Source organism: Zingiber officinale, chromosome 6A (assembly GCF_018446385.1).
Source record: "Zingiber officinale cultivar Zhangliang chromosome 6A, Zo_v1.1, whole genome shotgun sequence".
Lineage (NCBI taxonomy): Eukaryota > Viridiplantae > Streptophyta > Magnoliopsida > Zingiberales > Zingiberaceae > Zingiber > Zingiber officinale.
The window spans coordinates 126471231-126543319 of record NC_055997.1 but is presented as its reverse complement, the minus strand read 5'-3'; the positions used below and the strand labels follow the sequence as shown (position 1 = coordinate 126543319).

General features: G+C 35.8%; 4 protein-coding genes across 4 annotated transcripts; 3 read left to right on the top strand and 1 right to left on the bottom strand.

Moving 5' to 3' along the window:
- Positions 1-5569: 5569 nt before the first annotated feature.
- Positions 5570-7327, bottom strand: LOC121997969 (thylakoid lumenal 17.9 kDa protein, chloroplastic-like). Its single transcript, XM_042552673.1, has 4 exons — positions 6891-7327; positions 6690-6804; positions 6532-6601; positions 5570-5936 (listed from the first exon to the last, which is right to left on the bottom strand). Exons 1-4 carry the CDS (start codon positions 7325-7327, stop codon positions 5707-5709), a joined length of 852 nt encoding a protein of 283 aa, XP_042408607.1. The 3' UTR covers positions 5570-5706.
- A 20-nt stretch (positions 7328-7347) lies between these two features.
- Positions 7348-9305, top strand: LOC121997968 (pentatricopeptide repeat-containing protein At5g15010, mitochondrial-like). The gene has a single exon (XM_042552672.1). The coding sequence runs from the start codon at positions 7348-7350 to the stop codon at positions 8998-9000; it is 1653 nt and encodes a 550-aa protein (XP_042408606.1). The 3' UTR covers positions 9001-9305.
- Positions 9306-16697: 7392 nt separating this feature from the next.
- LOC121997967 (vacuolar protein sorting-associated protein 54, chloroplastic-like) lies at positions 16698-40028 on the top strand. The gene is made up of 19 exons (XM_042552671.1): positions 16698-17735; positions 19311-19373; positions 20686-20765; positions 22708-22825; positions 23636-23710; positions 24830-24986; positions 25074-25162; positions 27260-27504; positions 30917-31088; positions 31175-31258; positions 31407-31783; positions 31943-32096; positions 33019-33100; positions 34530-34609; positions 36135-36296; positions 36728-36795; positions 37963-38043; positions 38126-38367; positions 39586-40028. The coding sequence occupies exons 1-18, from the start codon at positions 16902-16904 to the stop codon at positions 38259-38261; spliced, it is 3057 nt and encodes a 1018-aa protein (XP_042408605.1). The 5' UTR covers positions 16698-16901; the 3' UTR covers positions 38262-38367; positions 39586-40028.
- Positions 40029-47209: 7181 nt separating this feature from the next.
- Positions 47210-70593, top strand: LOC121997966 (vacuolar protein sorting-associated protein 54, chloroplastic-like). Its single transcript, XM_042552670.1, has 19 exons — positions 47210-48247; positions 49823-49885; positions 51199-51278; positions 53222-53339; positions 54150-54224; positions 55344-55500; positions 55588-55676; positions 57776-58020; positions 61432-61603; positions 61690-61773; positions 61922-62298; positions 62458-62611; positions 63534-63615; positions 65045-65124; positions 66649-66810; positions 67241-67308; positions 68476-68556; positions 68639-68880; positions 70099-70593. The coding sequence occupies exons 1-18, from the start codon at positions 47414-47416 to the stop codon at positions 68772-68774; spliced, it is 3057 nt and encodes a 1018-aa protein (XP_042408604.1). The 5' UTR covers positions 47210-47413; the 3' UTR covers positions 68775-68880; positions 70099-70593.
- Positions 70594-72089: the final 1496 nt, after the last annotated feature.

The window sequence follows — 72089 nt, the reverse complement described above, 5'->3', positions numbered from 1 at the left end:
ATTTGTATGTTTGATTGGTTTAGTGCACTAGACGACTGCTATTACTACTGATTTCACTCAATAAAAATGCAAAACTCTCTGAATTCGTTAATCCTTATGCCATAATGGATGAGGCAATCTATGTTAGAACAGTATATGAGAATACATTTTATTGAATTTTAGACAGCATGAAGATTATCTAATTTCAAGAAATACTTTATTTCATGGATGATTTAAGAGCTATTGGTTGCTTTACCAGGTGACCACTGGTGGCGGGGCTCTTGATACAAGTACAAACTCTAAACCTCCCTTTAGTAAGAATGATGAGAAAATTAGGTATATTAAGTATTCAACTTATGCTCTTACGAGGTTGTAGGAATGATTCATTGCACTATAGCTGCATTTGAAGCAAAGGTATGATTAAAAACTTTCACATCCTTATTTGCATCCCTAACTTCTCATTATTCTAGTAAAGGAAGTCTATTCATTGTTTGGTGATATAATGGAAATTTAGGAACATAAACAACATGATCTCATACTATTGCACTTCAGATTTTCTGTACAAGATATTATTTGACTTATGATTTTCCACATATACTAAGTGATCCGGCGGTAAGAATGGGGGGCCCACCCTCTGAAGGGTCCGAGCGGAGCTAGAGATAACTCATCCATGGGCTTGGGTTTCCGACGCTAAGGCAGGAGGATCGAAGGGCCGAGCGGGTTGCCCGTATCCCGCTCGGCTAGGATCGGAGGGTCGAGCGGGTCGCCCGTTCGGCCAAGATAAGGGCGAGGGTACAAAGGTAGCCGAGCGGCCTATTCGCTTGTCTCGGGATCTGGGATGTCAGAGAAGGCATGTCTGATGGTTGGGCCGTACACAAGATTGCACGATGGAAGATCTCGCCGTCACATCATGGAAAGGTTGATACAGTAGCAGTATGGCCTCATGGACGTCTTCCTGACAGATCCATGTCTGGACATGACCCTTCTGACAGACCCATACCTGGGCATGGTCAAAAGGAGGTGGTTGCTTTGATTGGCGCGCCCAGGCTTCTTTGAGAGGTTTATATAAGGTCTCCATTTCTTCACCGGAGGTACACGAGTCTTCTACTAAAAAGCCACTTCTTTGCTATTTCCTCGCCTGACTTGAGCGTCGGACACCCCTCCCGGCTCGGTTTTGTTGCAGGTTCGCCGGAGCACTCGAGGATCCAGCAGGGAGCGCCACGTCCCCAGCGTTCGTTGACCCCTGGTTCGGACAGGATCAATTTGGTGCCGTCTGTGGGAACGCACCTGCATCCGAAAGGGAACGATGGACGAGGCTGGAAGAATACATATCGTGGCACTCTCACAAGAAGAGTTGGACGCCATAGTCGAGGCGAGGGCAGCCAAGATAGTGGCGCAGCAAAAGGAGAAAGCACAGGCTGAGCGAGCGCAACAGCAAACCTCGGCTTCAGCAGGCCGGGCGGCGCAATATTCCGGACGCCTCCTGATGCTGTAGCAGTGAATCGCAATCGGGGATCTTCGTCAGATAAAATACCAATACGGGACAACAGAAAAGGCAAGGCCCTCCGAGCGGACGCTTCTCCCGAGCGGAAGCATCGACTGCCACAGTCCCATTTCCCTCAAAAGCAGATACTTCATCTCCCGAATTCAACTTATAGCAAGCCCCTCCTTCTGGAACCTCAAGAGCGGGAGTTTAATGTCAGGCGATGAATCGACCACATACGAGGAAGTTGGGTGGACGAGCCGCCGAGCGGATGAAGAGGGATTGGCACTCGGATCCACCATGAAGCACAAATTATCTCTAGCCTGTCCGGGGCAGAGCAAGAGGTGCACTAATAGAATGTGCTGTATATTTTCCGTTTGGTTGTATATTTGAAATGTAGAAGGCAAAATGTTATAATGTGCGCAATTGGAATTATTGGCCGAGCGGCCTATCTTCATGATGTATGAGATACGAGCCAAGCGCTCTTGGCTCGATGGAGAAGGCCTCGAGTCGTTCGGCTGGAGGTATAGTATCCGAGCCAGGCGCTCGATGACGAAGGCTCGTGGAGCAATGGGAGCAGAAGGCTCAAGTAAAAGGATAAAGCAGCAGGCCGCCTCCACCTCCGGTAGGCCGAGCGGCCATGGAGGACCGACCGGGAAGTTTCGCCATCCTCCTGGCCTTGATAAATTTCGACGAAGTACATTGTATCCACCTCACTCCACGGGTATTCGGGAGTTGAGAAATTGCGTTAGATCTTATGCTGATCGGCAGGTTAGTTTTTCAGATATAGTTTATTTCGGGCGTAGAATTCATCGTAATTTTCGAAATGAAGGCCCCCGAGCCGCTCGGCCGGGAGGTTGATATACTAGCCAGCCAGAGGCTCGACAATGAAGGCCCCCGAGCCGCTCGGCCGGGAGGTTGATATACTAGCCAGCCAGAGGCTCGACGACGAAGGCCCCGAGCCGCTTGGCCGGTGGTAAATGGGTCGAGCCAAGCGCTCGAGGGACGAAGGCCCCGCGCCGCTCGGCCGATGGTAAATGGGTCGAGCCAAGCGCTCGAGGATCGAAGGCCCCGCGCCGTTCAGCCGGAGTTAAATGGGTCGAGCCAAGCGCTCGAGGATCAAAGACCCAGTACCTTCCGGATGGAGATAAATTATCCGAGCCAAAATGCTCGAAGCAGACCCTGAGCCGTTCGGCCAAGAGTACGTTCTCCAAGCTGGGTAAAAGGGGCATATGGATTATCCGAGCCAAGCACCCGAATAAGTGAAGGCCTCCCAGCCGATTAGGTTCGCAAGCAAATGACCCATGCCGTTCGACCGGACACCAAGACTGTTCAAGCGCGAGATAAGTTATGAAGGCCAAGGTCGCTCGACCTGGTAAGGAGTTAGCCTTGAAGGCCGACGAGCACCGTCGTTAAAAATCGAGAGCCGCGCCGATCGGCTATAAACATCCGCGCCGACGAGCACCGTCGTTAAAAATCGAGAGCCGCGCCGACCGGCTATAAACATCCGCGCCGACGAGCACCGCTGCAAAATCGAGAGTACCGATCGGCAACATCCGCGCCGACGAGCACCGGCAAAAATCGTTAAAACATCCGCTAACGAGCACCGGCTTAAAATCGCCGCTACGATCGGCTATAAACATCCGCGCCCCCGCCATAAAGCCGCGACCGGCTATAAATATCCGCGCCGACGAGCCCCGCCGCTAAAGATCGAGAGCCGCGCCGATCTATAAACATCCGCGCCGACACCCGTCTAAAATCGAGAGGCGCGATCGGCTATAAATATCCGCACGACGCACCGCCATAAAAGATCGAGAGCCGCCCGATCGGCTATAAACATCCGCGCCGACGAGCACCGCCGTAAAAATCGAGAGCCGCACCGATCGGCTATAAACATCCGCGCCGACGAGCACCGCTGCTAAACGACGCGCCCGACCTTATAAACATCCGCGCCGACGAGCACCGCCATTAAAGCCGATCGGCTATAAACATCCGCGCCGACGAGCACCGCCGTTAAATCGAGAGCCGCTACCGATCGGCTATAAACATCCGCTACCGACCAACACCGTCATTAAAAATCGAGAGCCGCGCCGATCGCAAACATCCGCGACCGCGAACCACCGCCGTTAAAGATCGAGAGCCGCCGATCGGCTATAAACATCCGCGCCGATGAGCACCGCCGTTAAAATCGAGAGCCCGATCGGATCTATAAACATCCGCTACCGACGAGCACCGCTGCAAAATCGAGAGCCGCTACCGACGCATAAACATCCGCTAACGAGCACCGCCGTTAAAGATCGAGAGCCGCGACGATCGGCTATAAACATCCGCTACCGACGAGCCCCGCTGCGTTAAAAATCGAGAGCCGCTCACCGATCGGCTATAAACATCCGCTACGACGAGCCTCAGATGATCGCTCAAGTACCGTATTGATTAATGTTGGCCGGCCGGTTTGCCAATACTGCAATCAATGCAAGCAGTGTGGTTAAGCGCTAAGTGATTTTGAGGAAGCGAGTCAATTGATTAACCCGATCGGTCGTTTAGTAGGAAACCCGGGAGCCCAACAGATTATACGAATGAGCAACAACGCATTAAAAGGGGCAATGAAAAAAACACAAGGCGATAAGGGAGCCGAACGCACGTATAATAAAGTTTTTGCATCCGCCGAGCGGATGAAATACAAAGAGCACTTGAAAGGACTCGCCTCACTCCGGGTCTTCAAAATTAAAAAAGGCGTCCGGATGTCATCAATCATGGCCGCCAGTTCGGAGGCGGAATTCCCTTGAAGGTGGCCACCCTTCTTCGTGGTGACCTTGACCGCCTTGTAACGAGAGATCAGCCGAACTGCTACCGAACCTCCGAGTGGAGATATTCTTGGCCATGGCCACTCCTCGGCCTCCCTCCTTATACCTTTAGCAACACCGGAGGCAATTAGGGAATCTTGGACCGCCTTGTCCATCGCAGCTTTTGTGTGTTCTACCAACGGATCTCCCGCTCAAGATTCGAGATCGGCCTCAGCTTTAGATCACGATCTAGGGCTCCTGACTCACTTTCATTTTGTCCAGATCAGCAATCGCCCGCCTTTTCCGGCACGTCCCCGTCCCGATTCTTCACCAAGTCTTCGAGTCGGGCCACCTCAGCAGAGATTTCTTCTGCTCGGCCTCGAGTTTGTTTCTCCCGCCTACCGATGGACCCCGATACTTGAGTTTTCCAGAGATCCTCCAATGGCCAGCTGCTGGTCGGGTGGCGATTTGTCACCAACGTAAGGAAATAATAAAATCAGGAGTCAAACAACAGCATGGCACATGAAGAAAGATGAATTTACATGTGTGGCCTGCTGCATATTGTTATCGCCGAGCTGCTTGGGCGTCATGAGGGCAACCTGAATCTGGGCGTCCTCAAAAAGCTTGGCGAGCGGACCCGTCAAGATTATTTCGTGAATAGGGCTCGATGGCCGATCGGCAGACAGTAAATATTCCTCCGATGGGAATCGGAGGGTGGTCTTGATGGTCGGATGGCCGGACGGCGCTTCTTCAGTTGCAGCCGCTTGTTGCGAAGACTCCCCTATGGTGGAAGTTTCGCCCAACCGACGTAAACGGCGATGAGTCCGGGGAGGAGAGCCGGGAGGCTGTGCGGTAGGCGAGGCCGCTGGAGTCCCGATCTGTGATGGCGTGCTAGCAGGCGAAGTTACGTCAATCGGCACCTGTGGTGCTCCCTCTTGCGGCGGCGGAAGGCTGGAGTCTCTTCGACGCTTAGAAAATACTTTTTTAAGCGAAAAATTCTGATATATATATATATATATATATATAAGTGTTTGCCCCAGCTTTCCCTTTGATTTATCTACGATAAATTCAGACACACAATCAAAAGTTGACTTTTAAAATATTCATCTCATTCAAATTCTGATCTTATTGCTCTGCTGAGTGTTTTACCAATGCACCTCATCCGTGGGAGAATGTCAATCCTTCTAATTGACAATGCTATAAGAATCAAGGAACATGAACCAAAATTGACAAACTATTAACAAAAACTAATGGATAGGAATGAATTAGTTGCACTAGTTCAAAAATTGCCTTTTGAAAATTACCTTTGCAATCGATGCTCCAATACATGAATAGAGACCAGAAATTACTCAACAAATCCCTGTTTCTTTCACATATACAAATACAAAACCTTCAAGAAATATCATCCAATGCACAAGAGGATACATAGATCGTGCTGTAGCACAGACACATTTATAGGACTCAATCGGATTCATCCATTGCTTCAAAGTTAGGCGCATACCAACCCAATTCTTCCCTTATCCTGTTAATCCTTTCAATTTGACCTCTAGAATCCCCTATAGCTGTTGTAAATGGGTATATGTATGTAACTTTTGTTGCCATAGCTCTAAAAGCAACAATGTTTGTTTTGATCAAGAACTCCATTACATCGCGCCCAAATCCTCCATCAACCTCTGCAAGTAAATATCGGCCTGAAATATGCAAGCTCCAGAATGTCACTGCTTGTTCTTTTGTGAACAAACAATTTTCCATGGTAAATAAAAAAATGATATCCAAGAGTAGAACAATGTCTCATATTGAACAGGAAGCCAACAGTTCAACTTAGAATCAGCAATGAAATCATCAGAGGCAGTGAAAAAACTGAGAATAGGCATAAGTTTTGGGATATGTTAAATAGCTTGGAGATTTTACAGAGAACCTCAAATACCACATGGAAGTAAGAGTTGTCTGAGAAGAAATTATATGTTTGCTAGTATATCAGTGTCAATTTAGCAAACAATTAGCTATAATCAGCTTTTACAAATAAGAATTGTATGAAAAAGCAGGCTAAGTCTGCTCCAGCTCATGTAGCATGTGATATACGCTTAAGGTTTTCAGATTTGAAGAAGATTTCTCTGGATCGATCTTTGTTTATTTTCTACTCAATTTGCACAACGTTTTCAGATTTTCTTTTCCATGTTTTTTTTTGAAAAAGGTTCAACTAAGTTCTAACCTTTGTTTTTCCTCAACAGATTGATTACAATGATTAAGTGGGCATAATTTAAGTGCAAAATTCAAGTAAATTACCTTCAGGAGTTTCTTCATCTACCTTGAACTCCACATTTCTTTGGGTTTTTAGTATTGCATCTTTCAAGCTCTGTTTCAAATAAGAAAAGAAAACATATTATATCGACAGAGAAACAATATGCAATTTCAGAAAATAAATGATAAAAAAATAGGGAAACCTGAATGACATTTGCGGAATAATCTTCAGGAAGCATCCATGGAAAGACAAACGATGAAGAATTTGGGTTTGTTGACACGCAACCGGGGTTCGTGGACGGACAAGGTCTAATTTTTCTGCAGCAAAACACATGCTCAGACAAATTCCTTTCTGCGATTGGATCGATCGATGCGCGATGATGTGAAAGAGGTAGCTCGATTACCCATTCTGCAATCCCAGCTGCAACTTCTGGGACTGCGCGTAGGGAGTTGAAGGTGGGAAGGGGGGAGCCCGAGGGTTGGGATAAGGGACCCCCATGGAGGGCAAGGGAGAGCTCAGGGTGACGGCAATGGCGAGAGGAGCCAAGGAAGATAGAATAATACCTTGGACATCTACAAAGCAAGGAGCTGGAGATTGAGGTCTGCAGGAGGGGAATGGAGGGATGCGCATGAGCGTCCTTTGTGAAATCCCCATCGTCTCTTTGCTTTCTTCGGCCTTGCTTAGCTGAGGCTCATATGATGGTCTAGATAACGATCGGATGGAACACTTTTTGACCGTCAGATGTTTTTGCTGTATTAATAACCATCGATCGCATGATTCATTTGTTTGCCCCCTTCCTTCCATCCTCCCTCGATCGTTGTCTGCCGGCGGCGCTTCCATCCTACGTCGTCGTCGTCGTCATGTTGAGAAGAATTGTTTTGATTTTGCGACGCCCAATCATCGTATCAGTCTCCGCGCCGCCGCATCGATTCCTCAGGCCCAGGTTCCACATCCTCAGAACTCTCTCCTCCTCCTCCTCTTTCTCCGACATTGATGCCGGTGATTCTGACAAACACGACGACGACGACGACGACCATGGCGGCAAGATTGATTCCCAACTTCTCCGGGACATCGACTCCGTCCTCGCTTCTATCCGCGGATTCGGCGCCGCTGACAGCAGCAGGGCGGAGGCCGCCAAGCTCAGGCTGCAGCAGTGCGGTGTCGCCCCCTCGTCGGAGCTGGTTAACAGTGTCCTCTCCCACCTCCGCAACGACTGGGCCTGCGCCTTCAACTTCTTCCTATGGGCCGCTGAGCAGCCGGGCTACTCCCACTCCGCCCGCGACTACCACTCCATGATCTCCATCCTCGGCAAGATGCGGCACTTCGACACCGCCTGGTCCCTCGTCCACCAGATGCGCAACGCCGGCCTCGTCACTCCAGCCACGCTCTTGATCCTCATCAAGAGATACTCCGCCGTCCACGACGTTGCCGGCGCGATCAACGCCTTTCACACGCTCAGACGCTTCGGCATCACTCCCGGACCCTATGATTTCCAAGGCCTTCTCGCCGCGCTCTGCCGATACAAGAACGTCCCGGACGCCGAACACCTGCTTCTGTGCAACCATAAGACGTTCCCATTCGACACCAAGAGCTTCAACATCGTCCTCAACGGCTGGTGCAGCATCGTGGTCAGCGTCCGGGAGGCCAAGAGATTCTGGAGGCTGATGCGCAACACTGAGATCGAGAAGGACGTTGTCTCCTACGCAAGTATGATCTCCTGCTACTCCAAAGTTGGCAATCTCGATGCCGTTCTCAAGCTCTTCAATCAGCTGAAGGAAATGGGCACCAAGCCCGACCTCAAGATCTACAACGCGGTTATTCACGCCCTAGCGAAGGGGAAGTGCTTCAATGGGGCCATGCGACTGCTGAAGGCGATGGAGGAGAGCGGTACCAGTCCAAATGCTGCCACTTTCAACTCCCTCATCCGCCCACTCTGCAAACTACACCGTGTGGAGGATGCAAGGAAGCTGTTCGACGAAATGCTTAACAGAGGCCTTTCGCCTTGCGTACGCACCTACCACCCGTTTCTTGATGCGGCCAAGAACGTCGACGATGTGTTCCAGCTGTTGGCCAGAATGCGAGAATCCAATTGCGGCCGGGCAATCGAAACATACATTATGCTGATAAGAAAATTGTCGAGATGGAGGCAGCACGAAAGTGTCTTCAAGGTATGGAATGAGATGCAGCAGGATGGCTTCACCCCTGACAGAAGTGCCTACATTGTCCTGATCCATGGTATGTTTTTGAATGGCAAGTTAGAGGAGGCTGCCACTTACTACGAAGAAATGAAAGCCAAAGGTTTTCTTCCAGAGCCAAAGACCGAGCAGATGCTTCAGGCTTGGTATTTGGGCAAGGAGTTCAGTCAAAAATCAGTTATGGAAGAGGAATTGGATTGCAGGGAAATTGCTCCTGAAACTTCAACAAAGCATAGCCGTGCAAGGAACAAAGGATTATCAAAAGATGCTGAAATGAGAAAAATTACAAGGGAACGGGGTTTCTCGCTCTACGAGTGAATGAGTGATGAACATGGCTTCAAGAGTTGCCATGTTGCAAGTTACAGTTATTGCTCAACCTGATTCAAGTATTCAGCCATTGCATTCTATGGTAAAGAGGTAATGCAACGGGCACTGCATTAAGGACATCGTTTGCTTTAACAGGTTCAAATATAATCAGTTGACAGTTTTAGAACTTTGGCACAGTGACGAGCATCCTTTTCTTGAATGAAAGTGTAAAATAGAGCTGTGTGCAGTTTGTCTAATTGTTTTAGGAGTTGACACTAATTTTATTGCTATAAACAGGGAGCATCTTGCCTTGTCCACTTCGTGTTTGCAATACATCTTTTCTTTATTGCTTTATTACAAGTTTGATATCTATTTGGCTTAATCTAAGTTACTGAAAACTTTTAATTTATGACCACCCTGATGAAGAATGATCTCTTAGGATTACGATTTCCATTTTTTAAATATTATATACTAATGTTTGGTAGCTGAAAAATAGCAACATGATTTATGTTTTCCTATGACGTTGATCATATTTGAATTGCAATTTCTGGCATAAAAAGTTGAATGATGCTAACACTTATTGTACACTAAAATTTGATTTTAGGTAAATGAACTTCAGATCGCACTTACATACAAAGATAGTGAGAACGTGATGAGCAGCTAAGAATAAAATATTAACAAAATACTTCAAGTAAAAGTTACCTTTCTCTTCAAGTATGACAAACAGACAAAGCAACATGGTTTGACGAAAAGTCAGAAAGAAGAGAACTAGAGTGTGCCTCGACATGTAGTTTAAGCTTCCTCGACTTCATTGACTGTGAAGGTGCCTGAAATGATTATTCATGTTAACAAAGTGAAGACACTGGATAAGCTAAAGTATTTGCTAAACTTGGAACCTGGTGATGCAGCACTCTGCATAACTTCTTTAGCTTTATCTTTGGCTGCACGATATCATAACCTCAATCCTCACTCTGCTTCCTCTTTGCTGGACCATTAGAATCATCAGAGTGCTCAACATCACTGTCATCGAAAGATATCTTTTTCCCCTTCCAGTGGCAACCAGCGATCTTCTTTGGCTGATCCTTGATCCCAAGTCCTTGTTTACTGTTGTAGCTTTATGCTGTAAATGTGGAATAAGAGAAATTATCACCAACCATCCAGGTCCACAAAAATTACAGGACGGATCACTCGTAATTGTAGTTGAGTTGAATCGTCGCTGTGATCCGACTGCAATTGGTTGCGATTCTTCCTTGAGTTTACCATCCCTACCAAGTTATAGTTTGAGTTGGAACGGACGGCCGAAGACCGCCCCCGCTCAACGTCCAATAACCTAGACACTTGTCCACTTCCGATGATCTAAATCGTGATCATCTAATCATAATTACGAACAGTCCATCCCCTGATTTTTTTTTTTTTACTAGAAGATCTCGTCTCCCATGTGAAAACCATTAAAAGATCCACTGTTATGTACGTAGGATTATTATTTGCATATCCCAAACACCACTCTCTGATATGGTATAATTCATATCATGGATATGCAGCCATATGGGGCTTTGGTGTTCGTTCAATTAGCTCATTTAGTCAAATGGATTTACTAATTTCTAAGTACGAAGACAAATAAACAACATTTGAACAACAAAGAAGAATGATCTAGTTTATATTCAATTCAATGCGAACATGAGGAATCTAGAAGAATGAAAGAGATTTGTATTTAGGTTATATTTCGTTATTATAACCTAAATTCAATTATCAAGAAGAAAAATATAATGTTTTATTATGATTTTTATTCAATTAGTTGCAATGGTAAATATGATATATTTCGTTATTTTATGTTTAGTGATTTTTAGTATGTGTTCTTGCAATGTGATATATAATTAGAATTTATGATTGTCAACATGGTTATCTAACTATAGTTTCAGTGTTATCAATGTAATACCATGACTTCATATACCTTGGGCAAAAGGTATGCATTATCCTACCCACAATTAGACAATATTCAAGAAAAATAGGCATCTTTAGGCTACTGGCCTAAGAATGAAAAATATTAAATCAAAGAAATATATGTAGTAGAAAGATGAAACTCATCAATTTACTAGTTCTTTTAGAGTTCTACCGATTCCTCTTCTAACCTCGGACGTTGTGTGGGCAACGATCTTCGAGATGAGAAAAAACTTCTCCTAGGATGAAGAGGTTCGCCACCACCATGCTCCAAGGGATTCTTCTCCTTCTTAGATCCGCCACCAAAGCTATCTCCACCATGAGAAGGTTTTGCCACACAAAGGAGAGGAGAGGAAAAAGAGCCCAAGGAAAGGAAAATTTAATAAAACTTCCTTAATTCTATTGAAAGGAAAATTTATTTAATTAAAATAATTTTCTCTTTCAAATTATAATTAATCCACAAAACAAGGAGAGTTTTAATTAAAACAAAATTAAAACTTCCTAATTTGTTTATAGAAATTTATAAAAATTTCCTTCATGATTGGTTAATAAAAGAAATTTTATAAATTAAAATCTTTCTTTAAACATGTGGATAATTTCCAAAAGGAAAGTTATCTCTAAAATTAAAATCTCCTTTCAATCTACATAAGGAAAGATATTAAATCTTTTCTTAATCTTTTGTAATAATAAAAGAGAATTTTAATTTTTAAACTTTCTTTAAATCATGAATATAATTAAAGGAAAATTTTACCAAAATTAAAATTAACCTTTAATCTACAAATAAGGAAAGAGATTTTAACTCTTCTTAATCTTTTGTAGAATCTTATAAAGGAAGGATTTAAATTTTAAACTCTCTTTAAATTATATTATCCACATAAGAAAAATTTTAAAATTAAAATCCTATTTATTTAATAGTTTGGGTAAGAAGGTGGGTATAGGTGGGTATAGTACTCTATAATTAAGAGGCTACGATAGGACCGAGAGGAGGAATGGTTTTGGTCTCGATAAAATTAAGCATCCAACACACAACTTAATTTTATCAATAACAATTCATTCCACTAGAGAACTATTATTGAATTACCGCACCAATCCCAAATTACATTTTTGGGCTCCTTCTTATTATGAGTGTGAGTCTCCGTGTTTAAGATATCGAATGTCCACTAATTAAGTGAGTTCTTGACAACTCATTTAATTAATGTCTTAGTCCAAGAGTAGTACCACTCAACCTTATTATCATGTCTGACTAAGTCCACCTGCAGGGTTTAACAATCCTATGAGCTCCTCTCGAGGACATTATCAACCTAGTATCACTAGGACACGTTTCCTTCTATAATCAACAACACACACTATAAGTGATACCATTTCCCAACTTATCCGGCTTATTGATTCATCGAACTAAATCTCACCCATTGATAAATTAAAGAAATAAATATCAAATATACATGCTTGTATAACCGAGGGCTTTGTTTCTTTATAAAATCAGTACAAAAGAAACGACCTCAAATGGTCCTACTCAATACACTCTAAGTGTACTAGTGTAATTATACAGTCAAGATAAACTGATACCTAATTACACTACGACCTTCTAATGGTTTGTTCCTTTCCATTTTGGTCGTGAGCTACTGTTTATAATTTATAAGGTACTGATAACATGATCCTCTGTGTGTGACACCACACACCATGTTATCTACAATATAAATTAATTGAACAACTACATTTATCATAAATGTAGACATTTGACCAATGTGATTCTTATTACTAGATAAATCTTTATACCAAAAGCTAGGCTTTTAGTATACACCCTAACAGACTTCATATATCTTGGGGAAAAGGTATTGATTATCCTACCCACGGAATCCTAGACAATATTCAAGAAAAATAGGCATCTTTAGGCTGCTGGCCTAAGAATGAAAAATATTACATCAAAGAAATATATGTGGTAGAAAGATGAAATCATCATTTTGACTGTTCTTTTACCGTTGTTCGATACTTTCTGAAATGAGATAAATTATGGAGCACTTCAGGATGAAAGATAGTAGCATATATAAGGAGGAGTGAGATAACTAATAAGATATTTTATACTAATTTAAAATTGACATGAACTATTTATGCCAATATGTGGGACAAAGAAATCTTCTAATCGAACAAGCTTATCTAATTTTTTTTATCTCCTTCAACTACAAGTTCAAAATCTTTTGGTAAAGATTACTACTAGCATGTAATTTCGCTCCACGAAATCTCTAGGAGAGAATTTAAGTTTGTGGACCTACCGCTGTGCATTTTCCTAATTGCGCTAACACAAGAGAAACATCAATTTTACACGTAGAACTGTAGAAGAGTAAGGGGATACTTGGTTCGTGTAAAGAAATGAAAAAGGATATGAGAATAATTGTAAACTAAATACCAAGTTTCATTCCATTCTCATTCTAAATCTTCCAAACAAACAACCCCTAAAATCAATAAGGAACAAGAAATCTATAAATGGTAAAAGCAATTTCACTTAAAATAGAACTGAATTAAATTTTTTTTTTTAAGTATTCATTTTTTTTAATAAATTTTGAATAAAACGAATTATGTATTAGATTTTTAAATCTAACATCATTATTATTTATGATGAATTTTTTATCTATTATTTTTTTACTTCAGTTTAACTGAATAAGATTACTGAAATTAATCGATATAATTATTTTTTTAACAAAAATTTAAATTTTAAAATAATTGAACTGAATTTTAAATTCGATTAGTTCCATCCATTTATTTGATTAGATCAAACTTTGCTCACCAATCCAAAAACTGAAAATCTGTTAATTTGAATAGATAGATTTTTTTTTTCTTTACTGCATTTTTTTTCTTATTGATTTATTTTTTATTTAAGTTATTATATGAGGGAATTTGAAGATGATTAAGATTTTAAAAACCATCAAAATATAGATGTGCTTAAATTATTCTTTATAGAATGTTGTATAACCTCCCCTTTATATACATATTATGACTTAGTTTTTATGGACTAATCAGATGATTAAAAGGTAACAACTTTATTACGATGAATAAGGAATTGATTTCCTACGCATACATGTTCTTGGAGGAAAAAATCAGTCTTATACATCATCTAGTCATTTAATAGTCGATTATAATTTATCTCCTTCATATAGATAAATTATGAAAAAAAACTTAAGATAGTGATTATAATTATCTTTTTACTATAATATTATGGCATAAAATATCACTAGTAACCTTCATATTTATATGTGGGTCTCTTGGCTATAACAAATATTTTGAAACAATAAATTATAACAATAAACATTCATTATATGTCATATTTTTATTAAGCATACAATAGTTACATAACTTTATCCATCTATATTAATCATGGTATGAACTAAGATTTATTTAACGGTATAACAAATCCAATTAATTTATGTCTGTCTAAAATTTTTCAAAAAACCCTCAACATCTTAACTACAAAATTCTTTGGACATAGTTGGGCTGGTAGGAATTGAGACTAGGACCTATAGGATCCTCCGAGGAAAAGGCCCTACAACACGAGTGGGATAACGAAGATTCAATTTATCGGAGGAAAGCAAAACAAAACCAGCTGTCCATTGAGTGAGTTGAACTAGCTCCCGATCTCTCGGACTACTTGACAGAGAGGAATGACTTCCTTACAGTCCTTAGCCGTTCTACACTATGCTCTCAACTCTATGATGGCATAGTTGCTTTGCTTGAAAAACGATTTCTACAATGGATTGGTAGCAATTGTTCGTTAGCTAATTAACATAATTGGACTGAGATAAATCGGCAATTCACATATCTAAAAAATATACGACCCGTAGAACTTCTTGAGGTAAAGTGTGAGGATAATATTCCAAAATTATCAACGGTATTAAGTAAAACTATTGGAATTCAAATTTATTAGTTTAATCAAATTTTTAAATAGAAATCGAACTGAATTAAAGAAATATTTAATATTTACTTTTAAAACAAATTATGAAATAACTGAACAGACCTTTTAAATTATCAATTTGGTCAGTTAATTTAATTTAATCAAAATTTTGTTCATTCGTGCATCTTTGTACTCATTCATTGTTGTGATTTGTGAAATGTATTAATATGTACACCGATAAAACATGAATTGATTAAAAATATATATACTCAAATGACTAAGGCACTTGGGCAAGTATGATTTCACACTCGTATCGCTCTCTCCTCTCTTATACCTATAAAGAGTTGAAAATTAACGCACGGGAAGAGAAGTCTTGTGAAGTTATTTTGTAGATTCAATCTTATCTTCCTCGAAGAAAGGAAAAGGATGGAAAAGGATGAGATAACATTAAAAAAGAAAAGAATGAGATAAAATTAAAAAGAAGGTAACAAGAAGATTATATTTGGCCAATTATTAATTAGAGAACAAATCTTCTTCAAAAATATTAAATATCTATGATCCTATCCGAATGCTGAATCAACGGACGCTTTTACTAAGCTATTAATATCGATATGTTTGATATCTATTAATATATTATATGTGGTATATCAAAAATTTTCATAAGTTTTAACACCTAGTTAATATAAATTGATGTGCTATTCATATCTCTAGTAATTGATCATATTAATAAGCTGTTTAGTATGCTCTTGTTATAAACTAAAGAAGGTGAAGGAAAAATAAACTCTATTAGATAGGTGAGCATTATGTTACTATCAGTACTACAGTCATGTAACATAAATAAATCAAACAAACTGATATATATAAACTAACCAAATTTTGTCTACTTATTTAGTAAAATAATCAAATTCTGAACTAAAACTATTAAAATGAATTTTTAAATTTAATTTGCTTTTTAGACTTTGATTTAAATTTGATTTGATGTGAGTTCACGTAGATGTCATAAATTTTACCATTTTAAACTTATTTAATTGATTATTAAATCTAATAATATATTTTTTTAAATCTATTAATCATGTTAATAAAAATTGTATTGATAAACATGATAAATTTTATTTGTGAATATTATTCACTAGCTCTCAGGTACAACACAAGTGATAAGATAAGAGTGATATTGACAAAGCATTTGCTTAGCATGATTGATTTTAAAAAATTTAGTTACTATTGTTGGGTCACTTAGCACGTTTTATATTTATACTAATGGTTGATGAGAACTTTAATAAGGTAAAGTCAATCATTTAGAGTTAATTGGTTCAAAAAATTAAATATTTAGATTACTAAAAAAAATAAATATTGTTCATTAACTTTGGTTGTCTTGTTCTAACAAAACAATCAGATTGTTTTTCATTTGGGCTTGATATTGAAATTGATGTTCTTTTATTCCTATTTATTAACTTTTTTATTGAAATTTATCAATTTTATTTAATTAGTTGTTAAAACTTTTCTATTTAATTATATTGATGTTCTTTTATTCCTATTTATTAACTTTTTTATTGAAATTTATCAATTTTATTTAATTAGTTGTTAAAACTTTTCTATTTAATTATATATATATTAAATGAATATAAACAAATATCAAATTTAGTCATCAGCATTTAATTATAAATCTAAACAAAATTGGTAAGCTGATCCATATGTCATGTATATCCGACTCATGTTCCTTATCGACTAGGCCAGACCAGCTTAACCAGCTCATGGAGCTTAAAGCAGACCTGGCCAGAACCGTCCCGCTGGAATCGACACGTAAGTAGAATCGCCACGTAGACTTGTGTTCTTTTTCAATTCACACACCTCAGAATTCCTTTCCTCTTGTCCGTGTCCTAATAAAAATTTTACGGCCAAGCACTCAAGAAAACTTTCAGATCTGATCTCGGTTATTATGTTTATTTGGAGGGTAAGCAGCCAATTATAGACTTATAGTTCTCATCCTCCTCGATCAGGATCTGACTGCATCTCGTCGGCGTTCCTCTCCAGCTCTAGGGTTCCAGATCTCCCATGCACCTCCGCTTCTAATCCCCCACCTGCAACCGCTGATATGGAGGCGCCACTGCCTTCCCGCCTCCGAGATCTGGCGTCCAACGGACGCTCCAGCTCAGCCTCCAGCCGATCCCACGATCTCGATTCTCCTTCCTCATCCGCCGGCAGCAGCGCCGTCAGTCACAGCCTTGCCTCCATCCTTAACAACCCCCATGCTGGCCGCTCCGATGCCTCTTGGTCTCTCTGGTGGTCCTCCTCTTCTGCCGCCTACCCCGACCTCACTGCTCCCTTTGCTCCGTCCGTCTCGTTCCCCGAGGTCGCCCGCGCCGACTTTCTTCCCTACATTTCGTCTGTCGCTGATGCATATTCGCGGTTCGAGGACATCCTCAGCCATAGATCAAAGGAGAGCGCCGCTGCTGCCGACGACGCTTCTGGTGGCGACGGAGAGGTCCGAGGGCAAGGGGAGGCTCTGGTGGCTTGTCTCCGGGAGGTTCCGTCGTTGTTTTTCAAAGAGGACTTCGCGTTGGAGGAGGGCGCCACGTTTAAGGCAGCATGCTCCTTCTCACCGTCGGGTGAAGAGAACATGGCCCTCCAAGAGAGATTGACACAATACCTGGATGTCGTTGAGATGCATTTGGTGAGGGAGATCTCACTGCGATCGGATTCGTTCTATGAAGCTCAGGGTCAGCTTCAGGGTCTGAATGGGCAGATCGTGGAAGCATGTGTGAGGATTCGGGAACTGAAGGAAACTATCCGGATCCTAACTGGAGATCTTGTTGGGTCAGCCAGAAAAGTGCAAGAGCTGAATGCCACCCGTGGAAATCTATTAGCACTGCACCAGAAGCTCACTGTCATCCTCTACGTTAGCCAAGCACTGGGGGCAATGAAACTGGTACAACCTGTCACTCTCTAATTCCTTTTTTAATCAAATTGCTGTATGATTTCTGTTCAGAACAGATAATATCTAGTAATAGAACACTGTTTCTCTAACTTGTGTTGGAGATTCTTTCTTGTTCAGTACCTCTTTGATGAATGAGTTAATTGATTGATGGGAAAATGAGATAGCTATAATAATCTCATCAAGCAAAGAAGTATTTAGGGGGTTCTAAAATCACTGAACTTGTTATTAAGCTTCAATGCAAATTATGGGCTTCTTATTGGTTTTCCTGTGACGAATTTGTGTAGGCACTTTTCTTGTATCATTCTAAAACACAAAAATAAAAGTTTAATATATTATTAAAATTTTAAGTTGAATATCAGAATGCATGATTGAACTATACAGGATCATGATACGTGCATCTTAGTTCTTAAGATATTTGAACCATTCAACAGGTCACATAGAATGCAGTTGTTAATATACATAATATGTTACCCAATCATTTACTTACTTTGATGTTTTGAACTTTCACCATTTACATTATGCGGATAACCACCAGTTAAAAGTGATAGGTGCTCTAACGTGCCAAGTTCTGGCTCTGCTTGAGCCTCTATGTGCTTACACAAATGTAGAAGTTTTACGATGCTCTAAAAAATATAAATGTTACTCAAAATTAGCTGCAATCATGGCTATGAAAATCTTATATTACTTAAAACACAATCATAATAACACTACCAGACTTGCATAAAATGACAACAATAGGAACAAACTAATTTCTTGTCAACAAGGCATATAGGATGATTTTCATATTCAAAGATTTATATTGCTGGAGCTCAATGATTTTATCAATCGGGCATATAAAATGTGTTCTATTTTGGACTATCATGGGGATTTCTCACTGTGTATTGTTTGGCTAAAGGATAGTAGCGAGGGAGCAGTTAATGTTGATACACTATTATCCATTGTTTTTACACCTTTTCACGAGCATGATATTCTATGAAATCTTAAGATCACTTTCGAGAGAATTTGTTATGTAATGGCTACCATCATATCGCCACAATTAAGTACTTAAACCAATTTCCATAAAAACAATCCACATATACAAGGAAAAATTCCTGTGTATTAGTGACTCTGTCTAGGATGGATGCTTCCCAGGCCTTACTTGTCTAAAGACGGGAGAGCAGGGGTTAAAATTTTTTTTTATGGATTTCCATTGCTTGTAGAAACATGCTTTTGAATTCAAAGGGATGTAAGCTATGTGAGTTTAGAAGCATGTATTGATTCATGGTATCCAGTGATTTGGATTAAATATTTTGTTTTCTTTATCCTCTATTCAGTGCTTTTCAAACTTCAAAAAATTATATATAATTTGAATATCTTATAACCTTTCTTGGTAGATTCTTTTGCATTACTTTTCTTGTAATCTAATGAAATCAGGAAAACTTTAGATCATTGCATCCTAAACAATTACGAAATTCCTTTAGTATGCACTTCTGCCAGAATGTCTGCTTTTCTCTCAATTAGTTTATAGCTTACATCTCTTATCTCTGATATGAACAAAATATGATGCAACATAATTGTCTAGTGCAGCTTGTTGCAGCAGCAGATTGTGCTGGTGCTTTAGACGTGATAGATGATTTGCAGCAGTTGCTGGTAAGTTTTGGGTTGTTTTTTTTTAATATTTTAAATCTGAGTTGGTGCATGAAACAAAGACTAATTATGGATTTTTTTTAGTTTTTATCGGATATTTGGTAAAATGTCTTGACTCACAGTATTATTTTAGGACATATTTTCAATTGTAAGGATTTGCCATCAATCACTACTAATGAATCTCATACTTTGTGGCATAATTTTTTTTGGTCACATTGGCTAATTTTTTGAATGCAAACTTTTTTTCGTATGAGGAGTTTTTTGTTCCACATTATACTATTACTAATAGTTTGTAAATCTTGTTGATCAATTCAATACAGAACTTTGATCTTTTCTTCTTGGGTGTCTTGGTTAATTCTTCCCAATATATTTTGATTTTCAATCTCTACTCGATCATAGATCATGTGGAATTTCTTTTGTTGTATCTCTTTGGGTAGTGAAGACATCTGAAAATGGACTAAAATTTGATTAGGATTAGCAGATTGTTATCCATGAATTGGCCTAGTTTTGGATTATGGGCCAACCATATCTTTTACAAACCATGGTAAAGGATTTTATACTATATTAAAAGGTGTCAATGAAATTCTTCTTGGTAAAAACAAAGAAGCATTAACCTCTAGATATTGAAGGTTCTTCTATGCATATTTGCTTAGTGTACTTTGAAATGCTATTCTTCTATTGGAGGTAACTTAGTAATATGGAAGTGCAAGAAATAAAGTGAATAATTTCCTACAAAAACAATTTTCTTAGGTAATATTTTACTTAAAGCTAACCCAAAAAATTCCTTTTGAGAAGATTAGCAAAATCTTTCATAAAATAAGCTCCTGCCCTCGAATATTGAGTGAAGTTTTTTCTACAATTTCTTCGTATTTTTAAGACAAGTAACCTTATCAGTTCAGTAAGAGTACTAACAGGTTACAACTTATTGTCTGAGATGCATCTGAAAAGCTACATGTATGTTCAATAATGAATGGATAGTAGTAGGGTATCTTTGTCTACTGCAAAAGTGCCTTGCATTCACATGGAAGAGAAGATAGATTTTTTTTCTGAAGTTATGCTATTCATTTATTGTAACCATTGCTGCTTGAGGTCTGCAGAATCTGCTTTCTATCCAGTGGGTATTCTAATTCATTACTACAGGGCTTCATCTTATTCATTAGTTCAACACATTGAAAAAGAAATTATGTTGATACTTAAAGCTATGTTTCTTATACGCTTTCTGAATTGTTGAATCTGCACAATCTTGCATTAAATTTTTTAATGATCACCTTGTTCACTTTTTCTATTCCTTGTTTGATCAATGATTACAAAACAGGATACTGATGAGCTTGTTGGCCTTCATTGTTTTCGGCATCTTCGAGATCAGTTGTCAAGTGCCTTGGATTCGATAAATAGGTTTGCCTAAACCTTTGATGTTTCCAGACACATTTTTGGTTATACTTCATATGCTGATTTGAGGTCTCAGAAATTAATACATGACTTGCACTAACTAAAAAAATATCTTTTGACTGGAAGAATAGACGATTTGTTCTTCCTTGGTCAATTACTGGTGTGGCTAAACATTATTACTCTTTCTGTGTGCTACTTGTTACTGCTGCAATTAATGCATTTGATAGCTTGACACAGTAGGTTTCTATTTTATCTGGGTTTTAGCTGATAACCAATAGAAATAGTGGTATTTTAATTTTTAAGCATTGTAATAATCATAGCGAAGTGAAAAAGCTGTTGTTGCTATTGACCAGCTTGTCATCTATTGTCACGCCCCAGAGGAGTCCCTGTCCGAAGAAATTTCGGCAGCATCTCCCCAGTACGGGTGACAATCTGAAGCATTACTACATACAAAATATACCTCAACCACACTTGGCTGGAATATATATATACACAACCACGCAGTTTAATAAACCTATACGGCTGGAAGGAAACACACAACAACGTAAACGCAGCGGAAAACACAAACAACACGAAAAACAAGACCAACAACGACACTAAAAAAATGCCTGCAACCATCAGACTAGACACCAAAAATTCACATCGACTCATTGAAATGCAAAATACACAAAATCAACATACCATTCAAACGATAACAAAACCAAAACGAAAACTATCCTCGAGTGTGACGTGGGACTGGCAGTCGGCATCTCTGGTGCGGTCGTGAGGAGGAGTCGGTAGCATCCAAGGGTGCTCATGCGAGGAAGAGAGATCACCGCTGTGGTAAGGGCAGGAGGCAAGGCCGGCGGCTGGGGCTCGTCGTGACCGACGGAGGTGCGGCGTGGGCGAACGATGGTGGCTGGTGGCGCGGCGCCAATGTCTCGGGTCGAAGATTTGCAGCGATCAGGCGAGAGAGGAGAGGGCAGCGGCGCGAGAGGGGAAGAAGAAGCCCGGCGCCGTGTGGGGAGCTAGGGCACGGCAAGGGCAAGGGCAAGGGCGAGGGCAAGGCAAGGGTTTGGCGCCGAGGGCTCAAGGGAAAATCCAGCTTTTATAACTTAGGCTTTTAAAAATTTAACCCTAGATAAACCTCTCAATCAATTCCCACTTCCGGGTATTCCAAACAGACTTTTTCTCGCCCATAAGTGCATCCCCTCTAAATACGTCACACGAGCTCTGATTAAATCCCAGAAAATTTCTAAAAATTCCTAAAAATTCCATTAAGATTTTTCGTCCATTAAATCTTATTATTTAATTATTATTTGGTTGCAGTATTTTACATCTATCCAGAATTTAAGCAAAAATAACTTATGACAATGCTCATCTTTTGATCTTTCTATTTTGAAGGTTTTACTGTTGCTATATAAAAATGAGTTAGTAGTTCTAATAATTGATCTTTGGTCAACCTTTTTGGTTGATGATTAATTTTGAATCAATCTGCACATGCAATAGTTAGTCTTAGGCGATTGGCTTAATCATCTTATGAATGTCTTGATTTTTCACCTTTATTGTAAGTGTAGGAAGTTAATTTCATTCTTGAGATGTATTTTGATAACAAGTTATGCTGGTTTGCTGTCCGCACAATTGCATTTACATTTGAAATTATTATTATTTTTTTGTGAAACTTTATAGATTCCCTCAGCACCAAGATTGAGTCATGTCTAGAATTTCTTATCTTAAAGACTGCAATGCCAACCGTGGAGTATTCATACAACTATAGTTACTTGCACTGAGAAAAGATGTTACTATATAAATTTGCTACAAATTGACTTGTTTCCTAGTTAAATATTTCAATCGCATATACACTTTCTTATTAATCTCTATACTCTAGATTTATAATTACTATCTTATGAGACTTATTTGTTTCATTATTTAGAGTTTGGTTTTAACATGCTATATTCATTTTTTGCAGCATTCTTTCAGCAGAATTCATGCGTGCTTCCATACCTGATGGCAAGGTTTTTGATTCAATGATTTTATCAAGATTAGTGAGTAAGGCTAGTGATCTTATGAAAGGAGTAGAGGACCAAGTATGTAAACCCTCGTCTTTGTTCTTTTGCTTATTGTATGTTAAGTGGTAGATGTTGACTTTTAACTTATATTACATTTTACGTAGTTGCTGTACAATTTCCTTTTTATGGATTTCTTAGGTTGATTATTTTGATATACGATGCTGTAGTTGAAGAAGTTTCATTTATATGAATTTTGGAAGTTGAGTTTTGAATATATTTTATGATAGATGCTTTCTTATATATATTGTTTTGCATCTTGACAGTATAGTTCTACAAGTTGTTCCAATTGTCTTTGGAGCTTGCATACATATACTCTATGCAGTCCCTTAGCTGCTCAGAACATGTTTGATATACAATATGTTAATCAGAGACCTTAGGGATGGATGATACAAAATGTGAAAATATTATTAACAAGATATGCACGGAGGAAAAATTCCATGGTCACAATTCTCCTTTATACCTAGATGATAGCTAAAAGAGAACTAATTATTTTTTTTAGTTGCCAACTATTTTCCATTATGATATCAGTTAGTTTACTTGAATTATTCTGCAACAACTATCCTGTCGGTTGTTAGAATTAGTAGTCTTTTCCCAATTTCCTACCTTAGTATCTCTGATGTGTGTTTGCTTTTCAATATTTTCACTTCATTAGTATAAAATTCATGTTTACATCTATTCAAAATGCCTCTTCCTTCTCTGTTTTCTTTTATCATTTGAAGTCCAAGATTGTTGTAAGTATATCAATAATTTGCCTAAACTTCAATAATTGCGTGAACTAGGCTGCTGTAAATTACTGCAAGTCACATAAGGTACTATGTTTTACTGCAGGTAAAGTTAGAGGATGAGGAAAGCTCTAACCTTCAAGATTGTCTTCTTCCACTCATCATCGGTCTACTAAGAACAGCAAGTTTCCTTTCTTCCTCATTTGATTTTATTTTGATAGATGTGCTTTATTTTTTTGAAGTAACTGTGTTAATGCATATAGTTGATTTCACTTTCCTTTCTATTTATTTATCTTCATTGTCTGGCCGTATTTATTCCAACAATGGGGTTGGCCATTCATATTCATAGATTTAGAGAAATTTTAACTTTGGTTGTCTTGGTCTAATGCAACACTCAAACGTTTTTCATTTGGGCTTGGGATTGAAATTGTTGTTTTTTTATTTCTATTTATCAACTTTTTTATTGTATTGTTCTTTTTCCATGCACTTTGATTTTGCATGGATAATGGCTATTTCTTGTTCAAACAAAGACATTAAGTCTTGTTATGAGTCGAGGTATCCATAACTAATTGGAATGATCCAGTGTCATGCTGTGTTGACACCTTGCGCTGGTTGCACCGTTTCTTGTGTTTGGTTTCTTGACAAAAAGAAAGGAAGAAGACAAAGTTAGAGGAATTGGATGAAAGCCTTGATGGAGCTAGAGGAACGAAGAAGATACCATCTTGGATCTTGACACCTGTGGACATCTGAAATTCAACTGACGATGTTGTTGAGTGTGTCCAATTGGCACCTAAGCATCTGCAGCTTGTGAGTTTTGTGCATGACACATAAGATATGTGCAAAACTTATATTTATCTGTCACACAATTGCACACCTCCGCTTCAGCCCCATGCTTGCTGTCTCTCATTGCCCATGAATATTGGAAGAAACTCTTAGAAGAAGTCGACACCTGTATTGTCTATCATACCTTTGTCGTGTGCTACTTGGTCAGTCCAACATGTATGCTTTGGCCATGCTGACCAACATGGCATGCTATTTTAGACTGCGATTCAAACATTCAGCAACATGGTTTTAATTATTGTTTTCATGATTTATCTATGCACTCCTCATACCCTTTCCATTTTTTTAATAGGACTTGGATTGTGCTAACTAATGTGTTAAAGGAAATTATCTTCAGTAGTTTCATGTGGAATGGTGATAGCCAAGTAATCTTTGTTTAGCTATGGTTTAACTAACACCTTCACTTTTCTTAAAGAGATATTTTGTTTCTTTCTAAGAGGATCTATATACTTTATTTTAGGCAAAGCTTCCGTCTGTGTTGAGGCTGTACCGTGATACACTTATTACTGAAATGAAAGCTTCAATTAAAGCTACAGTCGCTGCTTCTCTTCCAGTTCTATTAGCTCGACCAATGGATTCTGATCTGGTTACCAGCGACAGAGTTGGTGATTCAGATGGTCTGGCTAATTGTCATATTCTTTTGCATACATGAAGATCAATATTATTATTTTTTCTTGTTTTCATGTTCTTACATCTTGAATCAGGTGGAAGTTTGTCCCTTGCAAGCAAGTTGCGGAGTCTATCTCCTGAAAGCTTTGTTCTTCTTTTGAAGGCTATTTACAACGTTGTGCAGGTAAAAGTATTTAGAATTATTCCATTTTCCATTCACTTAATGATATTTTCACATACACAACTAGTCTATGTTACTCAGACTGGAATGTAATTACTTGAAACAGAATGGATCTGGATGTCTGTCACCTCATCTTTATAATAAAAGTTTTACATTTGATCAGTTGGGGAGCGGTGTGTGTGTGTGGAGGTGAAGAGCGTTAACATGCTAAAACCAATCATCACTACATTATGCCACTGTTTCAGTCAATTTTGTTCCTTGAAATGTTTACAGATCATGGGTCCTATCATTTGTGGATAACCTCTTTATCTCAGGAAAAACAAGATATATTCTCTCATTTTGTGGGAATTTCCAGTCAACATATATATATATATATATAGCCGAAATTTTGAACGTAGGATGAATTTGTCAACTTGGGATGTCGGAGGATATCCTTCTCTAAGTTATTGTTATAGATAAATAAACAAGGGATCTGAAATTGGTTAGAAATTGATCAAATATAAAATTGGATCTTTCAGTTTGACCAAATTAGCTTCTCAATATTATTCACAAGTATAATCTAGGGTAAATTACAATGTACTCTCAAAAGATTTTAATCTATGTTTGTTGGACTCAGATATGAGTAGACAACATCCAAAATCGAAATGTTCCACATGACTACTACTATAATTTTCACACGTGATGAATAGAGATGTTGTGTGCTCACTTTGAGTGTGAGGTTAGATGATGAGTCCAAATATGTCGTTTTAATATTACTCTTCCCTATCTTCCTAAAATGCACTCAACACCATTTTAGTGTCCAATCAAGCCTAACTTATGTAGCTAGATTATTTTAAAATAAAAGCATCCCTATCATAATGTTTAAATTTCATTAAAATTTATAAAAATGTAAAAAAATTCTAATCTTTGCTAATCCCCCATAAAGATGTGTGTTCCTATACACAAATTCCAAAGCTGTTGGCAGGAGCAATATTTTGAACATTTTCCTTTTCTTGCTCTTCCCCTTATACTTTGATCTTTCCTCTTCTGTTTCCGTTCCCCTACCCTTCTTTTGCTCTCCTTCTACAACTTACTGCTTGCCTATTCTCTTTTGGTTATCAATCTCCCTCATATCTTGTGCCATTTCTACCATCACCTAAGGGGACAATATTGTTTGCCACAATCACTGTTGCTTTGTTGTAATGACCACTTTGCTACCTTAACTGACCTAGTTGACCCATTCTTTGTTAGGTCTCCTTCTTGCCATTAACTTGGTCTCTTTTTTCAACCTCAGCAATGTCTCTTTCACTATTGTCCTTTTTCAACCTCAACAATCTTTCTTTCACTATTGTCCCTGTAACTAACAATGTATTCCCAATATATATTTTCCATTAACTTGTGTTTTTTTTCAACCCCAACAATGTATATTCCCTGTAACTGGCAAAATCTCGATTACAATTGTCAATCTGCAAAAGATTGGTTGAATATGCTATAGCTCAATTGGAGAATCAGATTCCTGATTGAAAAAGAATCCAGATTAAAGAATTGCCAATTATATTATTGCAATTGACCAAGCCTTCCTACTTTCTTGAAAAAGTTAATACAGTTTCAATTGTCCAATCTGTAATTGATAAAGTCTTCTGCTCTACTCTTAAGTGGTCCACCCAATTGCTACCAGAGGTGGAGTGCCACACAGGTTTGAGGTGTTGAAACATGGCTCCTAAACTATGTTATATGAAAAAAATAATTTGGGAATTTTCTCTTAAATACTCTCCTTTACCTATGTATATTATCTTATTGTCATCTTACATTTATACCCATGTGGGTTCTATATTTACAGATCAATTAGGTCCCAAACTATTTACAATTATGATCCTATCATATGCAAATTGAAGATCGATAGTGTGGTAATTAGCCTTTATTTGTTTGTTCTTAATTGTGCAAACTTTCCTCTGCTTATTTGTAGCTACTTCTGATGAAATTATTTCATGATTGTTCAACTTTCATTATATGCCTTTTTAAAGGTTTGCCTATTTCTGCATCTTGTTATATTCACTTATATGATTTTCAAGCTTAATTTAGGACTGTTGTGCATGATCTGTTACCATTTAGTGAATACAGGCACATTTGACGCGGGCTGCAGAAGTTAAAAGGATTGTTGAGCTGATTATGGGAAATGTTGATGGTTGTTATGCTGTTGAACCCAGTGTTGCTGCAGTTGCACATGGTACTGCAGAAGGTTCCCAAGAGAACAATGGCCATCTTGTTCCATATGTTTCTCATTCCCTTCCCAGAAATCCTCCTAAAATCTCATTGGTTCAAGGAAAAGCTAATGATTCAAGTCCAAGCACATCCAAAAATTTTCGGTGAGATTTTGTAGATTTTGGTTTGATATGATTTCATAATGCTATTAAATCCTATATTGTTTCTGTAATTCCATCATCCTCAATGTTTTTGGATGATAATTTTTCTTTGAGTGTTTATTGCTTTTGTTTAAGATGGTACGACCATCGATTTAGATAACCAATAAATGCTCTAGTTAGACAATGTGAAACTATGACAAATGCCATATCAAATGACGAAGAGGAAGGCCAAAAAAGACTTGGTTAGCAACAATAAAATAAAATAAAATTTATTTAAATATAAATGATAATATCGCAGGGGATAGAGTCCAATGACGTAGAAGGATTTATATAACCAACGTTACCTAGTAGGATAAGACATGGTTGTTGTTCATTGTTCTTTTTTGCTTAACAAGTTTCTCCAACATTCTAGAATTTACTTGTATTATCAATTGGTTTCTAGTAGTTACTTTCTTGTATGTTTTATTGTTTTTGTTCGGCTTATAGAAAGACATTTTTAGGTGGTTAGCACAATCACCCTTGTTCCTTTATGAAACATTTACTTGGAGGGAAAGTTGAAAGACTGGGAAGCTGATGAAAAACTTAGAAGAAAAATATTGTTGTTTGTTTATTTGCGCATAAATTGGGAGAGGCAGAAATTGTGAACTTCATAGTCATCTTTTAAAAACTAATCTATGCAAAAACATGAAGAAACCTAAAGGGAAAAAAACCAATAAAATGGAAATTTCTTTCTTCCTTTTACTGTGTCATAGTAAATGCTGAAATAGTTGAAAAAATGACTACTTAAACTTCCTTCAGTCCTCCATTTATCCATATAAAAAATTCATTTTAGTCTTCTTTCCCATTTCATCTTTGACTTTTCCATTCTCTTCCTTTTTTATTTCCTTTTAAGCAAATAATATTAGAAAAATTTCTCTATACATTATGTGTACTATGGATCTATCATGTATTAACTCTTGGTTTGTGCTAAATAATTATTCTTATCAGGAAAGATTAAGTCACAGCTATTTTGACTTCAGTTGGATGAGTGTTGTTGGTCTCTTTTATTCCATTGAAGATATGGAACAAACCTAAAGAAATTATCTATTTAGTTAAGATGAGCAATTATTATGAATAAACTATGCTATCTTCTTTTATGACACCTTAAGTTGCTATAAAAATAGGGAAATTACGGATATGATTTTTTTTTAATGTAAGTAAAACAATTAAAGGATTAACACCGCGGCACCGCCTGCAGGATTAAAAGAAGTTAGTTGTACTATTATTTTCTTAAGCAGTCTCCTTACATTGTTTAATCCTTTTGATTTACACGCAACATTCCTCACCTCTCAAAGCCCTGTTAGAAACTATCAGGTGAAAGAAAATCTTTCTTAGCTGATAGAACCGTGGCAATGTCATGAATTTATGTACTATTTAAAATTATCATGTAGGTTTGAAAACTTTCCCTCATCATCCTTTCTTTTTTTCTGAATTGATATTTTATTCAATTTTCTGAATTATCAGTAGCCAGTAAGCATGCCCTTGATGTTAAACATAAATTCCTCAAAAGTGTGTTCTGATCTTAGGTAACGAAAAGTGCCAAGTTGGTTTTTGTGGGACTGGATAATTTGTGAGAATATTTATAGTTGGTATTGTTTCATCTGAGAATAATGGACATTCAGATAATTTGGAAGAACTAAGCAGTCACTGGTTGAAATTTCCAAATACCCAGAATCTCAGTTAGTACCACCCTATGCGATACAAAATTCTAGAGTTGGTGTTGCTTTGTCTATGGATTAAAATCCCTTGCCATGCAAAGCGGCATGCCGAAAACTTACTGCTATGATAAAGTACCAACATTTGATATTGGCTGATATGGAGAATCTCTTGTTGCATCTGTGGTGGTCTTGCTAGTGAGTTTCATATGCTGTTGATGCTCAAGATGCTTTGGCACATATCGAAGTGTGTCAAGATAAATCAGCATGTTTTTTAACCTTTTCTTTAAAATTCTATTTCAATTGATTATCCAATCATTGTAGTTTTATGTTTAAAAGTAAACTACTTAAGGTGAAGAGTATTGAGCGAGTAAATCTCATCAGAGTTCATTTCTACATGCATTGAAGAAAAAAATGTGTAAAATCATTTTTAATTCAAGTATCTAACTAATATAGTCTTTTTTGAAAAGTAGAAGGTTTAAGTTAGTGACATTTAAATGATTAAAATTCATCTTTAAAATAAGTTAAAGCATGTCAACTATTATATGATATGGTACAATAAAATTTTAATTTTTTTGAATATTTAATTATTAAACGTACATTAAAATTCATCGAAGGGGATTAAATAAGTAAAATCATTTTAAATTCATCTCAATACTCTTCGATGCATGCCAACACTTTTTGTGCTAGCCTCTACTGTGGCAAAGCATAAGACAAGACTCACAACTTTTAGTGGGTTGCCAATTTTAGTTTTGAATTTTGAGTTTTTAATGAATCTAATCTCAAGTTAGAAAAATAACAAATCTAATCTAACATGTACTTTCAATTGTGTACTTTAGTCAAATGTTTAAACTAAGGTTTAAAATATTGTTTCATGTTGAAGAATCTGTACTTTGCCAATCTACTATTTGGGTACCATATTTTGTTGAGCCTTGGTAACCTTGAGCATGCATCAAAGTGTGCCAAAATGAACTAGGATGAGATTTATTCTTTTGATTTTCCTTTTTGCTTGGCTTGCTTACTTCCAAAAATATGATTATAATTTGATATAATCTATTCAATTAAAATTTTAGAGTAAAAGATTATAAATATAACAAGCATCTCAATCATTGTCCATATTAAAGCTAGATTAATGGAGCATAAGGTATGGTTTGCTTATTTAGACACCTCATAATAGCTAAAGATTAATTTAATAATATTTTCAAAACCGTCCTTTTAATTTTTTTTTATTTTTTACAAAATATTCATAATAGTAATTTGGCAAAGTTCTCACGCTCCTTAGTTTTACTTTTTTCCCAAATCATGCTCCTTAGTTTTGAAGTTCCCAAAAGGCACACTTTCACTTTCTCTTTTTTACATACCAAAAATACCCCCAGATTACATTTTTTCCCCCCTTTGCAATTTTTTTCTCGAGAGCCAAAACTTAAGTGTTTTGAGGAAAAAAAGCATATTTTATTTATAAACAAAGTTAAACTAATCATTTCATACGCATATGATTGTTATAAATTTAGTCTTATCTAGGTTGTAGTATCTTACATTCCTGGCATGATGCTTGTAATCTTGCATACATTTGATAGTTGAATATTTTTTAGGAGAGTTGCTTTTGTTTTCAGAATTTCTTTAATTGCAGCACACTTACAGCTCCCTTTTTTTATAATGATATGGTTGTTAAATGCTACATTGATTCATGAGAAATTTAAATTGCTATCATTAATTTTCAGTGCTGATGTACTGAGAGAAAACACAGAAGCTGTATTTGCTGCTTGTGATGCTGCTCATGGAAGATGGGCAAAACTACTTGGTGTCCGTGCCCTCCTTCATCCCAAATTAAGACTTCAAGAATTCTTACGCATTTATGACATAACCCAGAACTTTATAGCTGCTACAGAGAAGGTAAGTTTGAATTTTCCTGTTTTTTTTGTGATTATTAAACTGATTCATAGGCTTAGTAAAAATTTGAAATTACTCCTTTTTTCTAGCTTGGTGGAAGATTGGGTTATAGTATTCGTGGTACTCTTCAGTCGCAGTCAAAGGCATTTGTTGACTATCAGCATGATTGTCGTGTGAGTCATAGGAAAATTAGTGGAAAACATTATGTTTCTTGAACTTAAGTATATTTTCAAATTTTTGAAGTACCTAATGTTGTTGCATGTAAATTATGTTTATGATAATTATGCTCCAAACTGAATTTGCCTTGTTGGTTCTGTATAGATGACCAAAATCAAGGCAGTCCTCGATCAGGAAACTTGGGTTGCTGTGGATGTCCCTGATGAATTCCAGGCCATAGTTATACTTTTGTCTTCTGCTGATGTATCAATAAACAATAGTGAACTGTTGTCAAACAATCCCAATTCTAGCACCATTGAAACAACTGTTGTTTCTAACCAAGACCATACTATTCAGAAAGAATTTGATCAAGCTGCTGATCATGATAAACAAACTTCTTCCCCCTTATCAGCTATGGTAAACCAAAACACCATTGTAGAGTCTACACCTAAACAGAATAGCAATGCTAGTTCAAATGAACCTGGAAGATCAGCTTCTCAAATGCTCGTGTATCAAGGTGTTGGCTATCACATGGTAAACTGGTTAGTTACCAATAATCTATGTTAAGCATCCACGACGATCCTACCTTTACTGCTAGAGAATAAATTGTTAGATTAGTTGTCTGTTTTATATTACTCTTTATGTTACTAATTTTGTGTTGCAAGTTCTTTAAATTAATTCCATAAAATAATCTGATGCAGTGGCTTAATATTGTTAAAGATGCTATCAGAGTATGTTGATATTAGTAAATTCCTGCCATCATTGTCATCTGAAGTGGTTCATCGTGTAGTGGAAATATTGAAGCTATTCAACATGAGGACTTGTCAGCTTGTTCTTGGAGCTGGCGCAATGCAGGTTTGCTTTGGTTAATTCCTTAAACAAAGTTGTTAAGTCAGAATCACAAATACTTGTTGCTATGATAAAATGGGAGGTCTATTCATTGACCAAATTGTCTATGCCCAAGGTTAGAGTAATTATTTGATTGGTTTGTTGTCATATCATGCTATACTATGACTTTTCATTCTCACTTGCACTTTAGCTTTTATTTCAAGTTACAATCAAACAAAAAATTTATGTTTTATACAAGAGCTGCCTGTTGTTGTAGTCTCTTAGATAAATGTTGTAATTAGAATGAATATTTTCATAGGGAGAAAAGTCAATAATTTTTAATTTTTTTGGTCCTATCACATCCTTTATCAATTCATTTACTAGTCTCTGTTGTCTCCTCTTTAAGTTTCAATGGCTGATGATATGCCAAGAATATAATGAAGGGGAGAGGGACATGAAAGGTCTGAGAAGATCAATACATCTGGAGGCAAAGGAGAGAGAGAGGGGAGATTGAGTTCCATGAGGTCAGAAACAATAACATGGATGTTAGTGAGCTTGTAGGAGGATGAGATGTTGAGAGAATGGGCAGTTGGATTACTTCTATTATGGACTCTAGGATGGTTTATTGGCATTAATTGCTCAGGCCAAGCTATACCATTGGATTATAAATTTTGTCTTTACTTGGTAATGTACCATCCAAAGTTTTGAAGAATGTATTCCAAGTGGCATGTGGTTGGGAAATCTGCTAGCTATACACGGTGTGAGCATGTATGAGAATGGTTATGTAGTTCATATTCAACAATCAACTATGCTTATTTAAAGTGACACTATAGTTATTCAAGACTGCATCAATATAAAACATCCATGAGGGTTACCCTTATAATATAAGTGACATTTAGGTTATCAAAAACAAATCTGCTGATCATCGCTCTTGCCTTCCTGCTTTCAGGTATCAGGTTTAAAGTCCATAACTTCTAAGCATTTAGCTTTGGCAAGCCAGATTGTCAGTTTTGTTCATGCGATAATACCAGGTAAACCAATGATAATTACTGCATTTTAACAGTCATATCCTGCCGTCATCTTGTCTTTTTAATATATCCAGAGCTGTAATCAAAGTGTGCTTTATTCTAATAGGCTTATATTGAAGCAATTAGATATGTTTGATCTTCAAATTTCAATTTCGAAGTGCCATCATTTCTTAGTCTTCATGTGTAGTTATAATAAACATCCTTAAAACTATTAATCAGCTGAACAAACACTTAGTTTGGTCTTTTCTTTTTGAGTTGCTGTGGATATATTTATCTATTAAAAAATGAGAGAGTTTATGGTGGTCTGAAATTATTACTAATCTTTGTGAGAACTCGTTTAATACATTATGTATGCATTGTGGCTATGTCTGTTGTATCTTTGATTGTTTGAATCTCGATCAGATAACCACTTGTTTGCTTTAGTGATTAGTCTCTTCTATTTTCTAGGTTTTTACTGCTAATCGTATCACTTTCTCCTTGCTAGCATGGTTTTCCTTTTGTGTTGCAAGTGACTAGAAATTGAGTCATGGAAATACATTAATGAAAAGTCATAACCATCATTATTATCCACTTATCCAGGATCCAATATTAATTCAATGGAAATTCTTATCTTGCTTATCTATCTTTTTTGAAGAAGTAAAGTCTCTCTGTTTCATTTTGTTCAGCTTGTTGATACAGACATACCTGAACAGTCATCTTCTACTCTTCCAACCAAGTTTCAGTATCGCTATGCTATATAGACTATTAGGTGCATTTATCAATTATGCTATTTATTATTCATCTTTTCCCCTTCATATCTGTATATGACATTTGCACTTTGAGTAGACATCTGACATTCCTATAGTATTGTTTACATAAAAATCTAGAAACAATTTTGTTAGGTTCTTGGATCCACATCCATATTGTATATTTGTCGGCAAGTGTTTAATAATATTTTAAGTATACTCTGCTGATACTCCATTATTAAGGTACACTATACTTAGTTACTTAGGTGTTGAGTTCTTTTTTTTCGAGGTCAGAATTAGTTGTTTTAGAACTGTAGATTATATACTTTGTAGCTTTACACCATACTCTGACTTCAAATTGTTCACTTTGCCTGGTGAACATTTTTTTAGGTTAATGATCTGTGTATTTGTCACATTGTAACCTTAACTAATGAAGTAGTTGGAGTTCTTTGTCTTAATCTTAGTTCTCTTATAGTGTCAGGCTTTTTTTATAATTTGTTTTCTCATATATTATCCATCAATTGCAGAAAATTTATCCAAATTTCAAATCTACACAAAAGCCAACATAGATTTCTGCTGAATGTGATTGTTTCTTTTCCTTTACTGCTATCTTATTTTCTTCAACCATTTGCTTGGTCATGCGTGGGCCAATTTTTGTAATGCTATTTTTTGCACATTTGTTGATGTATGAATGTGATTATATGAAGAAATACAACGTGTTCTTTTCGAGAAAGTACCTGAGGCCCGCAAAGCATTGCTTGCAGTAGAGATAGAAAGAGTGGCACAGGTATGACCATATGAAGTTGACTGATTTTTTTGTGTAAGAACTTGCAAATTCCTGTTTCCTGTCTATTTGCATGCTTTCCATAATCATCAATCAACTTCATGCAAAGATTGCTATAGACAGAGTAATGGTGCAATTGTAGAGATACTTAAGGAAGAATAAAGCAAGTAAATGAAAACATCCACTAACATGTTTGGTTTATAGAGTGAAATTAATGAGGAATGACATAGTTATTTCTAGGGAATGAAATAGAGTAGGAGCAGTATAGGTACTATATTCCTTGGTTTGGCTTATGAAATGAAATAAACTAGGCATAGAATAAAAATATATATCTGTAGTTTGGTTCATAGAATGGAATGCTTGTTCCATTCTCATTTCTTTAGTTATATTGTAGAAAAAAATAGTAGACAAGAAATAATCTCCTCAGTATAAAAATATCCCAAACAAGAAAGGATCTTCCTGGAGTTGGCCTACTTTCTCATTTTGCTCACTCAGCCCATCTGTTTCTTTTAATTCATTGAACCTGCAACTCTGCAAGGCCCATCCACCTATGCAACCTGTCCATTTCACATTTCCCTTCAGCTCGGTTGGTCAGCCTGTCTTACTCATCTAGCCATCTGGTTATTGTTCTGCTGAGCTAGCGCATGATACGTATTCTTTGGATAGTGGAATGGATTAATGGATTAGGAACATATTCCTTGGAATTGTTAAAAGAGGAGTTAAGAAGGATCATGAAGGAACAACAATTCCTTGAGAGTTGATATTCCAAGTTCATTGAGCAACCAAACAAATGAACAATTATTCCATTAGAATTCTTGAGTAGAGTAGCTATTCCTGCAAACTAAAGATACAAATGTTTATATTTCATTCTTGCCTATGTGACTACCTATAGGCTTCATGGCAATATTTATTGCAATGAAATAAGTTCTACAAAAAAGGCCCTTCCCTAATGCTTTGTTTATGAGATAGCTTGTGGAAAATAGTGAATGAACAAGTGGATATATGAACCTTCCTTTATTTACTTAAGTGGACACTGATTTGAGATGGATTGAATGGAAGAAAAACAAACCATCTGTTCTATTTCATCCTTACTTTATTTCCTTGGGTTGAAACTATTGTGGGATGGAATGAAGGTAAGAAAAAGCAACCATCTAATTCTAACTTTCCTTCCACATGAAAATTTATAATTTGTTTCTGTGTTTCATATATGCAAATCACAAAAGACTTCCTGAATTAAACTATATAACTTTTTTCTTATGCAAGTATTAAGATGCATCATGTTTTTGTGTTATAGCTTATCTATGCCTTTGTCCTCACTCTTATGTCCTAAATTTCTACTGATGTTTTCCTTACTAAGTATTGATCTTTTCAAGTAAAGCCGCAAGACAGTGTTACTTCTTCAGTAGTAGTTTTTTGGATCTGTTGCTTTGTTTATTTTCTTTTCATGTGATAAATTTAAATATCGCCTTTTCTAAAAAAACATTATTCATGACATGTTCATTTGTTAAATAAGTCAATATAAACACAGGACTTCAAGGTTCATCGAGATGAAATTCACATGAAGCTGATACAGATAATGAGAGAAAGGCTGCTTGCAAATCTACGCAAACTGCCTCAGATTATTGAGAGTTGGAATGCGCCTGAGGATAATGATTTACAACCGAGTCAGATTGCTCGATCCATAACAAAGGTTAATGACTTTTAAACTAGCTCTATGGATCTGTGACCAAGAAAGTCTTTTTACACTTAGGGATGAATGTATCTTTATGTTTCTCTTTTTAGCTAAGAAGCACTTTGGATTCCAACAATTATACGACTGTTTAATTATTTAATTTGCATTGATGTCTTACTGAATTAGATAATTTTTCTTTTCATTTTTAGTGTTATATAAATATGGATCATCTCACCAATGAAAGCTCTTGGACTAGACATTTTATATCGTTTCTTGTTGCAAAACCTTTCCATGAGATGAATTAGGATTTTCTTTTCAATCAAAACATACTATGGTGGTAATTTTTCGACATTGTAATAGCTACTAAGTACTAGTTTATTGTGGTTATATTTACATCCTTTGTCAGGTTATCTGATTGGACATTCAATTGTGGAATATTTTCCCTGCAGGAAGTTACTTATCTTCATCGCATCTTATCACAAATTCTTCTTGAGGCTGATGTTCATGCTATCTTCAGGTATATTCATTAAGCTAAGAATTTAAAGTACAATTGAATTGTATAGTGTATGTTCAATATTTGAACAATGTTTGTAATTGGCTAGAGGAACCTTGTCAAGTTATGCTCAAATATAACACCTTGACTATTATTAGGTCTTGTTAGTAGGCATTCTAAATCATTATTCATATTTGTGAAGTACACTGCTTTGAGTTATTCCCACTGCTCATCACAACCTATTCTGTATATATTTTTTCTGAGAATAAATTAAAGTTGGTTATATTTCAGATGGGCATTTAAAATGCCTTTTGATTGGCAACCTTTCTAAAGGTGTTTATGTGGAGCAATCCTATGCTATGTTCCTTATGATAGATTAAAATATGTAGACCTAAAAGGCAATTTATGGTTCTTGAATGTGATTTGAGAGTTCTCTTAGGAAGTCACGCAAGTCAACCTCAAGTGTAGCAGGTAATTCACTTTTGTTCGGGACAACACCATTGTATTCTAATTTTGGTAATGTTGATGACATATTTGATGTGTAGGATATATAGATGTCATATATTATCTTGAAACAATTTTTTTTGATGATATACTTATAATATGAAATGATGTGTAGGATATCATAAATATCACAAATTATCTTCAATCAAAAGTTGTTATTAAAGATTTCAAAATACCTCTTTACTTTCTTAATAAAGAAATTACTTACAGTTTTCAAGGAACATCGATGTCTCAAAGAAAATATGCAATGGATCTCTTAATGAGATTGACATGCTTGGATGAATGAATGAAAATATGTAGAAACTCTAAGTTTCTATAATTGATATAATCAATGGTTAGAAGTTGTTGACTTTGAAGACTTACTGTTACCAAAGACTAATAGGAAAACTCATTTATTTCTAATCGCACCTTTTTGCTTGGTATTCTGGTTTAAAATATAGAGACTATCTGATGTGACAAAATTCATCTCATTAATTGTAACTTTCTGTGGCTTGAGGAAATCTTGAAATTTTTTGTAACTAGTATTTTTCTGTATCAGATACAATTTCCTGTTTCTATTGTTTGATTTATGCAGCTTTATATCTTTGTTCCATGGTTCCTGCTTTTTTTACTGAGGAAACTAATCTCTTTTAAAGCCAGTACTCTGAGCAGTTGGCTTATCGTTTATGATAATGCTATTATTTGCAGGCAAGTGGTTCATATTTTTCATTCCCACATTTCAGAAGCATTTTCAAAATTGGAGCTCAGCACTCCCCAAGCAAAAAACAGGTGAGCATTAACCATATCTGCGGATTGACTGAATGCACTTTAGCTAACATCAATCATGTTTTGTGTTTGTTTTTCAATTCAGACTTTGCCGTGACATTCAGCATATTCTTGGTTGTATCCGCAAATTGCCTTCTGATAGTTTGGAAAAAGCAAGTGCGCCTAATTTTGGTCTTCTTGATGAGTTGTTGGAAGAGAAATATGGAACAAAAGTAGGATAAAGATCTTGTGAAATTTTGCCAGCCATACAACATATGAGATTATTGAAGGGTTTATTTTTGGATTCAAGTTAATACTTGAATTCTGCTTGTCTGTAAAATTGCACAGGTAATTGTTGAAATTACTTTTTAATCTTTTTTTCACTTTACTTTTCCAACCTAGAGCATTTTATTTCATTACATTTTTCAACCAATAAAAATTATGAAGAAGCTGTAAAGTTTATGTAATTATTGAGGCTGTTTCTTTTTACCACTTTGTTTACGTACATTTTCTTTTTCAAAAAAGAAACTTAATTTCTTTGGTTCAAGAAATTCTAGACCAATACATCCTGGCATGCCACTCCTTTTTCTAAATCCTTTGGATTTTAATAGCATATTCTTTTTACCTCCACTGAGCTCAAGAAGATCTTTTGACATGTCATGCATTGGTAGATTAAATTACATCTTTAGGTGTACGTACTGATTGGTGTAGATCAATGAAGGTTGTTTAATGATTGACAACAAATTGAAATTATCATTCTTTTCCATAATGGAAATATTTGTAGATATGGATTGATCAAATATCTGCAAACACTTTCTGGTGTACCTTAGTATATTCACTACATTGTAGAATATCTTGTCTCATGATTCCTATCTTATTTTCCATGTCTATAGATCTTCTAATTTATTTCACGTGTCATTTTAGCATGGTTAAGATTGATTTAAGAGTTATATTTGTTTGTGTATTGGTTTTTGAACAGTACTAGGTTGACAAGATTGGAAGATATGGAAAGGTGACAAAATGATGGTTTTCCTTGTTTACTGTTAGTTTATTATCTAGCAGAAAAGTTTTCCAGATAGCTGTTCATCTTACCTAGCCATATAATTATCTCTGTATTTTGAACTGGTTTTCTCCTGAATTTCATGAATTGCCACAACCACAACATGGATCTCTTTGGTGATTATTCTTGAGAAAATGACTACTAGCCTGCCTCTGTCACCGTGGTTCCTTATCAACATGTATTCTTTACGGAATAAGGAGAGCATGTTTGCCTTTTTTTGCAATAGCAAGTAATTCCTCTTAGAAACTACTGATATTGAAACTACTGATATTATTTGAGACGTTCTCAGAACATGAAGACTCATTGGTCCTATAGGCAGGATTCGATTGGGTTACTTGCATTTTTTAGTTAAAAGAATGACAGTGATGTTAAAAGTAGTACAATCGTGAAAATGACTCTTTTTAATTGTCAATTAATGTATTAGTTTATGATTTTTAAATGTTTTCCTATAATGATGGGAATGTCTAAATAAACTTATCAAAGTAATGTGTTTTGAGGACTTGCAGACGCTACTATATTCTTTGGTGAAGATATACAAGGTTGTTATCATGGCATATCTGGGCATGCCAACGATATAGGTGGTACTGGATTGGTACATTTTTTTTTGCTCCCAATTAAGCATTTGATATATTCAAGCCCCTGGTTCCTTTCTGGATACAGTGATAATTTTCAAGCTACTCTTCAGGGAAACACTCGCAACAACCAGAATTTTTGTTTTTTGCATCAATGTAAATTCAACATGTTGAAAAATTGTTTGTCTACAGTTCATATTACAGCAGTTTTTCGGGCACTAGGCCATTTTATGAGTTTTGTAAAAGTTATGCACATCATCATGTAAAAGATAATTGCACACGACGTCCACCGGTAGCGTGGCAGTCAAGGTAGGTTATGATGCTTCCCCGTGTTACCTTGGGCCTACTAGTAAATTTTGAAGAGTTTTGTTTTTTTTTTTCCTTTTGCATGTTCACTTTGATTGTTATAAAACATAAACTCGTTCTATAACAATTAATTAAGTTTTGGTCGCTTTGTTAAATAAGTTTCTCTAAATCTATGGTTAGGGATGCTGTCTTCCTACAGATGCTGCACTTGTTACGTAGCCAGAAAACGTATCAAGCTATGTAGAAACTACATTTTGAATGGCCAACCAATGCATTGCTAAGCTATGGGGAAATTTCTCATCAGACTTGTACCATTGAAGAATAATTCTTTTACCTTCCCAAACAAAGAGAGAAATTTACTTTTCAGCAGCGCTAAATGTTAAGGTGCGAACTGTTGGGAATAAACCCGTTATAATCTTTTTGTGATCGTCTCAGAAGCTCTGTTTCACGCTTCTGAGTCCATACCAAATGCACAAGTACTTACAATCAAGAAGGTTTGAGCAGATAATCTCAAACTGTCGACTCTAGTGAGTCGATCCAAGCGCCGAGTAGGTGAGTCGCGGACACCGTGAGTTGTCGAGCAGCGCCAAGTTGCTACCGAGAGTTGTTGATAGGATGTCAGGAGCTGCAACACGAACTCAAAGTGGATGTTGAGTCCAGCAGAGCGCTGTCTCCTTAAAACAGATTCGGCCCCTCCACGGTGCTTAGAGGATTAGGTGGACGTCTGTCTCCCAGGATAAAACGGCAGGATCACGAACACAACCGAGCACTGGTTGTCGTGACGATCTGAACTAGATCCGAAAACTATCACGATTTTTGTTGAGCAAAAGAAATGCCCAACAAAAAGGAAGGAAACATAGGGATTCAAAGAGGAAGGAAAGAGCACATGCACACAAAGCTTAGTTTTCCACACGAAACTCACTGAAGCTATGTTCTTCATTTCTGCGCTCAAGGTCTTATATAGACCTTATGCAAGCTTGGCTTGCAAGCACAGCAAGCCACGTTGTGGCTTGCATGCTTGCCAGCAAGCCACAACGTGGCTTGCTGGTGGCTGCAAGCAAGCCACGTTGTGGCTTGCAAGCTTGCTTGCCATGTGGCCTTGCTTGCCATGTGGCACAAGTAAGCGTGCCACGTGGTGTGTAAGTAAGCTGACGACCTTCCTTATCTTGTATGTTGGTCAACAAGTTGTCTGACTGATGTAACAAACAATGGGGTTGACAAAAATACCCCTCGGGTTGATGTTATCCAGACCCTGGATTTCCAACCCCCTTTGTTCCGAATCAGTCGGAAAGTCTTGCTTTCAATCGTTGTGGGACTACAACCCACACGTCGCGTTTTCATTCAAGTTTTTTACGGGGTTTCTCGCTCACAGTGAATGAGTGATGAACATGGCTTCATGAGTTGCCATGTTGCAAGTTACAATTATTGCTCAACCTGATTCAAGTATTCAGCCATTGCATTCTATGGTAAAGAGGTAATGCAACGGGCACTGCATTAAGGACATCGTTTGCTTTAACAGGTTCAAATATAATCAGTTGACAGTTTTAGAACTTTGGCACAGTGACGAGCATCCTTTTCTTGAATGAAAGTGTAAAATAGAGCTGTGCAGTTTGTCTAATTGTTTTAGGAGTTGACACTAATTTTATTGCCATAAACAGGGAGCATCTTGCCTTGTCCACTTCATGTTTGCAATACATCTTTTCTTTATTGCTTTATTACAAGTTTGATATCTATTTGGCTTAATCTAAGTTACTGAAAATTTTTAATTAATGACCACCCTGATGAAGAATGATCTCGTAGGATAACGATTTCCATTTTTTAAATATTATATAACACATGTTTGGTAGCTGAAGAACAGCAACATAATTTATGTTTTCCTATGACGTTGATCATATTTGAATTGCAATTTCTGGCATAAAAAGTTGAATGATGCTAACACTTATTGCACACTAAATTTTGATTTTAGGTAAATAAACTTCAGATCGCACTTACATAGATATGCTCCCATCAAAGATAGTGAGAACGTGATGAGCAGCTAAGAATAAAATATTAACAAAATACTTCAAGTAAAAGTTACCTTTCTCTTCAAGTATGACAAACAGACAAAGCAACATGGTTTGACGAAAAGTCAGAAAGAAAGAACTAGAGTGTGCCTCGACATGTTGTTTAAGCTTCCTCAACTTCATTGACTGTGAAGGTGCCTGAAATGATTATTCATGTTAACAAAGTGAAGACACTGGATAAGCTAAAGTATTTGCTAAACTTGGAACCTGGTGATGCAGCACTCTGCATAACTTCTTTAGCTTTATCTTTGGCTGCACGATATCATAACCTCAATCCTCACTCTGCTTCCTCTTTGCTGGACCATTAGAATCATCAGAGTGCTCAACATCACTGTCATCGAAAGATATCTTTTTCCCCTTGCAGTGGCAACCAGCGATCTTCTTTGGCTGATCCTTGATCCCAAGTCCTTGTTTACTGTTGTAGCTTTATCCTGTAAATGTGGAATAAGAGAAATTATCACCAACCATCCAGGTCCACAAAAATTACAGGACGGATCACTCGTAATTGTAGTTGAATCGTCGTTGCGATCCGACTGTAATTGGTTGTGATTCCTCCTTGGGTTTACCATCTCTATCAAGTTATAGTTTGAGTTTGAACAGACGGCCGAAAACCGTCCCCGCTCAACGTCCAATAACCTAGACACTTGTCTACTTTTGGTGGTCTGAATCGTGATCACCTAATCATAATTACAAACAGTCCATCACCTGATTTTTTTTTTTTTTTTTAACTAGAAGATCTCGTCTCCCATGTGAAAACCATTAAAAGATCCACTGTTATGTACGTAGGATTATTATTTGCATATCCCAAACACCACTCTGATATGGTATAATTCATATCATGGATATGCAGCCATATGGGGCTTTGGAGTTCGTTCAATTAGCTCATTTAGTCAAATGGATTTACTAATTTCTAAGTACGAAGACAAATAAAAAACATTTGAACAACAAAGAAGAATGATCTAGTTTATATTCAATTCAATGCGAACATGAGGAATCAAGAAGAATGAAGAGATTTGTATTTAGGTTATATTTTGTTATTATAACCTAAATTCAATTATCAAGAAGAAAAATATAATGTTTTATTATGATTTTTATTCAATTAGTTGCAATGGGAAATATGATATATTTCGTTATTTTATGTTTAGTGATTTTTAGTATGTGTTCTTGCAATAATGTGATATATAATTAGAATTTATGATTGTAAACATGGTTATCTAACTATAGTTTCAGTGTTATCAATGTAATACCATGACTTCATATACCTTGGGGAAAAGGTATGCATTATCCTACCCACGGAATTAGACAATATTCAAGAAAAATAGGCATCTTTAGGCTGCTGGCCTAAGAATGAAAAATATTAAATCAAAGAAATATATGTGGTAGAAAGATGAAATCATCATTTTGACTGTTCTTTTAGAGTTGTTCGATACTTTCTGAAATGAGATAAATTATGGAGCTATTAGATATTTTATACCAGTTGAAATTGACATGTTATGCCAATATGTGGGACAAAGAAATCTTCTAATCGAACAAGCTTATCTAATTTTTTTTATCTCCTTCAACTACAAGTTCAAAATCTTTTGGTAAAGATTACTACTAGCATGTAATTTCGCTCCACGAAATCTCTAGGAGAGAATTTAAGTTTGTGGACCTACCGCTGTGCATTTTCCTAATTGCGCTAACACAAGAGAAACATCAATTTTACACGTAGAACTGTAGAAGAGTAAGGGGATACTTGGTTCGTGTAAAGAAATGAAAAAGGATATGAGAATAATTGTAAATATTAATGAAGTGAGAATGATTCCCATATCCCTCATATTACTCAGGAATGATCTATTCCTATATTTAGAGGAATGAATCCGTGAGTTCCACCATCATTTTCCGAAACTAAATACCAAGTTTCATTCCATTCTCATTCTAAATCTTCCAAACAAACAACCCCTAAAATCAATAAGGAACAAGAAATCTATAAATGGTAAAAGCAATTTCACTTAAAATAGAACTGAATTAAATAATTTTTTTAAGTATTCATTTTTTTTTTTTATAAAATTTGAATAAAATGAATTATGTATTAGATTTTTAAATCTAACATCATTATTATTTATGATGAATTTTTTATCTATCATTTTTTACTTCAGTTTAACTGAATAAGATTACTGAAATTAATTGATATAATTAATTTTTTTAACAAAATTTTAAATTTTAAAATAATTGAACTGAATTTTAAATTCGATTAGTTCCATCCAATTATTTGATTAGATCAAACTTTGCTCACCAATCCAAAAACTGAAAATCTGTTAATTTGAATAGACAGATTTTTTTTTCTTTACTGCATTTTTTTTCTTATTGATTTATTTTTTATTTAAGTTATTATATGAGGGAATTTGGCGATGATTAAGATTTTAAAAACCATCAAAATATAGATGTGCTTGAGAAATTATTCTTTATAGAATGTTGTATAACCTCCCTTTATATACATATTATGACTTAGTTTTTATGGACTAATCAGATGATTAAAAGGTAACAATTTTATTTCGATTATAATTTTATTTCATATAGATAAATTGCCAAGAAAGCCTAAGATAGTAATTATAATCATCTTTTTACTATAATATTATGACATAAAATATCATGCTAGTAACCTTCATATTTATATGTGGGTCTTTGGCTATAACAAAGATTTTGAAACAATAAATTATAACAATAAACATTCATTATATGTCATATTTTTATTAAGCATACAATAGTTACCTAACTTTATCCATCTATATTAATCATGGTATTAACTAAGATTTATTTAACGGTATAACAAATCCAATTAATTTAAGTCTGTCTAAAATTTTTCAAAAAACCCTCAACATCTTAACTACAAAATTCTTTGGACATAGTTGGGCTGGTAGGAATTGAGACTAGGACCTATAGGATCCTCCGAGGAAAAGGCCCTACAACACGAGTGGGATAACGAAGATTCAATTTATCGGAGGAAAGCAAAACAAAACCAGAAGCAAAGAAACCAGAACAAAGAAAGTAGAAAGTTCAAAGTGTCTGTCCATTGAGTGAGTTGAACTAGCTCCCGATCTCTCGGACTACTTGACAGAGAGGAATGACTTCCTTACAGTCCTTAGCCGTTCTACACTATGCTCTCAACTCTATGATGGCATAGTTGCTTTGCTTGAAAAACGATTTCTACAATGGATTGGTAGCAATTGTTCGTTAGCTAATTATAGCCTTGCATTCAGAGTTGCGAGGGAGAGCTCCGATGAGAGGAGACATAGTTGGACTGAGATAAGTCGGCAATTCACATATCTAAAAAATATACGACCCAATATTAATAGAACTTCTTGAGGTAAAGTGTGAGGATAATATTCCAAAATTATCAACGGTATTAAATAAAACTCTTGGAATTCAAGTTTATTAATTTAATCAAATTTTTAAATCGAAATCGAACTGAATTAAAGAAAATATTTAATATTTACTTTTAAAACAAATTATAAAATAATTGAACAGACCTTTTATATCAATTTGATCAGTTAATTTAATTTAATCGAATTTTTGTTCATTCGTGCATCTTTGTACTCATTCATTGTTGTGATTTGTGAAATGTATTAATATGTACACCGATAAAACATGAATTGATTAAAAATATATATACTCAAATGACTAAGACACTTGACCGAGTATGATTTCACACTCCTATCGCTCTCTCTTCTCTTATACCTATAAACAGTTGAAAATTAACAGAGAAGAGAAGTCTTGTGACATTATTTTGTAGATTCAATCTTATCTTCCTTGAAGAAGGAAAAGGATGGAAAAGAATAAGATAACATTAAAAAAAGAAAAGAATGAGATAAAATTCAAAAAGAAGGTAACAAGAAGATATAAAAAAGTTAGGTATGATATAATACCATACTAAAATTTTTACTAAGCTATTAATATCGATATGTTTGATATCTATTAATATATTATATGTGGTATATCAAAAATTTTCATAAGTTTTAACACCTAGTTAATATAAATTGATGTGCTATTCATATCTCTAGTAATTGATCATATTAATAAGCTGTTTAGTATGCTCTTGTTATAAACTAAAGAAGGTGAAGGAAAAATAAACTCTATTAGATAGGTGAGCATTATGTTACTATCAGTACTACAGTCATGTAACATAAATAAATCAAACAAACTGATATATATAAACTAACCAAATTTTGTCTACTTATTTAGTAAAATAATCAAATTCTGAACTAAAACTATTAAAATGAATTTTTAAATTTAATTTGCTTTTTAGACTTTGATTCAAATTTGATTTGATGTGAATCTAATAATATATATTTTTCAAATCTATTAATGTTAATAAATTTTTGTATTGATAAACATGATAAATTTTATTTGTGAATATTATTCACTAGCCCTCAGGTACAACACAAGTGATAAGATAAGAGTGATATTGACAAGGCATTTGCTCAGCATGATTGATTTTAAAAAATTTAGTTACTATTGTTGGGTCACTTAGCAAGTTTTATATTTATACTAATTGTCGATGAGAACTTTAATAAGGTAAAGTCAATCATTTAGAATTAATCGGTTCAAAAATTAAATATTTAGATTGCTAAAAAAAAATTAAATATTGTTCATTAACTTTGGTTGTCTTGTTCTAACAAAACAGTCGATTGTTTTTCATTTGGGCTTGATATTGAAATTGATGTTCTTTTATTCCTATTTATTAACTTTTTTATTGTATTGTTCTTTTTCCATGTACTTTTATTTTGCATGGATAATGGCTATTTCTTTTTCGAACAAAGCATTAAGTCTTGTTATAAGCATATTAAAATATTAATAAATCGAACATATATTTTTAAATTTATCAATTTTATTTAATTAGTTGTTAAAACTTTTCTATTTAATTATATATATATTAAATGAATATAAACAAATATCAAATTTAGTCATCAGCATTTAATTATAAATCTAAACAAAATTGGTAAGCTGATCCATATGTCATGTATATCCGACTCATGTTCCTTATCGACTAGGCCAGACCAGCTTAGCCAGCTCATGGAGCTTAAAGCAGACCTGGCCAGAACCGTCCCGCTCCAATCGACACGTAAGTACAATCGCCACGTAGACTTGTGTTCTTTTTCAATTCACACACCTCAGAATTCCTTTCCTCTTGTCCGTGTCCTAATAAAAATTTTACGGCCAAGCACTCAAGAAAACTTTCAGATCTGATCTCGGTTATTATGTTTATTTGGAGGGTAAGCAGCCAATTATAGACTTATAGTTCTCATCCTCCTCGATCAGGATCTGACTGCATCTCGTCGGCGTTCCTCTCCAGCTCTAGGGTTCCAGATCTCCCATGCACCTCCGCTTCTAATCCCCCACCTGCAACCGCTGATATGGAGGCGCCACTGCCTTCCCGCCTCCGAGATCTGGCGTCCAACGGACGCTCCAGCTCAGCCTCCAGCCGATCCCACGATCTCGATTCTCCTTCCTCATCCGCCGGCAGCAGCGCCGTCAGTCACAGCCTTGCCTCCATCCTTAACAACCCCCATGCTGGCCGCTCCGATGCCTCTTGGTCTCTCTGGTGGTCCTCCTCTTCTGCCGCCTACCCCGACCTCACTGCTCCCTTTGCTCCGTCCGTCTCGTTCCCCGAGGTCGCCCGCGCCGACTTTCTTCCCTACATTTCGTCTGTCGCTGATGCATATTCGCGGTTCGAGGACATCCTCAGCCATAGATCAAAGGAGAGCGCCGCTGCTGCCGACGACGCTTCTGGTGGCGACGGAGAGGTCCGAGGGCAAGGGGAGGCTCTGGTGGCTTGTCTCCGGGAGGTTCCGTCGTTGTTTTTCAAAGAGGACTTCGCGTTGGAGGAGGGCGCCACGTTTAAGGCAGCATGCTCCTTCTCACCGTCGGGTGAAGAGAACATGGCCCTCCAAGAGAGATTGACACAATACCTGGATGTCGTTGAGATGCATTTGGTGAGGGAGATCTCACTGCGATCGGATTCGTTCTATGAAGCTCAGGGTCAGCTTCAGGGTCTGAATGGGCAGATCGTGGAAGCATGTGTGAGGATTCGGGAACTGAAGGAAACTATCCGGATCCTAACTGGAGATCTTGTTGGGTCAGCCAGAAAAGTGCAAGAGCTGAATGCCACCCGTGGAAATCTATTAGCACTGCACCAGAAGCTCACTGTCATCCTCTACGTTAGCCAAGCACTGGGGGCAATGAAACTGGTACAACCTGTCACTCTCTAATTCCTTTTTTAATCAAATTACTGTATGATTTCTGTTCAGAACAGATAATATCTAGTAATAGAACACTGTTTCTCTAACTTGTGTTGGAGATTCTTTCTTGTTCAGTACCTCTTTGATGAACGAGTTAATTGATTGATGGGAAAATGAGATAGCTATAATAATCTCATCAAGCAAAGAAGTATTTAGGGGGTTCTAAAATCACTGAACTTGTTATTAAGCTTCAATGCAAATTATGGGCTTCTTATTGGTTTTCCTCTGACGAATTTGTGTAGGCACTTTTCTTGTATCATTCTAAAACACAAAAATAAAAGTTTAATATATTATTAAAATTTTAAGTTGAGTATCAGAATGCATGATTTAACTATACAGGATCATGATACGTGCATCTTAGTTCTTAAGATATTTGAACCATTCAACAGGTCACATAGAATGCAGTTGTTAATATACATAATATGTTACCCAATCATTTACTTACTTTGATGTTTTGAACTTTCACCATTTACATTATGCGGATAACCACCAGTTAAAAGTGATAGGTGCTCTAACGTGCCAAGTTCTGGCTCTGCTTGAGCCTCTATGTGCTTACACAAATGTAGAAGTTTTACGATGCTCTAAAAAATATAAATGTTACTCAAAATTAGCTGCAATCATGGGTATGAAAATCTTATATTACTTAAAACACAATCATAATAACACTACCAGACTTGCATAAAATGACAACAATAGGAACAAACTAATTTCTTGTCAACAAGGCATATAGGATGATTTTCATATTCAAAGATTTATATTGCTGGAGCTCAATGATTTTATCAATCGGGCATATAAAATGTGTTCTATTTTGGACTATCATGGGGATTTCTCACTGTGTATTGTTTGGCTAAAGGATAGTAGCGAGGGAGCAGTTAATGTTGATACACTATTATCCATTGTTTTTACACCTTTTCACGAGCATGATATTCTATGAAATCGTAAGATCACTTTCGAGAGAATTTGTTATGTAATGGCTACCATCATATCGCCACAATTAAGTACTTAAACCAATTTCCATAGAAACAATCCACATATACAAGGAAAAATTCCTGTGTATTAGTGACTCTGTCTAGGATGGATGCTTCCCAGGCCTTACTTGTCTAAAGACGGGAGAGCAGGGGTTAAATTTTTTTTTTATGGATTTCCAGTGCTTGTAGAAACATGCTTTTGAATTCAAAGGGATGTAAGCTATGTGAGTTTAGAAGCATGTATTGATTCATGGTATCCAGTGATTTGGATTAAATATTTTGTTGTCTTTATCCTCTATTCAGTGCTTTTCAAACTTCAAAAAATTATATATAATTTGAATATCTTATAACCTTTCTTGGTAGATTCTTTTGCATTACTTTTCTTGTAATCTAATGAAATCAGGAAAACTTTAGATCATTGCATCCTAAACAATTACGAAATTCCTTTAGTATGCACTTCTGCCAGAATGTCTGCTTTTCTCTCAATTAGTTTATAGCTTACATCTCTTATCTCTGATATGAACAAAATATGATGCAACATAATTGTCTAGTGCAGCTTGTTGCAGCAGCAGATTGTGCTGGTGCTTTAGACGTGATAGATGATTTGCAGCAGTTGCTGGTAAGTTTTGGATTGTTTTTTTTTAATATTTTAAATCTGAGTTGGTGCATGAAACAAAGACTAATTATGGATTTTTTTTAGTTTTTATTGGATATTTGGTAAAATGTCTTGACTCACAGTATTATTTTAGGACATATTTTCAATTGTAAGGATTTGCCATCAATCACTACTAATGAATCTCATACTTTGTGGCATAATTTTTTTTGGTCACATTGGCTAATTTTTTGAATGCAAACTTTTTTTCGTATGAGGAGTTTTTTGTTCCACATTATACTATTACTAATAGTTTGTAAATCTTGTTGATCAATTCAATACAGAACTTTGATCTTTTCTTCTTGGGTGTCTTGGTTAATTCTTCCCAATATATTTTGATTTTCAATCTCTACTCGATCATAGATCATGTGGAATTTCTTTTGTTGTATCTCTTTGGGTAGTGAAGACATCTGAAAATGGACTAAAATTTGATTAGGATTAGCAGATTGTTATCCATGAATTGGCCTAGTTTTTGGATTATGGGCCAACCATATCTTTTGCAAACCATGGTAAAGGATTTTATACTATATTAAAAGGTGTCAATGAAATTCTTCTTGGTAAAAACAAAGAAGCATTAACCTCTAGATATTGAAGGTTCTTCTATGCATATTTGCTTAGTGTACTTTGAAATGCTATTCTTCTATTGGAGGTAACTTAGTAATATGGAAGTGCAAGAAATAAAGTGAATAATTTCCTACAAAAACAATTTTCTTAGGTAATATTTTACTTAAAGCTAACCCAAAAAATTCCTTTTGAGAAGATTAGCAAAATCTTTCATAAAATAAGCTCCTGCCCTCGAATATTGAGTGAAGTTTTTTCTACAATTTCTTCGTATTTTTAAGACAAGTAACCTTATCAGTTCAGTAAGAGTACTAACAGGTTACAACTTATTGTCTGAGATGCATCTGAAAAGCTACATGTATGTTCAATAATGAATGGATAGTAGTAGGGTATCTTTGTCTACTGCAAAAGTGCCTTGCATTCACATGGAAGAGAAGATAGATTTTTTTTCTGAAGTTATGCTATTCATTTATTGTAACCATTGCTGCTTGAGGTCTGCAGAATCTGCTTTCTATCCAGTGGGTATTCTAATTCATTACTACAGGGCTTCATCTTATTCATTAGTTCAACACATTGAAAAAGAAATTATGTTGATACTTAAAGCTATGTTTCTTATACGCTTTCTGAATTGTTGAATCTGCACAATCTTGCATTAAATTTTTTAATGATCACCTTGTTCACTTTTTCTATTCCTTGTTTGATCAATGATTACAAAACAGGATACTGATGAGCTTGTTGGCCTTCATTGTTTTCGGCATCTTCGAGATCAGTTGTCAAGTGCCTTGGATTCGATAAATAGGTTTGCCTAAACCTTTGATGTTTCCAGACACATTTTTGGTTATACTTCATATGCTGATTTGAGGTCTCAGAAATTAATACATGACTTGCACTAACTAAAAAAATATCTTTTGACTGGAAGAATAGACGATTTGTTCTTCCTTGGTCAATTACTGGTATGGCTAAACATTATTACTCTTTCTGTGTGCTACTTGTTACTGCTGCAATTAATGCATTTGATAGCTTGACACAGTAGGTTTCTATTTTATCTGGGTTTTAGCTGATAACCAATAGAAATAGTGGTATTTTAATTTTTAAGCATTGTAATAATCATAGCGAAGTGAAAAAGCTATTGTTGCTATTGACCAGCTTGTCATCTATTGTCACGCCCCAGAGGAGTCCCTGTTCGAAGAAATTTCGGCAGCATCTCCCCAGTACGGGTGACAATATGAAGCATTACTACATACAAAATATACCTCAACCACACTTGGCTGGAATATATATATACACAACCACGCAGTTTAATAAACCTATACGGCTGGAAGGAAACACACAACAACGTAAACGCAGCGGAAAACACAAACAACACGAAAAACAAGACCAACAACGACACTAAAAAAAATGCCTGCAACCACCAGACTAGACACCAAAAATTCACATCGACTCATTGAAATGCAAAATACACAAAATCAACATACCATTCAAACGATAACAAAACCAAAACGAAAACTATCCTCGAGTGTGACGTGGGACTGGCAGTCGGCATCTCTGGTGCGGTCGTGAGGAGGAGTCGGTAGCATCCAAGGGTGCTCATGCGAGGAAGAGAGATCACCGCTGTGGTAAGGGCAGGAGGCAAGGCCGGCGGCTGGGGCTCGTCGTGACCGACGGAGGTGCGGCGTGGGCGAACGATGGTGGCTGGTGGCGCGGCGCCAATGTCTCGGGTCGAAGATTTGCAGCGATCAGGCGAGAGAGGAGAGGGCAGCGGCGCGAGAGGGGAAGAAGAAGCCCGGCGCCGTGTGGGGAGCTAGGGCACGGCAAGGGCAAGGGCAAGGGCGAGGGCAAGGCAAGGGTTTGGCGCCGAGGGCTCAAGGGAAAATCCAGCTTTTATAACTTAGGCTTTTAAAAATTTAACCCTAGATAAACCTCTCAATCAATTCCCACTTCCGGGTATTCCAAACAGACTTTTTCTCGCCCATAAGTGCATCCCCTCTAAATACGTCACACGAGCTCCGATTAAATCCCAGAAAATTTCTAAAAATTCCTAAAAATTCCATTAAGATTTTTCGTCCATTAAATCTTATTATTTAATTATTATTTGGTTGCAGTATTTTACATCTATCCAGAATTTAAGCAAAAATAACTTATGACAATGCTCATCTTTTGATCTTTCTATTTTGAAGGTTTTACTGTTGCTATTTAAAAATGAGTTAGTAGTTCTAATAATTGATCTTTGGTCAACCTTTTTGGTTGATGATTAATTTTGAATCAATCTGCACATGCAATAGTTAGTCTTAGGCGATTGGCTTAATCATCTTATGAATGTCTTGATTTTTCACCTTTATTGTAAGTGTAGGAAGTTAATTTCATTCTTGAGATGTATTTTGATAACAAGTTATGCTGGTTTGCTGTCCGCACAATTGCATTTACATTTGAAATTATTATTATTTTTTTGTGAAACTTTATAGATTCCCTCAGCACCAAGATTGAGTCATGTCTAGAATTTCTTATCTTAAAGACTGCAATGCCAACCGTGGAGTATTCATACAACTATAGTTACTTGCACTGAGAAAAGATGTTACTATATAAATTTGCTACAAATTGACTTGTTTCCTAGTTAAATATTTCAATCGCATATACACTTTCTTATTAATCTCTATACTCTAGATTTATAATTACTATCTTATGAGACTTATTTGTTTCATTATTTAGAGTTTGGTTTTAACATGCTATATTCATTTTTTGCAGCATTCTTTCAGCAGAATTCATGCGTGCTTCCATACCTGATGGCAAGGTTTTTGATTCAATGATTTTATCAAGATTAGTGAGTAAGGCTAGTGATCTTATGAAAGGAGTAGAGGACCAAGTATGTAAACCCTCGTCTTTGTTCTTTTGCTTATTGTATGTTAAGTGGTAGATGTTGACTTTTAACTTATATTACATTTTACGTAGTTGCTGTACAATTTCCTTTTTATGGATTTCTTAGGTTGATTATTTTGATATACGATGCTGTAGTTGAAGAAGTTTCATTTATATGAATTTTGGAAGTTGAGTTTTGAATATATTTTATGATAGATGCTTTCTTATATATATTGTTTTGCATCTTGACAGTATAGTTCTACAAGTTGTTCCAATTGTCTTTGGAGCTTGCATACATATACTCTATGCAGTCCCTTAGCTGCTCAGAACATGTTTGATATACAATATGTTAATCAGAGACCTTAGGGATGGATGATACAAAATGTGAAAATATTATTAACAAGATATGCACGGAGGAAAAATTCCATGGTCACAATTCTCCTTTATACCTAGATGATAGCTAAAAGAGAACTAATTATTTTTTTTAGTTGCCAACTATTTTCCATTATGATATCAGTTAGTTTACTTGAATTATTCTGCAACAACTATCCTGTCGGTTGTTAGAATTAGTAGTCTTTTCCCAATTTCCTACCTTACTATCTCTGATGTGTGTTTGCTTTTCAATATTTTCACTTCATTAGTATCAAATTCATGTTTACATCTATTCAAAATGCCTCTTCCTTCTCTGTTTTCTTTTATCATTTGAAGTCCAAGATTGTTGTAAGTATATCAATAATTTGCCTAAACTTCAATAATTGCGTGAACTAGGCTGCTGTAAATTACTGCAAGTCACATAAGGTACTATGTTTTACTGCAGGTAAAGTTAGAGGATGAGGAAAGCTCTAACCTTCAAGATTGTCTTCTTCCACTCATCATCGGTCTACTAAGAACAGCAAGTTTCCTTTCTTCCTCATTTGATTTTATTTTGATAGATGTGCTTTATTTTTTTGAAGTAACTGTGTTAATGCATATAGTTGATTTCACTTTCCTTTCTATTTATTTATCTTCATTGTCTGGCCGTATTTATTCCAACAATGGGGTTGGCCATTCATATTCATAGATTTAGAGAAATTTTAACTTTGGTTGTCTTGGTCTAATGCAACACTCAAACGTTTTTCATTTGGGCTTGGGATTGAAATTGTTGTTTTTTTATTTCTATTTATCAACTTTTTTATTGTATTGTTCTTTTTCCATGCACTTTGATTTTGCATGGATAATGGCTATTTCTTGTTCAAACAAAGACATTAAGTCTTGTTATGAGTCGAGGTATCCATAACTAATTGGAATGATCCAGTGTCATGCTGTGTTGACACCTTGCGCTGGTTGCACCGTTTCTTGTGTTTGGTTTCTTGACAAAAAGAAAGGAAGAAGACAAAGTTAGAGGAATTGGATGAAAGCCTTGATGGAGCTAGAGGAACGAAGAAGATACCATCTTGGATCTTGACACCTGTGGACATCTGAAATTCAACTGACGATGTTGTTGAGTGTGTCCAATTGGCACCTAAGCATCTGCAGCTTGTGAGTTTTGTGCATGACACATAAGATATGTGCAAAACTTATATTTATCTGTCACACAATTGCACACCTCCGCTTCAGCCCCATGCTTGCTGTCTCTCATTGCCCATGAATATTGGAAGAAACTCTTAGAAGAAGTCGACACCTGTATTGTCTATCATACCTTTGTCGTGTGCTACTTGGTCAGTCCAACATGTATGCTTTGGCCATGCTGACCAACATGGCATGCTATTTTAGACTGCGATTCAAACATTCAGCAACATGGTTTTAATTATTGTTTTCATGATTTATCTATGCACTCCTCATACCCTTTCCATTTTTTTAATAGGACTTGGATTGTGCTAACTAATGTGTTAAAGGAAATTATCTTCAGTAGTTTCATGTGGAATGGTGATAGCCAAGTAATCTTTGTTTAGCTATGGTTTAACTAACACCTTCACTTTTCTTAAAGAGATATTTTGTTTCTTTCTAAGAGGATCTATATACTTTATTTTAGGCAAAGCTTCCGTCTGTGTTGAGGCTGTACCGTGATACACTTATTACTGAAATGAAAGCTTCAATTAAAGCTACAGTCGCTGCTTCTCTTCCAGTTCTATTAGCTCGACCAATGGATTCTGATCTGGTTACCAGCGACAGAGTTGGTGATTCAGATGGTCTGGCTAATTGTCATATTCTTTTGCATACATGAAGATCAATATTATTATTTTTTCTTGTTTTCATGTTCTTACATCTTGAATCAGGTGGAAGTTTGTCCCTTGCAAGCAAGTTGCGGAGTCTATCTCCTGAAAGCTTTGTTCTTCTTTTGAAGGCTATTTACAACGTTGTGCAGGTAAAAGTATTTAGAATTATTCCATTTTCCATTCACTTAATGATATTTTCACATACACAACTAGTCTATGTTACTCAGACTGGAATGTAATTACTTGAAACAGAATGGATCTGGATGTCTGTCACCTCATCTTTATAATAAAAGTTTTACATTTGATCAGTTGGGGAGCGGTGTGTGTGTGTGGAGGTGAAGAGCGTTAACATGTTAAAACCAATCATCACTACATTATGCCACTGTTTCAGTCAATTTTGTTCCTTGAAATGTTTACAGATCATGGGTCCTATCATTTGTGGATAACCTCTTTATCTCAGGAAAAACAAGATATATTCTCTCATTTTGTGGGAATTTCCAGTCAACATATATATATATATATATAGCCGAAATTTTGAACGTAGGATGAATTTGTCAACTTGGGATGTCGGAGGATATCCTTCTCTAAGTTATTGTTATAGATAAATAAACAAGGGATCTGAAATTGGTTAGAAATTGATCAAATATAAAATTGGATCTTTCAGTTTGACCAAATTAGCTTCTCAATATTATTCACAAGTATAATCTAGGGTAAATTACAATGTACTCTCAAAAGATTTTAATCTATGTTTGTTGGACTCAGATATGAGTATACAACATCCAAAATCGAAATGTTCCACATGACTACTACTATAATTTTCACACGTGATGAATAGAGATGTTGTGTGCTCACTTTGAGTGTGAGGTTAGATGATGAGTCCAAATATGTCGTTTTAATATTACTCTTCCCTATCTTCCTAAAATGCACTCAACACCATTTTAGTGTCCAATCAAGCCTAACTTATGTAGCTAGATTATTTTAAAATAAAAGCATCCCTATCATAATGTTTAAATTTCATTAAAATTTATAAAAATGTAAAAAAATTCTAATCTTTGCTAATCCCCCATAAAGATGTGTGTTCCTATACACAAATTCCAAAGCTGTTGGCAGGAGCAATATTTTGAACATTTTCCTTTTCTTGCTCTTCCCCTTATACTTTGATCTTTCCTCTTCTGTTTCCGTTCCCCTACCCTTCTTTTGCTCTCCTTCTACAACTTACTGCTTGCCTATTCTCTTTTGGTTATCAATCTCCCTCATATCTTGTGCCATTTCTACCATCACCTAAGGGGACAATATTGTTTGCCACAATCACTGTTGCTTTGTTGTAATGACCACTTTGCTACCTTAACTGACCTAGTTGACCCATTCTTTGTTAGGTCTCCTTCTTGCCATTAACTTGGTCTCTTTTTTCAACCTCAGCAATGTCTCTTTCACTATTGTCCTTTTTCAACCTCAACAATCTTTCTTTCACTATTGTCCCTGTAACTAACAATGTAGATTCCCAATATATATTTTCCATTAACTTGTGTTTTTTTTCAACCCCAACAATGTATATTCCCTGTAACTGGCAAAATCTCGATTACAATTGTCAATCTGCAAAAGATTGGTTGAATATGCTATAGCTCAATTGGAGAATCAGATTCCTGATTGAAAAAGAATCCAGATTAAAGAATTGCCAATTATATTATTGCAATTGACCAAGCCTTCCTACTTTCTTGAAAAAGTTAATACAGTTTCAATTGTCCAATCTGTAATTGATAAAGTCTTCTGCTCTACTCTTAAGTGGTCCACCCAATTGCTACCGGAGGTGGAGTGCCACACAGGTTTGAGGTGTTGAAACATGGCTCCTAAACTATGTTATATGAAAAAAATAATTTGGGAATTTTCTCTTAAATACTCTCCTTTACCTATGTATATTATCTTATTGTCATCTTACATTTATACCCATGTGGGTTCTATATTTACAGATCAATTAGGTCCCAAACTATTTACAATTATGATCCTATCATATGCAAATTGAAGATCGATAGTGTGGTAATTAGCCTTTATTTGTTTGTTCTTAATTGTGCAAACTTTCCTCTGCTTATTTGTAGCTACTTCTGATGAAATTATTTCATGATTGTTCAACTTTCATTATATGCCTTTTTAAAGGTTTGCCTATTTCTGCATCTTGTTATATTCACTTATATGATTTTCAAGCTTAATTTAGGACTGTTGTGCATGATCTGTTACCATTTAGTGAATACAGGCACATTTGACGCGGGCTGCAGAAGTTAAAAGGATTGTTGAGCTGATTATGGGAAATGTTGATGGTTGTTATGCTGTTGAACCCAGTGTTGCTGCAGTTGCACATGGTACTGCAGAAGGTTCCCAAGAGAACAATGGCCATCTTGTTCCATATGTTTCTCATTCCCTTCCCAGAAATCCTCCTAAAATCTCATTGGTTCAAGGAAAAGCTAATGATTCAAGTCCAAGCACATCCAAAAATTTTCGGTGAGATTTTGTAGATTTTGGTTTGATATGATTTCATAATGCTATTAAATCCTATATTGTTTCTGTAATTCCATCATCCTCAATGTTTTTGGATGATAATTTTTCTTTGAGTGTTTATTGCTTTTGTTTAAGATGGTACGACCATCGAGTTAGATAACCAATAAATGCTCTAGTTAGACAATGTGAAACTATGACAAATGCCATATCAAATGACGAAGAGGAAGGCCAAAAAAGACTTGGTTAGCAACAATAAAATAAAATAAAATTTATTTAAATATAAATGATAATATCGCAGGGGATAGAGTCCAATGACGTAGAAGGATCTATATAACCAACGTTACCTAGTAGGATAAGACATGGTTGTTGTTCATTGTTCTTTTTTGCTTAACAAGTTTCTCCAACATTCTAGAATTTACTTGTATTATCAATTGGTTTCTAGTAGTTACTTTCTTGTATGTTTTATTGTTTTTGTTCGGCTTATAGAAAGACATTTTTAGGTGGTTAGCACAATCACCCTTGTTCCTTTATGAAACATTTACTTGGAGGGAAAGTTGAAAGACTGGGAGCTGATGAAAAACTTAGAAGAAAAATATTGTTGTTTGTTTATTTGCGCATAAATTGGGAGAGGCAGAAATTGTGAACTTCATAGTCATCTTTTAAAAACTAATCTATGCAAAAACATGAAGAAACCTAAAGGGAAAAAAACCAATAAAATGGAAATTTCTTTCTTCCTTTTACTGTGTCATAGTAAATACTGAAATAGTTGAAAAAATGACTACTTAAACTTCCTTCAGTCCTCCATTTATCCATATAAAAAATTCATTTTAGTCTTCTTTCCCATTTCATCTTTGACTTTTCCATTCTCTTCCTTTTTTATTTCCTTTTAAGCAAATAATATTAGAAAAATTTCTCTATACATTATGTGTACTATGGATCTATCATGTATTAACTCTTGGTTTGTGCTAAATAATTATTCTTATCAGGAAAGATTAAGTCACAGCTATTTTGACTTCAGTTGGATGAGTGTTGTTGGTCTCTTTTATTCCATTGAAGATATGGAACAAACCTAAAGAAATTATCTATTTAGTTAAGATGAGCAATTATTATGAATAAACTATGCTATCTTCTTTTATGACACCTTAAGTTGCTATAAAAATAGGGAAATTACGGATATGATTTTTTTTTAATGTAAGTAAAACAATTAAAGGATTAACACCGCGGCACCGCCTGCAGGATTAAAAGAAGTTAGTTGTACTATTATTTTCTTAAGCAGTCTCCTTACATTGTTTAATCCTTTTGATTTACACGCAACATTCCTCACCTCTCAAAGCCCTGTTAGAAACTATCAGGTGAAAGAAAATCTTTCTTAGCTGATAGAACCGTGGCAATGTCATGAATTTATGTACTATTTAAAATTATCATGTAGGTTTGAAAACTTTCCCTCATCATCCTTTCTTTTTTTCTGAATTGATATTTTATTCAATTTTCTGAATTATCAGTAGCCAGTAAGCATGCCCTTGATGTTAAACATAAATTCCTCAAAAGTGTGTTCTGATCTTAGGTAACGAAAAGTGCCAAGTTGGTTTTTGTGGGACTGGATAATTTGTGAGAATATTTATAGTTGGTATTGTTTCATCTGAGAATAATGGACATTCAGATAATTTGGAAGAACTAAGCAGTCACTGGTTGAAATTTCCAAATACCCAGAATCTCAGTTAGTACCACCCTATGCGATACAAAATTCTAGAGTTGGTGTTGCTTTGTCTATGGATTAAAATCCCTTGCCATGCAAAGCGGCATGCCGAAAACTTACTGCTATGATAAAGTACCAACATTTGATATTGGCTGATATGGAGAATCTCTTGTTGCATCTGTGGTGGTCTTGCTAGTGAGTTTCATATGCTGTTGATGCTCAAGATGCTTTGGCACATATCGAAGTGTGTCAAGATAAATCAGCATGTTTTTTAACCTTTTCTTTAAAATTCTATTTCAATTGATTATCCAATCATTGTAGTTTTATGTTTAAAAGTAAACTACTTAAGGTGAAGAGTATTGAGCGAGTAAATCTCATCAGAGTTCATTTCTACATGCATTGAAGAAAAAAATGTGTAAAATCATTTTTAATTCAAGTATCTAACTAATATAGTCTTTTTTGAAAAGTAGAAGGTTTAAGTTAGTGACATTTAAATGATTAAAATTCATCTTTAAAATAAGTTAAAGCATGTCAACTATTATATGATATGGTACAATAAAATTTTAATTTTTTTGAATATTTAATTATTAAACGTACATTAAAATTCATCGAAGGGGATTAAATAAGTAAAATCATTTTAAATTCATCTCAATACTCTTCGATGCATGCCAACACTTTTTGTGCTAGCCTCTACTGTGGCAAAGCATAAGACAAGACTCACAACTTTTAGTGGGTTGCCAATTTTAGTTTTGAATTTTGAGTTTTTAATGAATCTAATCTCAAGTTAGAAAAATAACAAATCTAATCTAACATGTACTTTCAATTGTGTACTTTAGTCAAATGTTTAAACTAAGGTTTAAAATATTGTTTCATGTTGAAGAATCTGTACTTTGCCAATCTACTATTTGGGTACCATATTTTGTTGAGCCTTGGTAACCTTGAGCATGCATCAAAGTGTGCCAAAATGAACTAGGATGAGATTTATTCTTTTGATTTTCCTTTTTGCTTGGCTTGCTTACTTCCAAAAATATGATTATAATTTGATATAATCTATTCAATTAAAATTTTAGAGTAAAAGATTATAAATATAACAAGCATCTCAATCATTGTCCATATTAAAGCTAGATTAATGGAGCATAAGGTATGGTTTGCTTATTTAGACACCTCATAATAGCTAAAGATTAATTTAATAATATTTTCAAAACCGTCCTTTTAATTTTTTTTTATTTTTTACAAAATATTCATAATAGTAATTTGGCAAAGTTCTCACGCTCCTTAGTTTTACTTTTTTCCCAAATCATGCTCCTTAGTTTTGAAGTTCCCAAAAGGCACACTTTCACTTTCTCTTTTTTACATACCAAAAATACCCCCAGATTACATTTTTTCCCCCCTTTGCAATTTTTTTCTCGAGAGCCAAAACTTAAGCGTTTTGAGGAAAAAAAGCATATTTTATTTATAAACAAAGTTAAACTAATCATTTCATACGCATATGATTGTTATAAATTTAGTCTTATCTAGGTTGTAGTATCTTACATTCCTGGCATGATGCTTGTAATCTTGCATACATTTGATAGTTGAATATTTTTTAGGAGAGTTGCTTTTGTTTTCAGAATTTCTTTAATTGCAGCACACTTACAGCTCCCTTTTTTTATAATGATATGGTTGTTAAATGCTACATTGATTCATGAGAAATTTAAATTGCTATCATTAATTTTCAGTGCTGATGTACTGAGAGAAAACACAGAAGCTGTATTTGCTGCTTGTGATGCTGCTCATGGAAGATGGGCAAAACTACTTGGTGTCCGTGCCCTCCTTCATCCCAAATTAAGACTTCAAGAATTCTTACGCATTTATGACATAACCCAGAACTTTATAGCTGCTACAGAGAAGGTAAGTTTGAATTTTCCTGTTTTTTTTGTGATTATTAAACTGATTCATAGGCTTAGTAAAAATTTGAAATTACTCCTTTTTTCTAGCTTGGTGGAAGATTGGGTTATAGTATTCGTGGTACTCTTCAGTCGCAGTCAAAGGCATTTGTTGACTATCAGCATGATTGTCGTGTGAGTCATAGGAAAATTAGTGGAAAACATTATGTTTCTTGAACTTAAGTATATTTTCAAATTTTTGAAGTACCTAATGTTGTTGCATGTAAATTATGTTTATGATAATTATGCTCCAAACTGAATTTGCCTTGTTGGTTCTGTATAGATGACCAAAATCAAGGCAGTCCTCGATCAGGAAACTTGGGTTGCTGTGGATGTCCCTGATGAATTCCAGGCCATAGTTATACTTTTGTCTTCTGCTGATGTATCAATAAACAATAGTGAACTGTTGTCAAACAGTCCCAATTCTAGCACCATTGAAACAACTGTTGTTTCTAACCAAGACCATACTATTCAGAAAGAATTTGATCAAGCTGCTGATCATGATAAACAAACTTCTTCCCCCTTATCAGCTATGGTAAACCAAAACACCATTGTAGAGTCTACACCTAAACAGAATAGCAATGCTAGTTCAAATGAACCTGGAAGATCAGCTTCTCAAATGCTCGTGTATCAAGGTGTTGGCTATCACATGGTAAACTGGTTAGTTACCAATAATCTATGTTAAGCATCCACGACGATCCTACCTTTACTGCTAGAGAATAAATTGTTAGATTAGTTGTCTGTTTTATATTACTCTTTATGTTACTAATTTTGTGTTGCAAGTTCTTTAAATTAATTCCATAAAATAATCTGATGCAGTGGCTTAATATTGTTAAAGATGCTATCAGAGTATGTTGATATTAGTAAATTCCTGCCATCATTGTCATCTGAAGTGGTTCATCGTGTAGTGGAAATATTGAAGCTATTCAACATGAGGACTTGTCAGCTTGTTCTTGGAGCTGGCGCAATGCAGGTTTGCTTTGGTTAATTCCTTAAACAAAGTTGTTAAGTCAGAATCACAAATACTTGTTGCTATGATAAAATGGGAGGTCTATTCATTGACCAAATTGTCTATGCCCAAGGTTAGAGTAATTATTTGATTGGTTTGTTGTCATATCATGCTATACTATGACTTTTCATTCTCACTTGCACTTTAGCTTTTATTTCAAGTTACAATCAAACAAAAAATTTATGTTTTATACAAGAGCTGCCTGTTGTTGTAGTCTCTTAGATAAATGTTGTAATTAGAATGAATATTTTCATAGGGAGAAAAGTCAATAATTTTTAATTTTTTTGGTCCTATCACATCCTTTATCAATTCATTTACTAGTCTCTGTTGTCTCCTCTTTAAGTTTCAATGGCTGATGATATGCCAAGAATATAATGAAGGGGAGAGGGACATGAAAGGTCTGAGAAGATCAATACATCTGGAGGCAAAGGAGAGAGAGAGGGGAGATTGAGTTCCATGAGGTCAGAAACAATAACATGGATGTTAGTGAGCTTGTAGGAGGATGAGATGTTGAGAGAATGGGCAGTTGGATTACTTCTATTATGGACTCTAGGATGGTTTATTGGCATTAATTGCTCAGGCCAAGCTATACCATTGGATTATAAATTTTGTCTTTACTTGGTAATGTACCATCCAAAGTTTTGAAGAATGTATTCCAAGTGGCATGTGGTTGGGAAATCTGCTAGCTATACACGGTGTGAGCATGTATGAGAATGGTTATGTAGTTCATATTCAACAATCAACTATGCTTATTTAAAGTGACACTATAGTTATTCAAGACTGCATCAATATAAAACATCCATGAGGGTTACCCTTATAATATAAGTGACATTTAGGTTATCAAAAACAAATCTGCTGATCATCGCTCTTGCCTTCCTGCTTTCAGGTATCAGGTTTAAAGTCCATAACTTCTAAGCATTTAGCTTTGGCAAGCCAGATTGTCAGTTTTGTTCATGCGATAATACCAGGTAAACCAATGATAATTACTGCATTTTAACAGTCATATCCTGCCGTCATCTTGTCTTTTTAATATATCCAGAGCTGTAATCAAAGTGTGCTTTATTCTAATAGGCTTATATTGAAGCAATTAGATATGTTTGATCTTCAAATTTCAATTTCGAAGTGCCATCATTTCTTAGTCTTCATGTGTAGTTATAATAAACATCCTTAAAACTATTAATCAGCTGAACAAACACTTAGTTTGGTCTTTTCTTTTTGAGTTGCTGTGGATATATTTATCTATTAAAAAATGAGAGAGTTTATGGTGGTCTGAAATTATTACTAATCTTTGTGAGAACTCGTTTAATACATTATGTATGCATTGTGGCTATGTCTGTTGTATCTTTGATTGTTTGAATCTCGATCAGATAACCACTTGTTTGCTTTAGTGATTAGTCTCTTCTATTTTCTAGGTTTTTACTGCTAATCGTATCACTTTCTCCTTGCTAGCATGGTTTTCCTTTTGTGTTGCAAGTGACTAGAAATTGAGTCATGGAAATACATTAATGAAAAGTCATAACCATCATTATTATCCACTTATCCAGGATCCAATATTAATTCAATGGAAATTCTTATCTTGCTTATCTATCTTTTTTGAAGAAGTAAAGTCTCTCTGTTTCATTTTGTTCAGCTTGTTGATACAGACATACCTGAACAGTCATCTTCTACTCTTCCAACCAAGTTTCAGTATCGCTATGCTATATAGACTATTAGGTGCATTTATCAATTATGCTATTTATTATTCATCTTTTCCCCTTCATATCTGTATATGACATTTGCACTTTGAGTAGACATCTGACATTCCTATAGTATTGTTTACATAAAAATCTAGAAACAATTTTGTTAGGTTCTTGGATCCACATCCATATTGTATATTTGTCGGCAAGTGTTTAATAATATTTTAAGTATACTCTGCTGATACTCCATTATTAAGGTACACTATACTTAGTTACTTAGGTGTTGAGTTCTTTTTTTTCGAGGTCAGAATTAGTTGTTTTAGAACTGTAGATTATATACTTTGTAGCTTTACACCATACTCTGACTTCAAATTGTTCACTTTGCCTGGTGAACATTTTTTTAGGTTAATGATCTGTGTATTTGTCACATTGTAACCTTAACTAATGAAGTAGTTGGAGTTCTTTGTCTTAATCTTAGTTCTCTTATAGTGTCAGGCTTTTTTTATAATTTGTTTTCTCATATATTATCCATCAATTGCAGAAAATTTATCCAAATTTCAAATCTACACAAAAGCCAACATAGATTTCTGCTGAATGTGATTGTTTCTTTTCCTTTACTGCTATCTTATTTTCTTCAACCATTTGCTTGGTCATGCGTGGGCCAATTTTTGTAATGCTATTTTTTGCACATTTGTTGATGTATGAATGTGATTATATGAAGAAATACAACGTGTTCTTTTCGAGAAAGTACCTGAGGCCCGCAAAGCATTGCTTGCAGTAGAGATAGAAAGAGTGGCACAGGTATGACCATATGAAGTTGACTGATTTTTTTGTGTAAGAACTTGCAAATTCCTGTTTCCTGTCTATTTGCATGCTTTCCATAATCATCAATCAACTTCATGCAAAGATTGCTATAGACAGAGTAATGGTGCAATTGTAGAGATACTTAAGGAAGAATAAAGCAAGTAAATGAAAACATCCACTAACATGTTTGGTTTATAGAGTGAAATTAATGAGGAATGACATAGTTATTTCTAGGGAATGAAATAGAGTAGGAGCAGTATAGGTACTATATTCCTTGGTTTGGCTTATGAAATGAAATAAACTAGGCATAGAATAAAAATATATATCTGTAGTTTGGTTCATAGAATGGAATGCTTGTTCCATTCTCATTTCTTTAGTTATATTGTAGAAAAAAATAGTAGACAAGAAATAATCTCCTCAGTATAAAAATATCCCAAACAAGAAAGGATCTTCCTGGAGTTGGCCTACTTTCTCATTTTGCTCACTCAGCCCATCTGTTTCTTTTAATTCATTGAACCTGCAACTCTGCAAGGCCCATCCACCTATGCAACCTGTCCATTTCACATTTCCCTTCAGCTCGGTTGGTTAGCCTGTCTTACTCATCTAGCCATCTGGTTATTGTTCTGCTGAGCTAGCGCATGATACGTATTCTTTGGATAGTGGAATGGATTAATGGATTAGGAACATATTCCTTGGAATTGTTAAAAGAGGAGTTAAGAAGGATCATGAAGGAACAACAATTCCTTGAGAGTTGATATTCCAAGTTCATTGAGCAACCAAACAAATGAACAATTATTCCATTAGAATTCTTGAGTAGAGTAGCTATTCCTGCAAACTGAAGATACAAATGTTTATATTTCATTCTTGCCTATGTGACTACCATAGGCTTCATGGCAATATTTATTGCAATGAAATAAGTTCTACAAAAAAGGCCCTTCCCTAATGCTTTGTTTATGAGATAGCTTGTGGAAAATAGTGAATGAACAAGTGGATATATGAACCTTCCTTTATTTACTTAAGTGGACACTGATTTGAGATGGATTGAATGGAAGAAAAACAAACCATCTGTTCTATTTCATCCTTACTTTATTTCCTTGGGTTGAAACTATTGTGGGATGGAATGAAGGTAAGAAAAAGCAACCATCTAATTCTAACTTTCCTTCCACATGAAAATTTATAATTTGTTTCTGTGTTTCATATATGCAAATCACAAAAGACTTCCTGAATTAAACTATATAACTTTTTTCTTATGCAAGTATTAAGATGCATCATGTTTTTGTGTTATAGCTTATCTATGCCTTTGTCCTCACTCTTATGTCCTAAATTTCTACTGATGTTTTCCTTACTAAGTATTGATCTTTTCAAGTAAAGCCGCAAGACAGTGTTACTTCTTCAGTAGTAGTTTTTTGGATCTGTTGCTTTGTTTATTTTCTTTTCATGTGATAAATTTAAATATCGCCTTTTCTAAAAAAACATTATTCATGACATGTTCATTTGTTAAATAAGTCAATATAAACACAGGACTTCAAGGTTCATCGAGATGAAATTCACATGAAGCTGATACAGATAATGAGAGAAAGGCTGCTTGCAAATCTACGCAAACTGCCTCAGATTATTGAGAGTTGGAATGCGCCTGAGGATAATGATTTACAACCGAGTCAGATTGCTCGATCCATAACAAAGGTTAATGACTTTTAAACTAGCTCTATGGATCTGTGACCAAGAAAGTCTTTTTACACTTAGGGATGAATGTATCTTTATGTTTCTCTTTTTAGCTAAGAAGCACTTTGGATTCCAACAATTATACGACTGTTTAATTATTTAATTTGCATTGATGTCTTACTGAATTAGATAATTTTTCTTTTCATTTTTAGTGTTATATAAATATGGATCATCTCACCAATGAAAGCTCTTGGACTAGACATTTTATATCGTTTCTTGTTGCAAACCTTTCCATGAGATGAATTAGGATTTTCTTTTCAATCAAAACATACTATGGTGGTAATTTTTCGACATTGTAATAGCTACTAAGTACTAGTTTATTGTGGTTATATTTACATCCTTTGTCAGGTTATCTGATTGGACATTCAATTGTGGAATCTTTTCCCTGCAGGAAGTTACTTATCTTCATCGCATCTTATCACAAATTCTTCTTGAGGCTGATGTTCATGCTATCTTCAGGTATATTCATTAAGCTAAGAATTTAAAGTACAATTGAATTGTATAGTGTATGTTCAATATTTGAACAATGTTTGTAATTGGCTAGAGGAACCTTGTCAAGTTATGCTCAAATATAACACCTTGACTATTATTAGGTCTTGTTAGTAGGCATTCTAAATCATTATTCAAATTTGTGAAGTACACTGCTTTGAGTTATTCCCACTGCTCATCACAACCTATTCTGTATATATTTTTTCTGAGAATAAATTAAAGTTGGTTATATTTCAGATGGGCATTTAAAATGCCTTTTGATTGGCAACCTTTCTAAAGGTGTTTATGTGGAGCAATCCTATGCTATGTGCCTTATGATAGATTAAAATATGTAGACCTAAAAGGCAATTTATGGTTCTTGAATGTGATTTGAGAGTTCTCTTAGGAAGTCACGCAAGTCAACCTCAAGTGTAGCAGGTAATTCACTTTTGTTCGGGACAACACCATTGTATTCTAATTTTGGTAATGTTGATGACATATTTGATGTGTAGGATATATAGATGTCATATATTATCTTGAAACAATTTTTTTTGATGATATACTTATAATATGAAATGATGTGTAGGATATCATAAATATCACAAATTATCTTCAATCAAAAGTTGTTATTAAAGATTTCAAAATACCTCTTTACTTTCTTAATAAAGAAATTACTTACAGTTTTCAAGGAACATCGATGTCTCAAAGAAAATATGCAATGGATCTCTTAATGAGATTGACATGCTTGGATGAATGAATGAAAATATGTAGAAACTCTAAGTTTCTATAATTGATATAATCAATGGTTAGAAGTTGTTGACTTTGAAGACTTAGTGTTACCAAAGACTAATAGGAAAACTCATTTATTTCTAATCGCACCTTTTTGCTTGGTATTCTGGTTTAAAATATAGAGACTATCTGATGTGACAAAATTCATCTCATTAATTGTAACTTTCTGTGGCTTGAGGAAATCTTGAAATTTTTTGTAACTAGTATTTTTCTGTATCAGATACAATTTCCTGTTTCTATTGTTTGATTTATGCAGCTTTATATCTTTGTTCCATGGTTCCTGCTTTTTTTACTGAGGAAACTAATCTCTTCTAAAGCCAGTACTCTGAGCAGTTGGCTTATCGTTTATGATAATGCTATTATTTGCAGGCAAGTGGTTCATATTTTTCATTCCCACATTTCAGAAGCATTTTCAAAATTGGAGCTCAGCACTCCCCAAGCGAAAAACAGGTGAGCATTAACCATATCTGCGGATTGACTGAATGCACTTTAGCTAACATCAATCATGTTTTGTGTTTGTTTTTCAATTCAGACTTTGCCGTGACATTCAGCATATTCTTGGTTGTATCCGCAAATTGCCTTCTGATAGTTTGGAAAAAGCAAGTGCGCCTAATTTTGGTCTTCTTGATGAGTTGTTGGAAGAGAAATATGGAACAAAAGTAGGATAAAGATCTTGTGAAATTTTGCCAGCCATACAACATATGAGATTATTGAAGGGTTTATTTTTGGATTCAAGTTAATACTTGAATTCTGCTTGTCTGTAAAATTGCACAGGTAATTGTTGAAATTACTTTTTAATCTTTTTTTCACTTTACTTTTCCAACCTAGAGCATTTTATTTCATTACATTTTTCAACCAATAAAAATTATGAAGAAGCTGTAAAGTTTATGTAATTATTGAGGCTGTTTCTTTTTACCACTTTGTTTACGTACATTTTCTTTTTCAAAAAAGAAACTTAATTTCTTTGGTTCAAGAAATTCTAGACCAATACATCCTGGCATCCCACTCCTTTTTCTAAATCCTTTGGATTTTAATAGCATATTCTTTTTACCTCCACTGAGCTCAAGAAGATCTTTTGACATGTCATGCATTGGTAGATTAAATTACATCTTTAGGTGTACGTACTGATTGGTGTAGATCAATGAAGGTTGTTTAATGATTGACAACAAATTGAAATTATCATTCTTTTCCATAATGGAAATATTTGTAGATATGGATTGATCAAATATCTGCAAACACTTTCTTGTGTACCTTAGTATATTCACTACATTGTAGAATATCTTGTCTCATGATTCCTATCTTATTTTCCATGTCTATAGATCTTCTAATTTATTTCACGTGTCATTTTAGCATGGTTAAGATTGATTTAAGAGTTATATTTGTTTGTGTATTGGTTTTTGAACAGTACTAGGTTGACTAGATTGGAAGATATGGAAAGGTGACAAAATGATGGTTTTCCTTGTTTACTGTTAGTTTATTATCTAGCAGAAAAGTTTTCCAGATAGCTGTTCATCTTACCTAGCCATATAATTATCTCTGTATTTTGAACTGGTTTTCTCCTGAATTTCATGAATTGCCACAACCACAACATGGATCTCTTTGGTGATTATTCTTGAGAAAATGACTACTAGCCTGCCTCTGTCACCGTGGTTCCTTATCAACATGTATTCTTTACGGAATAAGGAGAGCATGTTTGCCTTTTTTTGCAATAGCAAGTAATTCCTCTTAGAAACTACTGATATTGAAACTACTGATATTATTTGAGACGTTCTCAGAACATGAAGACTCATTGGTCCTATAGGCAGGATTCGATTGGGTTACTTGCATTTTTTAGTTAAAAGAATGACAGTGATGTTAAAAGTAGTACAATCGTGAAAATGACTCTTTTTAATTGTCAATTAATGTATTAGTTTATGATTTTTAAATGTTTTCCTATAATGATGGGAATGTCTAAATAAACTTATCAAAGTAATGTGTTTTGAGGACTTGCAGACGCTACTATATTCTTTGGTGAAGATATACAAGGTTGTTATCATGGCATATCTGGGCATGCCAACGATATAGGTGGTACTGGATTGGTACATTTTTTTTTGCTCCCAATTAAGCATTTGATATATTCAAGCCCCTGGTTCCTTTCTGGATACAGTGATAATTTTCAAGCTACTCTTCAGGGAAACACTCGCAACAACCAGAATTTTTGTTTTTTGCATCAATGTAAATTCAACATGTTGAAAAATTGTTTGTCTACAGTTCATATTACAGCAGTTTTTCGGGCACTAGGCCATTTATGAGTTTTGTAAAAGTTATGCACATCATCATGTAAAAGATAATTGCACACGACGTCCACCGGTAGCGTGGCAGTCAAGGTAGGTTATGATGCTTGCCCGTGTTACCTTGGGCCTACTAGTAAATTTTGAAGAGTTTTGTTTTGTTTTTTTTTTTTTCCTTTTGCATGTTCACTTTGATTGTGCTAAAACATAAACTCGTTCTATAACAATTAATTAAGTTTTGGTCGCTTTGTTAAATAAGTTTCTCTAAATCTATGGTTAGGGGTGCTGTCTTCCTACAGATGCTGCACTTGTTACGTAGCCAGAAAACGTATCAAGCTATGTAGAAACTACATTTTAAATGGCCAACCAATGCATTGCTAAGCTATGGAGAAATTTCTTATCAGACTTGTACCATTGAAGAATAATTCTTTTACCTTCCCAAACAAAGAGAGAAATTTACTTTTCAGCAGCGCTAAATGTTAAGGTGCGAACTGTTGGGAATAAACCCGTTATAATCTTTTTGTGATCGTCTCAGAAGCTCTGTTTCACGCTTCTGAGTCCATACCAAATGCACAAGTATTTACAATCAAGAAGGTTTGAGCAGATAATCTCAAACTGTCGACTCCATTGAGTCGATCCAAGCGCCGAGTAGGTGAGTCGCGGACACCGTGAGTTGTCGAGCAGCGCCAAGTTGCTACCGAGAGTTGTTGATAGGATGTCAGGAGCTGCAACACGAACTCAAAGTGGATGTTGAGTCCAGCAGAGCGCTGTCTCCTTAAAACAGATTCGGCCCCTCCACGGTGCTTAGAGGATTAGGTGGACGTCTGTCTCCCAGGATAAAACGGCAGGATCACGAACACAACCGAGCACTGGTTGTCGTGACGATCTGAACTAGATCCGAAAACTATCACGATTTCTGTTGAGCAAAAGAAATGCCCAACAAAAAGGAAGGAAACATAGGGATTCAAAGAGGAAGGAAAGAGCACATGCACACAAAGCTTAGTTTTCCACACGAAACTCACTGAAGCTATGTTCTTCATTTCTGCGCTCAAGGTCTTATATAGACCTTATGCAAGCTTGGCTTGCAAGCACAGCAAGCCACGTTGTGGCTTGCTATTGGCTGCAAGTTGCCAGCAAGGCCACAACGTGGCTTGCTGGTGGCTGCAAGCAAGCCACGTTGTGGCTTGCAAGCTTGCTTGCCATGTGGCCTTGCTTGCCATGTGGCACAAGTAAGCGTGCCACGTGGTGTGTAAGTAAGCTGACGACCTTCCTTATCTTGTATGTTGGTCAACAGGTTGTCTGACTGATGTAACAAACAATGGGGTTGACAAAAATACCCCTCGGGTTGATGTTATCCAGACCCTGGATTTCCAACCCCCTTTGTTCCGAATCAGTCGGAAAGTCTTGCTTTCAATCGTTGTGGGACTACAACCCACACGTCGCGTTTTCATTCAATTTTTTCCAACAATCCCCCACATGAATGAAAACAAGGATTTGTGATAGTCTTCGACAGTTGAGTCGAGTATAGGATAGGTAGGTGTTACCCTTTGAACCTTCCCTTGTAAACTCTGTTTACTCACTGGCTGATTAGTAGACGTGATGTCTTTGAACTGTTCGGCCCTTGGTGTAAGCATGGATAGATCTTACCCAAGACTCTCCCTGATATAGCTCAGGTCTTATGAGTGTGTTCGTTCTTGGCCATGAACACGTCTG

Excerpts from the sequence above, each read along its gene's own strand:
- LOC121997968 (XM_042552672.1), top strand. The coding sequence starts at position 7,348 with ATGTTGAGAAGAATTGTTTTGATTTTGCGACGCCCAATCATCGTATCA.
- LOC121997966 (XM_042552670.1), top strand. The coding sequence starts at position 47,414 with ATGGAGGCGCCACTGCCTTCCCGCCTCCGAGATCTGGCGTCCAACGGA. Across the intron at positions 54,225-55,343 it reads TCATCGGTCTACTAAGAACA|GCAAAGCTTCCGTCTGTGTT; the intron begins GCAAGTTTCCTT and ends ACTTTATTTTAG. Across the intron at positions 65,125-66,648 it reads AGATAGAAAGAGTGGCACAG|GACTTCAAGGTTCATCGAGA; the intron begins GTATGACCATAT and ends ATATAAACACAG.
- LOC121997969 (XM_042552673.1), bottom strand. The coding sequence starts at position 7,327 with ATGGAAGCGCCGCCGGCAGACAACGATCGAGGGAGGATGGAAGGAAGG. Across the intron at positions 6,805-6,890 it reads CAGCTGGGATTGCAGAATGG|AAAAATTAGACCTTGTCCGT; the intron begins GTAATCGAGCTA and ends GTTTTGCTGCAG. Across the intron at positions 5,937-6,531 it reads AGATGAAGAAACTCCTGAAG|GCCGATATTTACTTGCAGAG; the intron begins GTAATTTACTTG and ends TGCATATTTCAG.
- LOC121997967 (XM_042552671.1), top strand. The coding sequence starts at position 16,902 with ATGGAGGCGCCACTGCCTTCCCGCCTCCGAGATCTGGCGTCCAACGGA. Across the intron at positions 36,796-37,962 it reads GATGTTCATGCTATCTTCAG|GCAAGTGGTTCATATTTTTC; the intron begins GTATATTCATTA and ends TATTATTTGCAG. Across the intron at positions 38,044-38,125 it reads ACTCCCCAAGCAAAAAACAG|ACTTTGCCGTGACATTCAGC; the intron begins GTGAGCATTAAC and ends TTTTCAATTCAG.